Here is a 72,089-nt window from a genome sequence, read left to right as displayed (position 1 = left end):
CAAATTACTGTTTACCTGTCAAGTGGGCTCTGAACACACATAAGGTATTCTTTGAAGTTAACCTCTTGGATTTAAAAAGAATTTTAAAGAGCTGTTGAAGAACTGTTTGATCTAAAATCTGACTCTTTTGAAGTTGAGAGTTAATGGAAGATTATTTTTATTCACAGTGATCAAGCAGTTAATGAGATAAAGTGATGAGGAGACAGGCTTAATGGCATATGTGGTTGCATCGTACGTTAATCCTTACAAAACAGAAAACCCAGAGGTAGTCAAGGCCACAAGAGTCAAAAGCACAATGAGAAAAATTAACTCTTCATTGGACAAACCTCTTTTTGCCAGACCCCAAACATTTCAGCACCATTTTCCAAACTCCCTCTCTGATGCGTGGTGAACAGATGACCTTTTATTCACACAAGCACAAAGTACGGTTAATAAGAAGCTCAGCCATGCTGTTTTTGCCATTATCTCAGCAAACTCCCTGACACTTGCCTGACGCACCAAAAGCTAACATCCTCCTGGAAAGGTGAGCATGGGTACAGAAAATGAAGGCCTGGTTAAAAGGATGAGGACTCCATGCATAAAAAAGCTGGCATGCAGAGGGGGTAAATTCAAGTTGCAGGCTGCTTTTTTGGAGACAGCACAAATGGGTGTTGGGCACAGAGTCCTAAAGGTTTGTACCCCACTGACTGAGAAGCATCCAGGGATATTGTGTGGGTCAGCTAGCATATACCAGAAATGTAAGTTAGAGCTGCCTCTACATTGCTCTAAGTCATGTGGCGGACAGGACCAGACAGGCACTCATCAGACAACAGATTAAGGGAGTCACAGTTGGCACAGGGAACAATCTTTTCTATATACATAGGTACAACCAAGTGACAGAAGGATTGTCCCCATATCCAGTGACAACACAGTTAAAAATTGAAGTGAAAATGGAGTTTGTCCGTGTCTTTATAACCAGGTAAAAACCCTAGACAGCCAAAGGATATAGCTTAGATATTACTGGGTCACAGTTAGGTCCAATCTGCACAATTTTAAATCAGGCTGTAACCGTATCTTCTAGCTTGGTTATTTTTATAAGTCAGACAGCCCTGTCAGAGAGATAAAAAGCAAGGGCTACATATATAGAAAGAAGATTTTACCACAACAAAACACAAATTTGTTTGTATATTGCCAAGGAAGGATACCAATAATACCATGCATTTATGCTCTGAGATTTGCTTTCCTTCAGCTCCTTTTTTGTATTCTTTTATATAAAAAAAATTGAGAACACAAACATAGAAAGTCAAACTTTTGGCAAAGCTCCATATTTGCTTGTATCCTTCTCTTACACCTGACAGTTGTTCCCTTGAAATCAACACCTAAAAAGGATGAATCAGTCTAAACACTGCTTGAGCAAATAAAATTTTTAAATGTACAGAAATAACCCTATAAAGGAACTTGCAATCTGGCTTAATAGCTTAGTGCACTCCACTTTAGCCTCCATAAGTCACAATAAAATGGCAGAGGATTTCAGTCCTGCATCCTCTTAAGCTGCAATATATCAGTGACAGAAACGGCAAACAGAAACCCTGGCAAAATTCAGGACACTACTATTTATTTTCCTGAGCACATTTTGTTCTAGGGCAGAAATGCCAAGGACGCTTGTAATAGAATTGTTACATAAACTGAGGAAACTAAATAAAACACAAATACTCCAAAAAAAAAATCCAACATATTTGCCAAAACCTGTTATACATACTGCAGATACATCATCTGTCAAAGGTATGAATCCAAGTCTTGTAGTATTTCAATTGTTTCAAATTTGCCCACTGATTATTCTACATATACAAAATACAAGTTTAGTTATTACAAAATATCTTCTTTCCAATCAGATATTGCTTATGATTAAGGCTACAATTTAGTCACAGGTATTTTTAGGAAAAGTCATGGACAGGTCATGGGCAATAAACAAAAATTCATAGCCCATGACCTGTCCATGACTTTTACCATAAATACCCCTGACTAAATTTTGGGGCAGCTGCTGCTGAAGGGGGCTGCAGCTGGGGAGGGGCGGGGGGGTCATGCCCCAGGGCCCACAGCTGCAGGTGCCATTGCTGTGGGGGGGGCTGCCCCGGGGGGCCAGCGGCACCAGCTGCTGGGACCACTGGAGCAGCGGCTGCTCTGACCGTCCCGGAGGCTGCCGCTTGGGCAGTCTCCAGGGCTAGGCTCATCAGCCGCTGCTCGGGCGGTCCCCAGGACTGCCTGAGCAGCAGCCAGTGCAGCTAGCCCCAGGCTGCTCCAGCTGCCCTGAGCCAGCTGCTGCAGGAGTCACAGAGGTCACAGAAAGTCAAGGAATCCATGACTTCTGTGACCTCCATGACAGACATGGAGCCCTATTTATAATATAAAAGGTATCTAGATTTCTAATACTGGAAATATTTGTGTATGATGCACAATAAGTTTGATTGCACATACTATATGAGAAACATATAAACATTATAGGAATTGGCACACGAGATCACACCAGTGGTACATCTAATCCAGTATCTGATCTCTGATGGTGGCTAGTACCACACATTTCAGAGGAAGATGCACAAAAAAACCCCACAGTGGAATAGTTATAGAATAACCTGTCCATAGGCAACAATACGGTGGGTGTCCACAAATAAATGTGAAAATCATGGCTCCAATAAATGACACTATTCATCTGAGTAAAGTTGCTTATGTGTAAGTGTTTGCAGGACTGGGGCCTGTGTGCACACATATTGTTGAACATGCACGTTAGAAGGTCTGGGCAATATTCTGCTGTTTTAAATATTAGGTCCAGTGTGTGGAATGTTAAACATAGTCCCTATTTCCACAATTGGCAAATGTATGTTACTTTTTATTTCAAATCAGTGAAGGCTAGATTAGTTTTACAGGTGATCCTATAAACAGCAATTTACATGCTGAGATCATAAAGCCAAATGTAAAAGGCCTCTTTGCCAGGATTTGAAATCAGCTGATTAACTTCAACTTGACAGTGTGCCCTCAGGACAACAGAAGTTTAATTCATCTCACTCATGATACTTCTAACTAGTTTTACATAGTCACTAAATAACTAATGAAGAGAGGTTATTTTGTAGACGAAATCCCTCTAAATGAACACAAATTAAGTAAAGTGGATCAAGAGTGCCTGTTTCTGATACCAGAGAAAGTAAGCAAGTATCCTTCAGTGCTAGAGAAGTGGAATATATTCCTATTACAAGAACTTTAGACAGGGTGAGATAACAGCTGTGTTTAATACTCTGAATCATTTTCGTTCCTAGGAACAAGATTTAATAATAGAGAAGGAACTCTAGTGCACTAAAAAAATACAGAAAAGCATTATAGCTGATAACTAAATGGTGACAGCAGAACATGATAAGGTGACATCCTGATTGGGACATCTCCTGGCTCATTAATACACAGAAGGTTCAAAGTATTTAAACAAATTTTTATATAGGTTGATGTGAAGACTTTGTATTTTGTTATTTATTAGGCCTTATGCAAGACTCCTTGGAATTGATGGGAATCTTTCCACTGACTTCAAGGGGCTATGGATCTGGGGCTTAAGTCCAAACTGTAAACTCCCTTACATCCATACAATCCTACTCTGGAGATCTAAGTTTACTCAATTAACACAGAACTAAGAGAAAACCTACTAGGCTGTCCACGTCATCCAGCTGTCAGTGCAGGACTTCAATTTATGTTAATAAAAAGGTGACACTGAATAATAAGGACTGATATTTTCTTTTAATAAAAGCTCAATAAAAACTACCCCCAATATTCTAATGTATGTTTCCTCTGCATTAGAGGGTGGATGTGTTTTCTGCATGGTATATTTCCTAAAGACATTATAAGTACAGGCCTGATCCAGAATCCAGTGAAGTCTGTGGGACATTTTCCATTTACTTCAGTGGGCAGTGGATCTGGACCTATATGTGATGTGAGCCAGCACTAGACTCAGATTCTGCCTATGTGAATGTTAAATATAGACATATGGAGTTGCTCTTTTGCTCATACTACATAAGGGAACAGTGAAAGGATGTGTCTGCTTGAGTAGTATCTGCCTTCCAATAGGAAAGGTCTGTCACTCCAGCAAGAGTAGCAGCCGTTCAGAAGTGTTTTAAATTATCAATATTTACACAGTAATTGAGGGATTGATAAAACACATCTCTATTAAGCTTCAGATTGTATCACCATTATTGTTTTGAACTAACAAGGCCAGCGGCACACCAGAGAATATTTAGGGGCAGTGCTCCCATGTAACTACTTTGCCACCCCCGTCCCATGCCACTTCAGATGCTAACTCCTAGAAATGCCACTGGCACACTGCAAACATCACAGTCAATTCCACGGGTCACAACTTGAATTTTCTTTTTGGAAGAGCTGAATTACATGAGCATGAAAGCAAGTCAATTCAGCACTAACTAGATACCGGCACTGGACTGGTAGCTGCTTTAGGCCCCTTAGCTCATATTTTTGTATGGTGTGAAATTGTGATTAGAGCAGTGTACCTCACTAGTTCACTTCAAGTGAAATTCCCCACTATGCAGAGGACCAACTTGAGGCCTACACATTGCGAAGCCCCATTCAAGCCTATTCTGAGGGAGCAAGTGGGAACTAACAGTGTTGGCTTTGCACTTACAGCAGATCAGGAAAAAAATTGAATTTCAATTAAAAAAAAAGTCACAAAATAGTTGCCCTTTTTTGACTAGCTTGATTTGTGCTGGCCCTCTACACAGGGCTGAATTTCATCTGTAACAGCAGATAGGTAGATATTCTAACCCATCTTACCTGCCTCACAGAAGCTAAGTCTGAGAAATATGACTGGACCTAAGGAAATTTAAAAGTCAGTTTTGTGGCAAGGACATTTTCTGTTCCTCAGAGGAAGCAAGACTATGCTCCTTCATAAAACAATGAGTCTTATTGGAAGGTCACTATTTTATTTTATTGAAGCATCCACAAAATTCATCCCCAGTGTCCCAATGTCAGAAAAGTGTGCAGAACGCCTAGCTATTAGACCACATGAAATACCTGAGCAGCCCAGAAGGAAGCACATGCATGTGTCCTAATGTAAATTTGGCAATGGATCTTTGCGAATGTGATGACATCCAAAACCTGCTAACCTGTTACAGTTGGATGAATTCATTCAGTCCACCCTTGTTAGGAGTTCAATTTGTACATCCAAATTTCTGCAAAATTTCAACACACTTTTTGGAATACAAGAACTACTTTTTGGACGTACAAAACTCTGTGATTTTGCTTTGCCAAAATTCATGCAAACTCCCTCTCTGACTCAAGTCTATGGGAGGATTGGTGCCACCTCCTCCCACTTCCCCAAGCCTCTTGTTGATGTTTTGAGTTCAAATCAACTCCTCACAAACCCAAAGTAAAATTCTGTAAAACTTGCCAAGATTCACCTGGTTTTAAATTGCATAAGCTGTCTGACTTCAGTGCAAAACCATGGGGCTGAGATAAGTTCATACCAATAATCTGTGAACCTGTCAGTGATAGAGCTGAGAAAACTATGGCAGAAAAACTATCCATGAATATTCATTTGAATTCAAAAATGAATTTCAATTTGGCTGTGTTCAAAACCCATTTGTGTTCATTTTCTGTGGACAATCAGGTGCTGGAGTTTTTTTCATGAAAATGAATTTGAAGCTCAAATAGTTACTAAAAGGGAATTTTGAGAAGCATATTCAATTGCAGTTTGTGCCTGCCTTGGTGAGCTACATAAGTCACCTAATCAGGGAAGAAAACACAAAGAACAGTAACGTGTGTACCTCTCAATGCAGCACAATTTGTGAATATTCAGAAAGTGTTTACAAATGATCCGCAAAAGCAAGGACTTATTCATTGAAGAGTATGACCTAGTGGCTAGAGTATTGGACTGGGACTCAAGAAACCTGCGTTCTATTCCCAACTCTGTCACTGACATTCTGGGTGACCTTTGACACTTCACATAATCTTTCTAGACCTCAGTTTCCCCATCTGTAACATGGGGGAAATATTTGGTAAAATTCCTTTGCAAAGGTCTTTGCGATCTAGAGATAAAAAGTGTAAGAACTAGGTATTATTAATGAACCTTGAAATTTTACAATTGTTTGCAGACAATTCACAAGCAGCAGTAGAGGGAGGCTGTGAACAATTTACATAACCCTAGAGGCCAACCTGGTTTTAGTTTCAAGGCAAGTGTCTCATGGTTTTACATTCATTACGCACAGCTCTAGAGCACAGCACATATGGTGTTTGTTTCGGACAGTTTATCTCGTCTGTTCTTTCTATTCAATAAACCTCTTGCAAAGTGGACAAGTTTCCACAGATATACAGTACATTAGATTCAAGGAGGGCAAATAGCAACTTTGTGTAATTGGAATCCATCCAGAGCTGCATAGTGCCATCTTCTTCTTCAGATTACATGAAAACCCAAGAAATACGTTACATGAGATTTAAGTCAGAAAAAGATAGAGCCTGAACAGTGAGGCTCTCTCACATCTCGGACTTTCAAATTCTTAAATGTGCCCTTTACTTAAAAAAGTCAATGATTTCACCAAGAAAGTTTGATTAGTTTCTTTTACTTTCTGTAATGAAGTGCCATCCTTTTTACACTTGAAAGGATCTTTGTAATAATGCAACATTGATCTTTTGAATACAGATGAGCTAACCTAGATAATAGGATTTGGTACCTGAAAGATGGGACTTCTGAACATATCTAAGACTCCACTGCCATCAAGTGGATTTTAAAAACAGAGCATTGATTCACTGAGCAAATTTTAGATTTGCCAGTGTCCCATTAATGATACTTTTGTCTCTTTCATTATATTTTTAGTTGCTCTTTTCAGCCCAAGGAAAAATGCTATGACACAACTGAAAATTTAACATATGCATGCCAACATGGGGATACACAACCAATCATACATGTTATATACAGAGAGAGAAGCAGCTATCAGCAGATCCCAGTGACATGTATTTCAGAGACTTTTTTCTTTTCTATAGTTCATGCTATGCCATCATGTCTAAATTTACAATCATGTAACAATAACTTCTGAAGGCAGTTAGAAAACAGGAACAGTTTGATGAACATTTTGAATGCACCTGCTCAAATATCAATTAGAGAGGGATAGCTCAGTGGTTTGAGCATTAGCCTGCTTAAAGCCAGGATACATATCAATCCATGAGGGAGCCACTTAGGGATCTGGGGCAAAATCAGTACTTGGTCCTGCTAGTGAAGGCAGGGGGGCTGGACTCAATGACCCTTTGGGGTCCCTTCCAGTTCTAGGAGATAAATATTAATTAATGGAGATATGCCTATTTATCAAGAAAATTGATTGAATTTAAAACAATCTGTTATATTTAGAATGTGTTTTCATGAAAGCAGTGATGCCACCAACAGTGCCCCATGAAAATTGTCAGATTACATATTTGTTTGAACAAATACCCGTTAGTCCCAGTTTTCAATCAATTGCCTATGTTCAAATCCAACAAGTGAAGCGGACTGGGCACTGTACTGGGATTCAAGAGACCGAAGTTTTCTTCCCAGCTGTACCGCTGACCTGCTGTGTAACCTTGGGCTAGTCACTTCATAGATCTGTGACTATTTCCCCTCCTGCCCTTTGTCTATTTAGACTGTTCCTTACTATTTGGTTGTAGAGGGCCTAGTATGACAGGGCCCTGATCTTGGTTGAGGCATCTAGATAATAAATATGTGTCTTGGCCCTAAATGCCCATTTGGGCAACCAAATAATTATTATTTAAAACCTACGTGTCAAATTAAGCACCCAACTGCAAGATTTTGTCATCTAACAAGGACTTTTAAGTTTGAAAACTAGGCTCCATGTATCATCATTATTGAAAAAATCTCTGATTTTCAAGAGCCTGTTTCTTCTGTTTGTAAAGGGCTTTCATGTGATAGCAGTTTTTCAAGAATTTAAATAGGCTTTTTAGGATGTTCAAAAAATTAGGGGCTTCATTCACCCCTACATCAATCCAGTTTTACACCTGTGTAACTTCACTAATTTCAACAGAATTACACAAGTGTAAGTTACACTGAATTACAATGGAAGTAATGCAGGGGTGAAACAGGCCTTAGATATATAACCTAAGAACAACCCTAGAATGTGGGTTGTTGGGGCTGCAGAGTGGAGCTAGATCTAACTTAAAGGTGGAAAGAACTTTAACAATATTTTATTTTTCTATGTGAAAGCCAGTGTCTTTCTAATAGGTTATAGCTCTTTAAGTTGAATGAGAGAATTAAACAATAGATGCTATGTTTATCTGAGTTAGTATTAGTTGCTCCTTGAAGTGGCAGCCAAACACTTGCCAATGAGTTGTGTGTCTGAGGCCCAGCAGCAGTCTCAGAAAATGCACGTAACCTTGTAAAGTCTGAGAGAAGTGTCTCAGTGCTGCAGAAAATGATGCAAGAAAAGTTGTATGCATAGATAATGTGTAGTTTCAGACACAGGAGATTATTTTAAGTGTACACCATCTACTCAGGACACTCCCTACACCAACACAGGAACAAATCAACATACCCTTAGAGCCCCGACCGGGGTTATTCTATCTACTACCCAAGATCCACAAACCTGGAAATCTTGGACGCCCCATCATCTCTGGAATTGGCACTCTCACTGAAGGACTGTCCAGATATGTGGACTCTCTACTCAGACCTTACGTAACCAGCACTCCTAGCTATCTCTGTGACACCACTGATTTCCTGAGAAAACTACAATGCACTGGTGATCTTCCAGAAAACACCATCCTACCCACCATGGCTGTAGAGGCTCTCTACACAAACATCCCACACACAGATGGAATACAAGCTGTCAGGAACAGTATCCCTGATGATGCCACAGCACAACTGGTTGCTGAGCTGTGCGACTTTATCCTCACACACAATTATTTCAAATTTGATGACAATATATACCTCCAGATCAGTGGCACCACTATGGGCACCTGCATGGCCCCACAATATGCCAACATATTTATGGCTGACCTGGAACAATGCTTCCTCAGCTCTCGTCCACTCACGCCCCTTCTCTACCTACGCTACACTGATGACATCTTCATCATTTGGACCCATGGGAAGGAGACTCTGGAAGAATTCCACCACAATTTCAACAGCTTCCACCCCACCATCAACCTCAGCCTGGACCAATCTATATGGGAGGTCCACTTAATAGACACCACGGTACAAATAAGTGATGGTCACATTAACACCACCCTATACCGAAAACCCACCGACCGCTATTCCTACCTTCATGCCTCCAGCTTCCATCCCTGACACACCACATGATCCATCGTCTACAGCCAAGCGCTGAGATACAACTGCATTTGCTCCAACCCCTCAGAGAGAGACCAACACCTTCAAGATCTTCACCAAGCATCCTCAAAACTACAGAAATAAGGAAACAGATCAATAGAGCCAGACTTGTACCCAGAAGCCTCCTGCTGCGAGACAAGCCCAAAAAAGAAACCAACAGAAATCCACTGGCCATCACCTACAGTCCTCAGCTAAAACCTTTCCAACGCATCATCAGGGATCTACAACCCATCCTGGACAACGATCCCTCGCTTTCACAGACCTTGGGAGACAGGCCAGTCCTCGCCCACAGACAACCCGCCAACCTTAAGCATACTCTCACCAACAACCACACACCACACCATAGTAACTCTAACTCAGGAACCAATCCTTGCAACAGACCTTGATGCCAACTCTGCCCACATATCTACACCAGCGACACCATCACAGGTCCTAACCAGATCAGCCACAACATCACCGGTTCATTCACCTGCACGTCCACCAATGTAATATACGCCATCATGTGCCAGCAATGCCCCTCTGCTATGTACATCAGCCAAACTGGACAGTCCCTACATAAAATGATAAATGGACCCAAGTCAGATATTAGGAATGGCAATATACAAAAACCTGCAGGAGAACACTTCAATCTCCCTAGACACACAATAGCAGATTTAAAGGTAGCTATCCTGCAGCAAAAAAACTTCAGGACCAGACTTCAAAGAGAAACTGCTGAGCTTCAGTTCATTTGCAAATTTGACACCATCAGCTCAGGATTAAACAAAGACTGTGAATGGTTAGCCAACTACAAAAGCAGTTTCTCCTCCCTTGGTGTTCACACCTCAACTGCTAGAAGAGGGCCTCATCCTCCCTGATTGAACTAACCTCATTATATCTAGACTGATTCTTGCCTGCATATTTATACCTGCCTCTGGAAATTTCCACTACATGCATCTGGCAAAGTGGGTATTCACCCACGAAAGCTTATGCTCCAAAACGTCTGTTAGTCTACAAGGTGCCACAGGACTCTTTGTCATATTGCACTTAATAACTTTATTTGGGTGTTATTCTGTGTGCATAAATCAGAGTTTGTTAGCACTAGTGCACACATGCCATCATTTCAGTTTCAGCTGGTCAGGCTCTGAGATTGTTTAAACACAACAATTCTATATTCAGAACACCAAGTGCTTCTGTTAGACCAAGATAGCAGCAGGATATCTCCTGACTTTTCCTTTGCAAGGGCCTTTGGGCAACACCTATAGATCGGTAGCTTGAGAAAAAAGCCAAAGTGAGCCATGGCTTTACTTGTAAACAGGGTCTTTGAAAGAGCAAAGGTGTGAGTTTGCCTCCACTAAAGCAAACTTGCTTTGCTGTTTGCTTTAGGCATTTTTGTGATAAATCTGACGAGAAGGAATGGATTTCCTGTCGGTCCCTGCAAACTCACCTTTTACTGAACCAAGCAAAACTGCCGGGATTTGATTCCAGATGCAAGCCGATATGTCAGGGTCAAAGACACTGGGTCAAAAGAGCATTTTATAGTTAGGTGCATTTCTTCTTAACCTTCATGCAATCTGAAGTAGCAAGTTAAAATGTAACACTAACACTTTGCTAATATGTAAAAGAGACAGAATGACAGAACTCCTGGATTCTCTTCTTAGCTTGTCTATTGATTCATTTTGTGACCTGTTAAATTGCCATTTCCCAAATGAGGTAGATACTTGCATCCAATTTACAGCTGAGTAAATTGAGACAGATTAGTAATGTGTCTTTATATTTCGAATATATGATAAATCCTATCTCTGATGTAGTGCTTTCCAGCCACTGATCTCAAAGCACTTTACAAAGAAAGCTAAATATCACTCTCCCCCTTTTAATGATGGCAAAACAAAGATATGCAGTGACTTGCCCAAGGTCACACAATATGGCAGTGCCAAGAATAGAACCCACATCTCCTGACTCCCACTCCAGTGCCCAGCTACTGGGCTACACTAGCTCCCAAGACCAGAGTATAGTTTTTGTAAAAGGCATATGCTGAATAATGCATATCCAGATTCAATGCCGTAAGAACCTGAGATATGAATGACAGGACTTATTAAATGGTATCAAGCTTATATATATTATCTTGGTGACATTTCCCACTAACCACTACCTATTCCACGAGCATCGTATCAAAGGGGAGATGAACGTTCTGCTCAGATTGTTAGCAGGTGTCTATCAAGCCAGCAAATGAAGACAAATCGGCTACTCTGCCACTTCCATCAATATAAATACACAAAGAAATAATATACAATATAAATTTTTAACTATCTGTCTGGTTCTACCTGCAAACATGAAATTCCCTTGCGCTTCCATAAACAAAAAATACACTTAATGAAGTCTAACAAATGTGCCATCTGTTCTGAAGTAGCTGAGAAAACAAAACATCTTGTCACGGGGTAACACTGACCCCTGGTGGCACAAATAAAGAGTAACACCCTAGAATTGATAGGGAGCAGCAAAAGTTTGATTTTGAAAACTGAGGCATTTCCATAAATAATAATATTATTTACTTGGATGTTCATGGTGCCTATGATCCCAGTCACAGACCATGGGCCCACCATACCTGGCACTGTATAAACACAAAACAAATATTTTATTTACAATCAGAAAACTTAACTTTAAGCAAATGCCATGTGAGTTGCTGTAAAAGTGAAATTGGCAGATATAGCTTGTCCGTTTGTTCATTCATTATGCCTTCCTTCTATTTAATATAACCGACAAGGGTGGCTCGGAGCATGGCACCTGTATTGTAGTGCTTGAGCCCAGATTCATCCCAGTGCAGAGACAGAGGGAGATGGAAAGTTGACGTGTCTCCCTACTCAGAGACTGCAGGAGTCCAGTGCAGATTAGAGCAGCTCTTGAGGCTAGTCTAACTTGTGCACCTGTAACACTAGCACCTCTACAGCAAACCAGAGGGTTCAGGTTCTCCCTAGCTACACTCCCCCCTACCCACACTCCTCCAAGCTACTCCCAGCCCACTCCCGAACTCCTTTGCACCAGGGACTCCTGCAGTGCCAGCTCAGCCCCATGGAAAAGAGACTGTCCTGGTCTGAACCCTCACTTGAAACTGGGGGGTTTCAAAGTGAGGACCAGCATGTCTTCCCCCCCAAAAAATCCTCCTAGGGGTCTCCTTCGGCTGCCACACCCGGTCAATTCCGTGGGGGACACCTGTTTCTCCCCCCCCTGAACACAGATCAAACACAGGAGGAGGAACCTTCCCCTCCCCTCTTCCTCTCTCTCTCCTGCTCCGAGACATAGATGCCTGGATTCAAAAACCTCTTGAATCTCTACACACAGGAAGCAGCCTTCCCCTCCCCCCCTCCCCCCCCCCCAAAGAAGGAAAAGTCAAAGAAAAAGGAAAGAATTTATTAAGAGAAGAAAAGAAAAAACAAAAATATCAATGAATCTCTGCAACACACTCATATAAATAACTCAATCAATGGAGAGAAAATCCCCCTCCCCCCTCCCTCTTCCCCAAGCTCAGCAAGCAAACATAAAAGCAAACCAGCAAACACCAAATTTATAATAAAATAATCATATCAAATCATATCATCAAATAATAAGACTACTTAACTCTAATTTAATTAAACTACTCATAGAGAAGAACTTGGAGAGAACTGAGAATCTCAGAAGAGACTCCACAGACTCACAGAAAAGAGAGAACACAAAGCACAGAGATTAAGGCGTCTCCACAGAGTCTCTTCTTTTGGTGGTTACCAGGTGGGTACTACTGTAGGTTACTAGGTACCTACACAGGTAACACACACTATAACTTAACCTATAACTTTTACTTTATGACCACCCCCAAGCCCCCAGTGGGAACTACTGGTGGTGATTTGATAGAATCTTCAAAACAAAAAAACAAACAAAAAAACACAACACATGCACACATACACTATTACAACAACAACATATTTGACATGATTTGACACAATTTTTTGAATTTGACCTTTTATGCTGTTTGACAACCTTGCCTTGTCCCTCCCCTTGTTTTAATGTGTTTTTGATTTTTTTTACTTTTGAATGCCCACCACTTTGTTGGCCCACAGTCCCCAGGATTAAGCTTGTGTCAGTACACTAGTTGGAGTTACCAAAACTGTTGAGGATGCTGTCCCTTTGATGTCCCAGGCCAAGTCCTTGTCTTACATAAAAAGTCCTTGTTAATACAACCTGGAATTGGGGGAACCTGCTGAGAGGCGGTGGGTGTCTGTCGTAAGGCTGCGCTGTCTAAGGCAGCTTGTGCTGCTTTTGTTGCTTTGTGGCTGTCACTGCACTGTTCCTGGAGGCGTGAGACATGAGTTTGGATTTAGGTGATGAGGGTGATAGGTTGACTTCTGTGATCTGAGGTTGGTGCACAGCCTGAGCCTGGGGCTCTGGTTTGTTCTCTTGGGTAGGGGCCTGCTGCTGGCTGGCTCTGGGCCTGCTTGGCGCCCCTGTTGGCGGCGTTGGATTGTGCTGGCGGTTGGCTGGCGCTGGTTGGTCCTGCAGTTGCTGGTTCTCCATGGCCTTGGTTTGGTTGCTGCGGTGGTTGCTTGGCCTGAGTGTGGGTTGGTGTGGTTGGTCTGGGTCCTGTGTAGTTCACTGGCTGAGGCACAGGGGCCCTCTGGGTGGCTGGCTTGGGGTGGATGGGAGGGCCTGCTGGCGGCCAGCCTGGCTGCCCTCCCCCCCCCCCTCTTGGCCAGCTGGCAGTGGAAGGCCAAGTCCCCCCAGCATGGTGGGGATGGAATAATTGTAGTCAGCAGCAAAACTTTTCTCACCCTTTCTGTGTGTCTGGGTCTTCCTTGGGATGCTGTACCCATGGCAGGTCCTTCACTTTTCAGTTTTGTAAGGAAGGCAGGTCTTTGCCTGCCATGTAGGTGGGGCATTTTCTCTCGCCTTCTTGTGCCTTCTCTGGTGCTGGCCACACCCTGGCAGTCAGGGAATTGGGTTGCTTGCTTCTGTCTCCTACCCTGCCTGCTCGCGATTGAATTGAAAAAAATTTGGGAATGATTTCAAAAGGTTTTGAATTTGCTATGAAGAATTGTTAAATCTGGTTTGTAGCATCACCACATAATTCTAAATAATCATCGCTTCGAGCATCCGACTCCCCATCTCTCCCAATCATCGCGACATCTTCGTCATCGACATCTTCCGTCTCGCGCATCGCATCCGGCGGGCGCTGGCGCCCGGGAGCCTGCGCCCACCAGCCAGACCGCCGCCAAGATCTGCTGCCGCCCTGCTGCCGCCACCGTCCCCGCACCACTGCCGGGCGCGCGCGGCACTACACTAAGCCAAACACAAACACCACAAGCTCAGGAAAGTAACACGGCAATTCTTTTCAAACACAAGTACTTCTAAAAGCAAGTACAAGCCTGTAGAAAAACTTCTAACAGAAAAAAGGAAAAAAAGAAAAAGAAAAAAAAAAAAAAAAAAAACAAGAAAAAAAAAAAAAAAAAAAAAAAAAAAAGAGCTTCAAAGAAAAGAAAAAACCTTTCCCAAAAAAAAAAAAAAATCCAAAAAAAAAAAAAAAAAAAACCTGGAAAAGAGTTTCCAGCAAAAACTTTCCCAAAAAAAACCACCAGGTGAACCTGCACACTCTTATTAAACCTCACTTTCAAAATCTTTAAGTACCCTCTTCTCCCTATGGGTCTCCTATATCAAACTGCCTAAAAAAAAAAACTGCTGAAAAACTAAACTGCCTCAAACTAACTCAACTGTGAAAACTGCTTCAAAAAAACTTTCAAAGCCTCACTGCCTCTGGCTGCCTAAAAGAAGAGAGAAACCCAGAAAGAAAATCCAGCAGGCTGAAAAAGCTGAAGACTGAGAAAAACAACTCCTGGGTTTCACCACCATGACATGGTGTTCCCTCTGCATGAACTGGGCACTCAGGAGGACCCTTAACAGGGTCTAAGGTACCCAACCAGAGACACTAGGGGAATCGTGACTCTGGCCCATGGATCCCAGGAGTGGTGGCTGATCAGGTACAGAAAAGCTCATGGTGGTTTAGGCTGACTAAAAGATTCACATTCTTATCATGAGGCAGGCATTACAGGCACTTTGAAACACATAACTAGAGCATTGCAGGAATTTCGTGTATTAAACTGCTCCGCGTAGGAATGTGCTACTGGTAGCAGTTACTGATTCATAATGGATTGTAAGAAACTGCTTTGTAGTAAACTGCTACCTGATGTAGCGAATGCCTACAGGCAGCCGTTTCTTGCACTATAGTGTATGTGAAATTGCTACGTGTAGAAATGTGCTATCTATAGCAGTTATTTATACGTATAGATTGTATGAAACAGCTTTTGTAAAAAGATGCTACTTCCCTCATAGGTCATGTTTTCTAGACCTTAATTTTTTTTTCTCTTCTCTGGACTCTCTCCAATTTGTCCACATCTTTCCTGAGAGGTGGTGCCCAGAACTGGACACTCCAGTTGAGGCCTAATCAGCGCAGAGTAGAGCAGATATCCCAGAGTGATGTTTTGGTTTTTTGCATAAAGCCCTTTCCAGAGTACTCATATTCAGCTTGTGGTCCAGATCCCTTTCTGCAGTACTCCTTCCTAGACAGTCATTTCCCATTTTGTGTGTGTGCAGCTTGTTATCATTCACAAACTTTATAATTGTACTCGGTACGCTATTATCTCAATCTCTGATTAAGATTTGGAATAGAAACTTATCCAGAACTGATCCTGGAGAACCCCACTCATTATGCCCTTTCAGCCTGCGAATCACTGATAACTACTGTCGGAACTGCTTTCCAACTACTTTTGCACCCATCTTATCTTAGCTCCATCTAGGTTGCATTTCCATAGTTTGTTTATGAGAAGGTCTTGGGAGACAGTATCAAAAGCCTTTCTAAAGGCAAGATAGACCGGTCCTACAGATTGCAATTTCTTACACATGCATGTGTATGTGTGAAAATGCTATCTGTAGGGATGTGCTACCTGTAACATTGCAATCGGATGAAGCTAATTCCTACAGATAGCAGTTTCTCACACCATAGGCATGTGAGGCTGCTATCTGCTTGAATTAGCTACATCAGATGGCCTTTTTTAGCAAAGTAGGACCTGTTGCTGCTGCAGGTAGCATGGCCCTACAGATAGCAACTGCAATCTGTAGGGATGTGCTTACCATAACACTGCGATATATGTGATGAAGCGAATTCCTACAGATAGCAGTTTCACGGGGGAAACTACTATCTGTAGCAATTTGCAACCTGTAGCAGAGAGATAGTAAATTCTTACCATTAGCAGTTCCTGAGAGCTGTGAAAGGCCGTACCTGTGGATGCTCAGGTAAACAGTGTCTCGTGACCAGCTAGTGGCTTTCCCTTACAAGCCTCAACGCATAGCTTGAAAACCCCTGGCCTAGCACAATAAGCAAACCTACGCTGCTATTTTCATTAAGAGCAAAAGAAACTAATACTGAATACTGCAGTGAGGGTGACCAGATGTCCCGATTTTATAGGCACAGTCCCAATTTTGGGGTCTTTTTCTTATATAGGCTCCTATTATCCCCACCCCCAGTCCTGATTTTTCACACTTGCTGTCTGGCCACCCTAACTGCAGCTGACAAAATGTGATGTAAACAAGTATCACACACATCTCTCTCTTGCTAGAAGAGCTTTCTGCTAAACTCTGCACATGCCCAGCCCAGTCATACTCCCTACCTTCATCTGGCTTCTCTCACTCAGCACAAAACGAAATACACACAAGATGACATTTGGAAAGATGAGAGTTTCAGTTGATGAACCTGCCAGATAATAGCTGCTGCTGCTGGAAATATAGCCGGGGAATACACCAGAGAGATTACACTGATCAGGCCTTTTGAGAATTTACCAGGGAAATCCAGAAAATTTATAATTCAGGATTCTGAAGAAAAGTACAGGGAAATGAGAGCCAGGATTTCCACTGACTTGCTGTGTAACCTTTGGCAAGTTACATCACTTTGTGTGCCGCCAGTTTGTCCTCTCAACTTTTTCCTGCCCTGTTAACTCAAGAGTAAATAGGCCAGCTACAATTCTGATTTCAGCAGCAGATCTTTTCACCACTCTGGATCTATAACCAGGTGTTAGATAGAAGTTGGTGTGTCTCCCACCTCTCTTGTGTGGTGTAGTGTACAAAAGAGATAGAGAAATGATTTTTGCAAACAAACATTCCATTCCTACATGGAAACTATTGACATGCTTGATAAATGGAAGTGTGTCAACAAATTCTTTAAAAACAATGGTGTGGTAAGCAACACCATTGAGAAATCATTCTCTGTCTTCATCATCCTCCGTAACCATGTCATGAAAATCACCTGGATGACTGCTTGAAACTCTTGACACTACACACTCCTCCTTTTCCGTGTGTGTGACCTCCACTTGGCTGTTGTGAGGCTTGTTAGCTACATTGCCTCCCATTTCTCCTACCTCTGAGGTTTTCACAGAGTCATCCACAGCGCTTTCCTTTTCCATGTTTCTCTGTGATATGTTTTCCTCACCTAATTTTGGAGGCTCTTCAAATACTTTTAGTTGGGTGATACTATACAACTTTGCTAAACCTTTCCCTAACTTGTTTTCTAATTTAACTCGTTTGCCCTCTACAGCTGCAGTTTTGTATGGTCCCACGTAGGTAGGTTGTAGCTGCCCTCCCTTTCTTGTTTTCCTTCTCATATTCAGTAACATGACAGTGTCACCAACCTTGAATGTTATTTCCCCATGGTTACAAGTCTCAGTTTTGGCATACTGTATTTGTTGCTTTTCTTGTGCTTTTGAAATATTACTAATAGCCAGTTTAGTTTCAGCATCACGTCTAGCTTCAATTTTCATGATGTACTCATTAGAGTATTCTTCAAGTTCCTCAAAATCTGTTGGCTTTGGAAACAAATGGAGAATGAGTTGTTTTTGCTAAAAGAACAATCACAGAATAACATATGCACCTGAAAGCTGAAGGACACTTACCGTCTAGTTGTCGGAGACTTGGTCTGGGACTCTTGCCTCAAAGTCTTACAGTAGTCGATAGGGTGAACATTTGGTTGTCGTGTTTGGTTTTATTCTCAAAGAAAATACAATGTCACCAAGAAATTCATCCCAATTAGTCGCACTGTCATCAACCAACTTGCGCAATGCTCTGTAAAAAATGGTGATGGATTATTTGTGGGGGAAGGAGAAAGGACTGTCTTTACTGAGAGAAATTGTATGCAATCGAAAAGGCGTCAAGAGGCCATCCTTGTGCAGTGGGATAATTCCTTTTACTTGAAATAAAAGACAAGTTGAGTTTCAATGTACTAAACATTTGAAGCAATTTGTAGCTTCTGTCACAGTGCATTCTTTTTTCTATTAATACTGTAATTTTCCCTGCCCTACAATTACCTTTTGATGGATTTGTTTGTGTTTTCAGCTAGTCCATTGGTTTGTGGATGGTATGGGTTAGTGGAGCTACGTTGTATTCCCAATTTTTGGCACATCTCTAGGTTAAGCTGAAAGGAAAAAAACGTATGCCATAAACTTTCCCTTGGACAGGTTTGGTGTGTAACCCTCACCCTAAACCTCTCCCCTGATACCTTACATGGCATGATTTATATGTAAGATTACAATTATATGAAAATGAGGAATATGGGGTACAGTCCCCCAAGGTATAGAATGTTACACATTCATTTTCTGATGTAGCTGTACACTACTCTTAAAAATTTTCTAAATAAATCACTGTTTAAAAATGTATAGTGTGTATCTTCTAGAAATGAAACTTGTATCTGAGTTGTGAAGAATATGTATTAAGGCTATAACAACCAACAAGAATGCACTTTTATCTAGAAAACCATTATTACATCGAGTTTTATTGACTAATGATTTAAATTATGATTTAAATCATTAGTCAATAAAACTCGATGTAATAATGGTTTTATAATTGGAATCAATTTGATTTAAATCAAATCCACCATGGTTTAGGGCCAGTGTCACAGCCTTATGTACATGTTTATTACTCAAGAAATATTAAGTGCCACTTTCGCTGTATGACAAGATCCTTAGTCACCATCCTCAAAATACCCATTAGACAAACAGTTGATACCAAACACATTTTTGGAGAAGAGAGAACCAACCCCACGTTCCTATATTTTCAGGACTGTTTAAAAAACATTTTGCAAGTGGAATTTCATGGCTATTGCATGAAAAACCCTTAATGAAAGTCTGAACATTTAAAAAGAAATCTTTATTAGTCCCTTTCCACTGCATAGTAGGTCATACAGTCTATTAATAAAAAAAAATTGAATGCACACAAAACATTGAGAGTAGTGAAAAATATTATAAATAGTATGTGAAATACTTTTGGAAAGCAAGATCATAGGCAGAAAATCTACCACTGTGCTTTATACAGACTTCTACTTCTGTCACTGTTACACATAGATAAGAAGCAAAGAGGTATCACCACAAAAATTACACTCAGAACTGTGGTATTCACATGTCATCTCATTGCGCTCTCATTTAATTTTTGAGACATTTTCTTTAGCCTTTGTCTTCACTGTTAAAACTTAACTTGTCTTGTGTTGTTTTCATTAGTTTTATTAGTGAGAAAAAGGCCTATGTCTGCATATTGGGGACACAAGATATATTATACACACCTGAATTATTCTTCAGTGGTTGATAATGTCAGATTCGTCTCATTCTCAGTATGCTGAGCTGAGCTGAAGTGTCTGTCTTCCCATCAGCCAGATTGCTGGGACAATCACTTCTCACTGTTCAGTCTTTGTACCGCAGGTGTTTCCGGTTGTTCTTGTAGGCTGTCATTGTCCACCTTTTCTTTCTTCCCCCCAGTTTCTGGAAAGTTCTTGTGCTGTGACCTGGGTCAAACAGCACCCACTGTGTACAGGTATTTGATCTTGGTCAAGTAGTCCCCATTGTATAGCACTATCGTTCAGAGGTTCCTTTTGCACACAGTTCCTGGGATAATCTTTATGTCTTTGTGCATTCCTTCAATAAGCCACTAACATTGTCTTGCCTCATCCAACAGAGCACATTTGAAGTACAGAGACATGGACAATATTTCTAGCCTCAGATACAAAACGTTACATGAATACAGGTTGGATAAACACAGTCAATAGGTCTTAAGTTTTGAAATGAAACCCCACATCAGCCATCTTGCATAAAGTATATATTAGCTATGTCATATCCAGATCATAAGCATATTTTCATAAAGAATGTAGAGCAGGGGTCGGCAACCTTTCAGCAGTGGTGTGCCGAGTCTTCATGTATACACTCTAATTTAAGGCTTTGCGTGCCAGTAACACATTTGAACATTTTTTAGAAGGTCTCTCTATAAGTCTATAATATATAACCAAACTACTGTTATATGTAAAGTAAACAACGTTTTCAAAATGTTTCAGAAGCTTTATTTAAAATTAAATTAAAATGCAGATCTTATTAGTTTAGTGTGATCCTTGCCCTTGCTTTTCCTTGCTGAGTTTTCCAGTGTCGGGTGGCACCTATTTAGATACTTTAAGCTGCTCACAGGCTTCTGAGTTATAAGTTGATAACCAGCTGGCAGGAGGTCAGCGGCTGGAACCCCAGATCAGCAGCTGAGGTGAGTGGAGCTGGCGGCTGCTAGGGCTGAGCAGGGCCAGAAGCCTGGACCCTGTCTGGCAGGGGGCCTGCTCTGGAACTCCAACTGGAAGCAAGGTGAGTGGGGCTGAGGGGATCCCGGCTGGCAAGGGCCAGCAGCCAGAACCCCAGAGCAGCGGCGGGCTGAGCAGCTCAGCCCGCCCCACGTGCCATGAAATATCAGCTCGTGTGCCAACTTTGGCACGCATGCCGTAGGTTGCCGACCCCTGCATTACAGGATGTCATGGAAGTTACCCCAGGGCAATAGTGAGTGTATGTCTAGATTTTAAACTTTACTCCTCCAAAATCAGATGGTCATTAAATCTGGGGTGTTCCTGGAAATCAGGAATAGTCAGGGGTCAGGAAAGGATTAACAAGAGCCCTCGGGGCTTTTACTTGTAAGCAGAGGGTTTTTTAACTACACCTCTTGAACTACACCGATATAACGTGGTCCTCCGGAGCCAAAAACTCTTACCGTGCTATAGATGAGACCACGTTATATCAAACTTGCTTTGCCCCCCCCCCCCGCTCCTTGTCCCCTGACCGCCCCCTCCAGAGACCCCCCGTACCTAATCACTCCCAGGACCCCACCCCCTACCCAACCCCCCTGCTCCCTGTCCCCTGACTGCCCCGACCCCTATCCACACACCCCACCCCCTGACAGGCACTCACCGGAAGCGGTGGGAAGCAGCGCTCCGCTTCCCGCTGCCGGTGAGTGCAGGGAGGTTAGGGAAAGGATGCTCCCTGTACTCACCTGCAGTGGGAAACGGAGCACCGTGGCCCCAGCCTGCTCCACTTTCCTTGCCATGTCACTGGGGGTGGGGCGGTTTGGGGAAAGGACCCACACTCACCAGCAGCAGCAGAAGCAAAGCAGCCCGGCCTCAGCCCGCTCCACTCCGCCAGCTCGCAGCCGCGGCGCTGCGCTTCCTGCTCACTGGCGGTGAGAAGCGGAGTGCCGCAGCTGGGAGCTGATGCGCTGATCCGCCGGAGCACTGCTTTACCGCATTGTATGCGAACCTGTGTTATATCAGGTCGCGTTATATCAGGGTAGGGGTGTACCTTCTATTTCAGTGTCTGGAGCCCTCTTTCCCCATGCTAAAGCAATTTACCATGAAGGAGGAGAAGGCAGAGGGGTGGGAAAGGGGGCAGAAAACCCTGGGAAAGTTTAACCCAGGAAGGGACTGAAACTGTATGTGACCCCAGCTGCATAGAGAAGTAAAGGGGAAAAACCTGTTGCTGAGTTCCTGGTTCCTTCAGCATTGCACTCTTGCATGCACAGTGCAAAGAAATGAAAAGCCAGGTTCCTGCAGGCTTGGTTAACACTCCAGTAGCCTCCTGGGCGGAGGAGCACTGAACACCTGGCTGAACCTGCTCACTGATGCCATTTTGAAGCCTGTGACTGAGTCTGGGAGGGTGAGGAGTTCAGCTTATTTATAAATGCACACAACCCCCCCTGGTGGCAGAAGTGTTGCACTGCTATCTTCCATTAGAACGGAACAGAAGGTGCAAATCCAAGTTCTTTTTTGCTCTCTCTTTTAGGGTTGCCAACTTTCTAATCACACAAAACTGAACACCCCTGTCCCACCCCCATGTTCCACTCCTTCTCCAATGCCCTGCCCCTTCTCTGAGGCTCCACCCCTGCTTGCTCCATCCCCCCTTCCTCTGTTGCTCACTCACTTTCACCAGGCTAGGGCAGGGGGGTGCAGTGTGTGGGGGAGTGGGGACTGAGGATTCTGGCTGGGGGTGTGGGCTCTGGGGAAGGGCCAGGGATAAGGGGTTTGGGGTGCATGAGAGGGCTCCGGGCTGAGGTACAGGGGGGTTGAGGGCTCTGGCTGGGGGTGGGGCTGGGGATGAGGTCTTTGGGGTGCTTGGCCAGGGGTTTCGGGTGCAGTGGCATATGTGGGGTCCCAGCAGCTCTTACCACAGCTCCAAGGAAGCAGCCACCAGGTCTCTGCGGCCTCTACGTGCGTGGGTGGCCAGACAGCTCTGCGCAGTGCGTGCTGCCTTCATGCCCGCAGGCACCACCCCCACAGCTCCCATTGGTTGCAGTTCCCGGCCAATGGGAGCTCCAGAGCCGGTACTCGGGGTGGGGGCATCATGCAGAGCTAGTGCAGGTAGGGAGCCCGCCTTAGCCCCGGGTCCCACTGCGTCACCAACCAGACTTTTAACACCCTAATTGGCGGTGCTGACTGGAGCCCCCAGGTTTACTTTTCAACTGGGTGTTCCAGTCGAAAGCCAGACGCCTGGCAACCCTACTATCTTTAGTTTCATGCTTTGTTGTTTTGCTTTCTTTTTACTTGTGGAAGGGGCTGGTGCAGGGGCGGCTCTAGGCACCAGCGGGCCAAGCGCCCGCTTGGGGCGGCATCCTGGGGAGGGCGTCATTTGGCTCCGGTGGAGCTCCCGCCGGCATGCCTGCGGCAGGTCCACCGGAGCCGGGGCAGCGGACCTGCCGCAGTCATGCCTGCGGCGGGTCCCGTCTTCCCGGCTCGGTTGAGCTCCCGCAGGCATGACTGCGGCAGGTCCGCTCGTCCCGGGCTCCGGTGGACCTGCCGCAGGCATGCCGGCGGGAGCTCCACCGGAGCCAAATGACGCCCTCCCCAGGATGCCGGAGCCGCGGGAAGAGGGGACCCGCCGCGGGACTGGGGAAGGGCGGCGCAGCGCTCCGCGCTGCTTGGGGCAGCCTACTTTGTAGAGCCGCCCCTGGGCTGGTGCCCCCTGATGGCTAAGGGAGCATAGTGTTTATAATGGGAAATAAAAGTCATTGGTATAAAGAAAAAAACATGCTAAGGTTGCAGCATTCTGAATACCTTAACCCACTACACTTCAAGTACTATCTGCTACATTGAAATGTCACAAGAATTTAAGGGGATATTGTCTAACAGATTAGGCCACGAATGCAGGTACTAATCTATAGGGGGGAAAAAGGCAGATACATGTGGAGACAGAGCTCTAAAATCCAGTTTGAATAGAAATTTAATTTATTAAATTGAAAATACATATAAGAAAAAGCAGGTGCTGTTTGTATTATTTAAACATTCCCTTGCAATGCAGGAAGCCCAAATCAAACAGCACTGTTAGTGTGTGAGAACTAGAAAATGAGACTGTCTATATTCAGGAAGTTAATCTAACCAGTTTAATTTCCCTATCTCAGCTGGGAGATGTTCAGGTAGTAAACAAACCGTGCAGTGCAAAAGGAAATCAAGTTTGTAGAAGTATGTCAGTCTAGTGGTCCTTCTCTCCCTCCACAGTAGCTCCCACTGAAGTCAAATTAGTTTGCTTTATGATGGAGACAGCATTGCTTGTTTAGGTCAGTAAACTCTTTAAGATGGGGACCACCTTTTGTGTTCTCTGTTTGTACACTCCCTAGCACAATGGGGTTGTGGTCCATGATTGGGGTCCTACATGCTACCACGCTACCAATAAATAGAATAATAATAAAAATTAATAACAGTGATAAGTAGGGTATGACCCGGAACCACTTATGTATATGCTTAACCTTATGCATTTGTGTAGTCCAGTTACTTAAATGGGACTACTCATATGCGTGTGTGTGTCTGTGTGTGTGTGTGTGTGTCTGTGTGTGTGTGGTTTGGATAGTGACTGGAGTAATCCCAGAACAATCCTGAAGTTACTTATATCCTATGAAAAGGAGACCATGACTTCACGGTGGTGTTAGTAAGGCATATGGGACCAGATGCTCAGCTGATGTAAATCAGCATAGCTCCTTTGGAGTCTGGCCCAAAAGTGGTTTTGTTTGTTGGTGGGTTTTGTCCAGGTCCCTTTAAACATTTTCCACAATTCATATCAGGCATGTTGGTAATTCTATTGTTACATTGTGTTCTCTTGTCTCTACTTCTCTTAATCTCTTTGTAACCCATATTTATGGATTTTGAAAATTAGTCACACTTTGAGTGGCCTGGATTAAGAGATATTCCCCCCTTCCCCTGGTAATCCAGATAAATTATATCTACTCTCTCTGTCCTGTCTACTTCAAGAAACTAAGCATATTTATCTGGTCTAATCTTCCTTTTTGCACTGACTCCCCCTTAAGCAATTACATATATCTAAATGTTATGTGTGCATAATTGCTCTCCAGGTATTTTCCACAGCTGAGATCAGATTTATGAGCGTGTGGTGTTCTCAATCTTCCTTAGTCATTCTGCTATTAGATGCCCTCCAGTGCCTGGTGCTTTTCTTTGTCCCTTAGTAAATTGTCAGTAAAATAAAAAATAAATTACTAAAAACTGAAAGCAGCCAACCCCAACTACAACAGAGGGCTCAGGCAGTAAAGCCTTCCAAATTCACTGCCCCCACTGGACTCAGAGGGACCCACACAGGGCACCAGGCCTAACAGTTTCTCTCCCACTCCATATAGGGACCAGCACGGAGTGTGGACTTTGGAGCACTCTAGTCCCTCAGAGCACTTCCGCAAAGCATCCAGCAACTCAGCTATGACCCAAGGGCTAAGTCAGGGTCTTCTACCACCCCTGCAGCCCCACTGGACCTTTCACAGCTTCCTGACATCATCATTCACTCAACCCTGAAGCCTGGACTCTGGATCTTTTGTTCTCTCTGTTTGCTGTATTGCCATGTTGTGGTTCTTCCTTCATCCCACACCTTTCCAACCTTTTCTCACCACTCCTCTTCTATACCCACTGAGTATGCCTTCCCCAAACCAACACAACAAATAAAAACCCAAAATTCAGATCTCCATTTTAATAATGGATCTAAAAGAATGACGAAAAGCTGAGAGGAACGTCCTGCTGGCCTTCCCATCGGCCCAACCAGCCTTGAGGACATAATAAGGGTCCTTGCTGGGTGCAGTTGGTGACTAGCCCAGGCTACTCCTGATATGTGTCTCCATTTGAGTTGGTAGGTGTCAAGAGACTCCTGAACTTTTTGTGTGAAGACCTAGATATAGGCTCCAGGCCCTGCAAGCTCAGGTTCTCCTTTTGTATGGACTGTGTGTTTATAACAAACTCCCGTCTTGTATGGATCTTTACTATCACAGTGATCAACATCAGCCTGCTAGTGTGAGGCCTGAAGACAAGCGGAACTTGCAGATCTGTGAGCTGTGCTTGCACTTATCAGTAAAAACTCTTGGGTCCCATTGGGAAGCATCAGCTACCAAGCCAGGTTGTGGGAGCTGAGGAAATGGTATTATTTCTTCTTGCTGAAATAAGAGATATTTGTTCTCAGCAGCAGGCTGGTACCCAGTTTTTAGGAGAATGGGGCACCATGTAAAAACCCACCACTAATTGATTATCCTGTTTCTAATGAAAGGATGAAACCATTAAGAAGGGGGGAGATTTTCAAAGGTACGAAGAGCTATTAGGCTTACAGCTCCCATTGACATCTGGGTGTTGGGTGCATAACTCTCCTTTGCTCCTTTGAAAATCTCCTTTGAGATTCATGCTGGGTTACAATTAGCAGGAAGCATCACTGCCTGAAGCCACTGCTTCACCCCTGTGGCATAGGCAGCTCTGCACAATACCTGTTGACTACAATTAGCGACCTGATAGAAGCTCCAGCACTTGCTTCGACTGCGACCATTGACTGTGCACACATTGACTATTCTTTGCATGTAGCAATTGTAGGACTTTTAATTTACTATTTATATGAATTAACTTTGATCGAACGCAAGAGATCTCTTTTTGCTCTTATGTAGACAGATCCCCCACTTCTCAATCCCACATGAAATTAGAGCATGGACAAAATAAAAGACCCCTCTGTATTGGGACCCCTTTTGAATTTTTTTTTCTGTCCTTGCTCCACCAATCCTACCTCTGCCTTGCCTACCTCTGGCTTCACAGAGCATGTGCTACCCAGAACATTTCCTTCCCTATTCCCATTAGAACAGGGAAATTTGTCATTCATCTCAACTTTGTACCTTGTCAGCTTTTAATAGTTCTAATTGTCTGTCTGCCCCAGCATAATCATAAAACCTTTTAACATCTCATTCAATTTGGTTCCCAGAATTTGCCTTTCTTCAGCCTGTCTCATAAATAATGGGCCAAACATATTCATTCATTCTAGCTTTTGGCAACATCAGCATCATCCATCTTCATCTTTCCCCAATGACTTCTCTCTGGCTGTTTGCTGCTTATAGATTTAAATTACCTCTCACTTATTTCTTGATTTCCTTGGCTCTTTTCACTCTCCCCTCTCCACTGAGCACATCCATATCTCTAAGAAAGATCCCATTTTCCCCTTTCCCCATCACCATCTCAGTAGACCACCAGTGTCATGATCATTATCCGCCCAGATAAAGAGAAAGTGTTGGGGGCTTGCTGCTGAGCTGACCAATGCATGGCCAATACTATTGAGTCAACCTCCATTCCCTGGAGAGTGAGTTGCACTACTTTTGCAGCACTCATACCCCCGCAGTACTAAGTGGGTACCACTGATAACAGAACCCAACTCTCCTTTTTAGCTTCTGCTTTTCTTTGGTTTCTAATAGGCTTTTTTTCCTTTTCCGACTGAACTCCCTAATTCAGGACTTTTGAAAACTACTGGCCTGGCTTTCAGAGGTGCTGACCATTCTCAACATCCACTAAAGTCCCTGTTAGATGATGTTCAGCACCTCTGAAAATGAGGTCATATATTAGTTGGCTCCAAAAACAACAATAACAAAGTACAAAACAATCATGTGGTTGAGCCAACAGCAGAAACTGAACCTGGGACCTCCAGCTTCAAGGTACAGGTCTAATTTGTTTGGCTGAAGAAGAAATCCCCTGTACTGATAGCAGTAGTAGGAGCTTATCTTTTTACATGGATCAGCCACAAGAGGGAAAGAAAAACCTACTTAGCCAGCTTCTGGGTGTGACACTCGCAGACCAGATGCCAACTCTTACCCAGGCTGTAGGTAGCAGCTAAGAACTGACCGACTCATAGCTGGACACCAGACCAGTATGTTAGTTTTGCTCAGAATAGGTATTAGTCTTATAATGTATTTAGAGTTTAGGCTCTGTGAAACGCTTGTAAATTGCTGCATACATTAATCTCATTTGTAATGTCTGTATTCCATGCTGTAAGAAAATATGTAAATTTTTCTTTATAACTTTGGAACTATTTGGAAACATTTGTTCTGAAATTGTGAGTCCAGACATGGGAATCATCCCCCTTCACCCATCCAGAAGGACTATCAAAATCAGATGGGCCATCAAGGAACATAGCAATACAAAGGGTTGGTTAATGGCCCTATTGCACCTGGGAAATGCTATGTGCAAAGAAGCTCATCCTGTGGACTTGGAAGCTGAATGAAGGAAATCAAACAAAGTCACAGGAAAGTTTTCCATCTCTTTGCTATTTGAACTCTGACAGGGCTAGAGACACCAAACTGAAGCCAGAGATTCTCAGGGGTTATACTGAGAGACACTCTGAATTGACTCAGAAGAGACCATCAAGATCATCTATAACTACAACCCTGTCCCTCTTAGGTTTAAAGGGTAATTCCTTTGTTTGTATATGTTTACTTGTTTTAACATATAAATAATTCTCTTCTTTTTCTCAGTTAATAAACCTTTAGATAGTTTATTACAAGACTGGCTACTGGCATTGTCTTTAGTATAAAATATCTAGGGTACCAAATGATCTGAGATAAGTGCCTGGTCTCTTGGGACTGGAAGCAACCTGATTATGGTGTGATTCTTGGTGCAAGTGACCATTTGTCATGAAATCCAGTTTGTCTGGGTGGCAAGATAGATTGGAGTCTGAGGGGACTGTCTGTGACTCCATGGTAAGACTGGTATAGTGATGCAGGAGTCCATAATGTTACTGGCTTCGTAAAATCAAACTATAGAACACACCAGCAGTTTGGGGTCTCTGCCTTGTTTGGACAGTCTGCCCTAAGGTAGGCAACTAGGCACTCATAGTTGTGAATCACTCAGTGACTTGCAGTCTATATGGTTTTATAAAAATATGCTAATGAGTGAATATAATGTAACTGGAATATGCTTCATGCAAAAGGTCTCTTGTAAGGTATCATTACAAAGCTTATAATCTACTGAGTATGATCATACTATTTGTATAAATGTACCACTCTTGTATCTGAAACTAGAAATATGAACTATAACGTTGAGGTATTATTGTAATTATGCAAAGTGTGGGCCATTAATGGTGGTTTGGAATCTTGATGACTCCCATTAACCAGGACAAATGTCTGCAGATGGCTGTGTTTTACCTGTAAGTCTTCCTGTAGACGTGTGTACTGGCAAGTGGGCAATGAAGTCTTGCAGTGACATGTAATTATGTCACCTGAACTGGAATCCATCTTTAACCTGGTGTCTTTCTATTGAGAAGAAGGGGGTGGGAACCCAGAGAGGGACAAAGGATTCCCGGCTTATGCAAAAGATATATAAAGGGGTGGAAGAGAACAAAGAAGAGTGGAGCCATCATGAAGAATCCCCTAGCTACCACCTGAGCTGGAACAAGAGCTGTACCAGGGGAAAGAATTGTGCCCAGGCCTGGAAGGTGTCCAGTCTGAGGAAAAAACTTACTGAAGCATCTCTGAGGGTGAAATTATCTGTATTCAGTTTGATTAGACATAGATTTGCACATTTTAGTTTATTTTGCTTGGTGATTTACTTTGTTCTGTCTGTTACTACTTGGAATCACTTAAATCCTACTTTCTGTATTTAATAAAATCACTTTTTACTTAATTGACCCAGAGTATGTATTAATACCTGGGGGAGCAAACAGCCATGCATATCTCTCTATCAGTGTTATAGAGGGCAAACAATTTATGAGTTTACTCTGCAAAAGCCTTATACAGGGCAAAACGGATTTATTTGGGTTTAGACCCTATTGGGAGTTGGGCACCTGATTAAAGACAAGAACACCTCTGTTAGCTGCTTTCAGGTAAACCTGCAGCTTTGGGGCAAGTAATTCAGACTCTGGGTCTTTGTTGGAGCAGACGGGAGTGTTTGGCTCAGCAGTACAGGGTGCTGGGGCCCTGAGCTGGCAGGGAAACTCCTCCTCCTCTTTTATACCAATGTAAACCCTACAGAGTCCCTTGGAGCTACATTATTAAAACCCAATCTGAGGGAAGAATCAGGACCAATACTCATGGTCTTGCTCCTTCTCAAGAAACTTTCATGTTCTGATGAGAACAAAAATTATGCACATGCTTAACTGTATGCACAGTGAGTAATCTCAGTGAAGTCAAGTAAAGTTAAGCACGTGCATAATCTTTGCAGGATTGGGGCCTAACACGTTATTGAAATACAATACCTAAGTCCCGGGGCTACATGCTTTCTCTTTTCACAGTTCCCGAGTACAATTTCTGATGCTGACAAATCACCTGAAGACTTATACAGCAGTAATTATTTTGGGATGTTATTGTCATAAAACCTCCAAATACTCCTCCAGAGCCCTTTCTTGGGTTATAAAGAAGCCAGCTCAGGCAGATTTCTTTTCTCCAAGGTTTTTATTAAAAGCAAATTTAGGCAAATGTAAGTTGCAAAGTAAACACAATACTGAAAAGCCACAAGTTCCTCAGCCCAAGGCTATAACTCAGTGTCCCTCAAGAGTGTTAAACCTATCATTTGCTCCAGCTTTGAACTCCAAAATCTCATCAAAAACAGTAGACATAGTACCAGGCTGCATAGTGCCATCCTATTACGGTTGTGATCTCAACTCCTGTTACATTCAAATCCCTAGTGGTTCAAATGCATTTGTATGTTGTAGTGGTTGATTGTCAACTGAACATGTTCATACAAGACAGGGCCTAAATAAAAAAATATGCTCAGTAAAAAAAATCACAGCCTTTGCTGTGGTGCCTACAAAAACTCAAAAATTGTTAGGCAGCTGGTACGCAATGCCAGAGCTGATCATAGTGACTAATATTGTCTCATTGTTTCCTTCTACTCTTCGATATGTCTATCTGTATCCATCTACTGTCTCTTGTCTTATACTTAGATTGTAAGCTGTTTGGGCAGAGACAGCCATTTTATTCTGCTTGTACAGCACCTAATAGCAGGAGCTGGTCCATGACTTAGGGCTCCTAGGAGCTATGATAATACAAATAAATAATAATATAAACATCTGGACTTGAGATAATTATAGCAAATTGTAAAACAGAATAGTGGGTATTTTCTCCAATTGGATCTTTAGCTGACAATAGGCAAGTTAGCAAGAATCTTCTAGGCCTACTCTTCCATCAATAACTGGAGCTATTAATTTCTATAATGGCATAAATGGTGCAGGGAGCTGGATTTTAATCTGGCCCTGATTTATTTTCAGTGATTAGTAAGTAGTACTTAGATTTGGTAGGATGCTAGTTTGGAACATTCCACAGATCCATAACTCCTTAGCTGTTGAGGCCCAATAGGAGACAGACCTTTAAAACATGTACCGAGGACCTCACATTACCAGCACCTTCTGCAGCTTGCTTCTCTATCCATCCTCAGGCTATTCTCCCTTGTGTTCACCCTGACCATGGACTCTTACAAAACACCTGAGGGGAAAGGACAGCTTCATCCATGCCTTGTTGACTGAGGCATGTAAGACTCCAGCCACACTTTATCCTTCTCTGCATTTCCTGGGAGAAGGAGGGAGTTTTGCTCTCTTTGGGACAGACTATGAGAAATTACCTAAATCAGTGTAAGGGTAAAGATTTAAAAAGCATCTAAGTGACTTAGAAGCCTAAATCCCATTGACTTTCAGTAACACTTAGGCTCCTAAGTCCTTATGTCACTTTTGAAAATGGGATTTAAGCTCCTAAGAATATGTCTGCACTGGAGCTGGAGGTATAATTCCCAACTCAGGTAGACATGTCCATGCTAGAGAGCTATTAATAGACGTTCATGAGTGGGGGGAGGGGCTAGCGACCTGAGTATGTACCTAGGGTCCTAGGCTGGATCGCACTTAGGGGGACTAGCTCTTCCCTCTGCTCATGATGGCACAGCTACACTTCTACTATTAGCATATTACCTAAGTTAGAGCTAACCTGGGTACCTCTACCAGCTGGAAATTACACTTCCAGCTCTAGTGCAGAATACCCTAAATCACTTAGATGCTTTAAAAAAAAATATCCTAAGACTCCCATCCTCTTCTTAAAACAGAGGGAGAACTATAGTAAATCAAGAAACAATCAATAGGATGTATTTAGATGAAACTTCTCCTACAATAAAAGCAACAAAGAGTCCTGTGGCACCTTATAGGCTAACAGATGTATTGGAGCATAAGCTTTCGTGGGTGAATACCCACTTCATCAGATGCGTCTGACGAAGTGGATATTCACCCACGAAAGTTTATGCTCCAATACATCTGTTAGTCTATAAGGTGCCACAGGACTCTTTGTTGCTTTTTACAGATCCAGACTAACCCAGCTACCCCTCTGATACTCCTACAATAGAGTAGATAAGGAACTCTGTTACTGAATATTGGAAGGAAAATACATCACATTGCTAAAAAGCATCATCCACTTCGACCCTCTTGCTAAAACAGCATGAAGACACCATTTTCTTTCTGTGTCTCTGTGCCTAGCCCTGTTTATCAAGACCCTGTTCAGTGATTCTGTTTATCTCAAAAGGTTTTATGTCAGGCTGAGGTTGCATAAGCATTTCCTCAAAGTACTGATCAGGCACATTCTCCACAGGAAATGAAATAGTCTCTGGTTCCTGATTCCAAATCCAGCATTTCCAAAGTCACTTTGTTTTCTAAAAGTCAAAGTGATTGAATTCTCATTTGCATGTCCATTGTCTTTTGCTATGGATGCTATCGCATGATTTCACTCTGAGGTGCTGATACACAAAATGGTTCTAAGGCCTTGTCCACACACACAAGTTATACTGTTTTTCCTATACTGGTACCACACTACATTATATTAAAAACACTAGTATAGTTAGAGCAGAACAACTCCCCTCCCCACCAGTCTGCAGATGTATTGGTATAAAAGTGCGTATTCTGGTATTGCTTTTCTTGCACAGCTATACTGGCACTCTTGTACTGATATAACCACATTCACAGTCAGGTTTGCCCTGGTATAACTTTCAGTTAAAAAGAAATCATATACGATAAGCAAAATAGTTATACTAGATACAAAACCTGTGTGTTCACCAGACCAAAGAGGTAGAAGGTATTTTCTCATTAAAAATCCTTTACCTTTTTTTTTTTTTTGCTATTAAATATAGACAGATACCAAACTCTCTGTCATACTCCAAATAATCAAAATATTAGAAACATAGAAGGAAGAGTGAAATAATGCTGGATTAGTTTCCTTCCCACATATAATGTTTTTCACAATCTCAGATGCAAGAATTTTGATCATTTATAACAGAGAGTTAATGTAAGCCACCCTTATGTAAATCTAGGTCAGAGCTTAAAACTAAGTACACCTGACAGGCAGGCACAGACCTGCCACAGTATACTTATCTGATGTGTGTTCTGTTTTCACTCAGTAAGTACAATAGATTTAAATGCCTGTTCTTGGACCTACCCAGTAAAACACAAAAAGGCAGTGAATGATTGCGGTGATCATAGCACAGCTGAGAGATGTTATGCACAGCTGGCTGAGTGATTTCAGCCCTCTGTGAAGTGTAATGATGCCTTTGGAATGTATGGCCAGGAACGTCTCATCATTAATACAAAGTATTTTTAATGACATTTTCTATGAATTTATGTAAAAAAAAAATACTCTGCAAAGAGCATGCATGACTAGGGTTGACAGGTGTCTGTTTTTTGACTGGAATGTCTGGTCAAAAAGAGACCCTTTTATGCATAGCTGACTGGGCCGCTAAAAGTCCAGTTGGCCACAGTGGCCGGCTCTATGCAACTCCCGAAAGCGGGGCTTGGCTACACTTACAAATTTGCAGCGCTGCAGCAGGGTGTGAAAACACACCCTCTGCAGCGCTGCAAATTGCGGCGCTACAAAGCGCCAGTGTAGTCAAAGCCCCAGCACTGGGAGCCGCGCTCCCAGCGCTGTCCGTTATTCCCCACAGGGAGGTGGAGTACGGACAGCGCTGGGAGAGTTTTCTCCCAGCGCTGGCGCTTTGACTACACTTAGCGCTTCAAAGCGCTGCCGCAGCGCTTTGAAATGCAAGTGTAGCCACAGCCTCTGGCTCCTAGGCACAGGGGTGGCCAAAGGGGCTCTGTGTGTTGCCCCCGCCCTGAGCGCTGGCTATGCAGCTCTCATTGGCCAGGAACCATGGCCAATGGGAGCTGTGGGGCAGCGTCTGTGGGCACAGGTAGCATGCTGAGCCCCTGGCCACCCCTGCACCTAGGAGCAGAAGGGACAATCAGCGAGTTATCTTAAGTGCCTATACACAAATGCAAGAAGCCTGGGGAACAAGCAGGGAGAACTAGAAGTCCTGGCACAGTCAGTGAATTATGATGTAATTGGAATAACAGAGACTTGGTGGGATAACTCACATGATTGGAGTACTGTCATGTGGATATAAACTGTTCAGGAAGGACAGGCAAGACAGAAAAGGTGGGGGAGTTGCGTTGTATGTAAGTGAGCAGTATGACTGCTCAGAGCTCCAGTATGAAACTGCAGAAAAACCTGAGTGTCTCTGGATTAAATTTAGAAGTATGAACAACAAGGGTAATGTCGTGGTGGGAGTCTGCTACAGACCACCAGACCAGGGGGATGAGGTGGACGAGGCTTTCTTCCAGCAACTAACAGAAGTTGCTAGATCACAGGCCCTGGTTCTCATGGGTGACTTTAATCACCCCGATATCTGCTGGGAGAGCAATACAGCAGTGCACAGACAATCCAGGAAGTTTCTGGATAGTGTAGGGGGCAATTTCCTGGTGCAAGTGCTGGAGGAACCAACTAGGGGAAAAGATCTTCTTGACCTGCTGCTCACAAACAGGGAAGAAATAGTAGAGGAAGCAATAGTGGATGGGAACCTGGGAGGCAGTGACCATGAGATGGTCGAGTTCAGGATCCTGACACAAGGAAAAAAGTAAAGCAGTAGAACAGAGACCCTGGATTTCAGAAAAACAGACTTCGACTCCCTCAGGGAACTGATGGGCAAGGTCCCCTGGGAGAATAACGTGACGGGGAAAGGAGTCGAGGAAAGCTGGCTGTCTTTTAAAGAAACCTTATTGAGGTTGCAGGAACAAACCATCCCGATGTGTAGGAAGAAAAGTAAATATGGCAGGCGACCAGCTTAGCTTAACAGTGAAATCCTTGCTCGTCTTAAACACAAAAAAACAGCTTACAAGAAGTGGAAGATTGGACAAATAACCAGGGAGGAGTATAAAAGTATTGCTCAGGCATGCAGGTGTGAAATTAGGAAGGCCAAATCACACTTGGAGTTGCAGCTAGCCGGAGATGTTAGGAGTAACAAGAAGGGTTTCTTTAGGTATGTTAGCAACAGGAAGAAAGTCAAGGAAAGTGTGGGCCCCTTGCTGAATGAGGGAGGGAACCTAGTGACAGAGGATGTGGAGAAAGCTAGTGTACTCAATGCTTTTTTTGCCTCTGTCTTCACAGACAAGGTCAGCTCCCAGACAGCTGCACTCTGCAGCATGGTATGGGGAGGAGGTGACCAGCTCTCTGTGGAGAAAGAAGTAGTTCGGGGCTATTTAGGAAAGCTGGACGAGCACAAGTCCATGGGGCCGGATGCGCTGCATCCGAGGGTGCTAAAGGAGTTGGCCGATGAGATTGCAGAGCCATTGGCCATTATCTTTGAAAAATCATGGCGATTGGGGGAGGTCCCGGATGACTGGAAAAAGGCTAATGTAGTGCCCATCTTTAAAAAAGGGAAGAAGGAAGATCCAGGGAACTACAGGCCAGTCAGTCTCACCTCAGTCCCTGGAAAAATCATGGAACAGGTCCTCAAGGAATCAATCCTGAACCACTTAAAGGAGGGGAAAGTGATCAGGAACAGTCAGCATCGATTCACCAAGGGCAAGTCATGCCTGACTAACCTAATTGCCTTCTATGATGAGATAACCGGCTCTGCGGATGAGGGGAAAGCAGTGGATGTGCTATTTCAGGACTTTAGCAAAGCTTTTGATACAGTCTCCCACAGTATTCTTGCCAGCAAGTTAAAGAAGTATGGACTGGATGAATGGACGGTAAGGTGGATAGAAAACTGGCTAGATGGTCGGGCTCAACGGGTAGTGATCAATGGTTCCATGTCTAGTTGGCAGCCGGTATCAAGTGGAGTGCCCCAAGGGTCGGTGCTGGGGCCAGTTTTATTCAATATCTTCATTAACGATCTGGAGGATGGTGTGGACTGCACCCTTAGCAAGTTTGCAGATGACACTAAACTGGGAGGAGTGGTTGATACGCTGGAGGGTAGGGATAGGATACAGAGGGACCTAGACAAATTAGAGGATTGGGCCAAAAGAAATATGATGAGGTTCAACAAGGACAAGTGCAGAGTCCTGCACTTAGGACGGAAGAATCCCATGCACTGCTACAGACTAGGGACCGAATGGCTGGGCAGCAGTTCTGCAGAAAAGGACCTAGGGGTTACGGTGGACGAAAAGCTGAATATGAGTCAACAGTGTGCCCTTGTTGCCAAGAAGGCTAATGGCATTTTGGGTTGTATAAGTAGGGGCATTTCCAGCAGATCGAGGATGTGATCATTCCCCTCTACTCAGCACTGGTGAGGCCTCATTTGGAGTACTGTGTCCAGTTTTGGGCCCCACACTACAAGAAGGATGTGGACAAATTGGAGAGAGTCCAGCGGAGGGCAACAAAAATGATTAGGGGGCTGGAGCACATGACTTATGAGGAGAGGCTGAGGGAACTGGGATTGTTTAGTCTGCAGAAGAGAAGAATGAGGGGGGATTTGATAGCTGCTTTCAACTACCTGAAAGGGGGTTCTAAAGAGGATGGATCTAGACTGTTCTCAGTGGTAGAAGATGACAGAACAAGGAGTAATGGTCTCAAGTTGCAGAGGGGGAGGTTTAGGTTGGACATTAGGAAAAACTTTTTCACTAGTAGGGTGGTGAAGAACTGGAATGGGTTACCTAGGGAGGTAGTGGAATCTCCTTCCTTAGAGGTTTTTAAGGTCAGGCTTGACAAAGCCCTGGCTGGGATGATTTAGTTGGGTTTGGTCCTGCTTTGAGCAGGGGGTTGGACTAGATGACCTCCTGAGGTCCCTTCCAACCCTGAGATTCTATGATTCTATGACATGCCAGCCACTTCCAGGAGCCACCTGAGATCAGCACCATCTGGATACCACACCCTCAACTGCCCCAACCCACTGCCCCAGCCCGGAACCCCCTCCCACACCCTGAACTCATTGGTGCTCAGCCCCACCTCAGAGCCCTCAGCCCCTCCCACACCCCAACCCCCTGCCTCAGCCCGGTGAAAATGACTGAGTGAGCTCCGTCCCAGGCCAATGGGGGCGGCGGGAAGCGCCGCAGGCTGAGGGATGTGCTAGCCGTGGCTTCCCGCCTCCCGCATTGGCCTGAGATGGCAAACTGCGGCCAGTGGGAGCCAAACCTGCCGACGCGGCAGGTAAACAAACTGGCCCGGCCTGCCAGATCCCTGATCTAGGGAGCTCTCTGAGGCTTTGTCTATGTAAACATACACACAGATATATTCATTCACTAAATTGTTCAAGTTACAGATGTAGATATTTGTCTAAAAGTAGAGCTTTGCGGCATTTTCTAAAAGCAGTCTGATGTTTCAGTCTAATCTTCTCTGCAAGTTTATTACATAGTTAACCCCATCAGCTAAGAATGCTTTAGCGGTAGCTCTCATATTTCATCCTGGGCTTTGTTATAGCCGCATTTTCTCAGAAGAACACAGCTGCCGTGGTGGTCATGGATGGAGTTGTCCCTGTCACAGCTGTAGCCTAACCCATTCATAACTGAAAATCAGGACGAAAGCTTTGAATGGGCCACAGAGCAGATCAGGAGCCAGTGGCGGAATCTACACCTGGGAATGGTGTACTGTGTCCCCACCTGTTCAGGAGGGGGGCTGCTGCATTGTGCACAAACTGGTAGCCCACGTGTCCTCACATACAGTCAACTTCACCAATCCATCTAGAGGTGATGAATACATGGATCATTGTTCTCAGATCCTTTTCCAAGAGGACTGAACAATTGAAAGTGAAAGAGGGCATATCTGCCAGTCTGCCATTTCAGACTTATACTCTCTTTAATGTGAAGCTAAGTGTCATCATCAACTTTTGAGAATCCCATTTTGTTTAGAAATCTCCCCCATAACACATGAGACTCAAGATAAACCAAGAGCTGTCTTTGATCTGTAGATGTATGGTGTCTAGCAACTTTCAAATATGTTTTTGGAAGGTGATTCTTAATCAAGCACTGAAATGAATTTTGTACCTGGGGCCAGATTTTCCTGTTTCATTTCCCACCCCATCTTCCCATAAACCATGAATCCCATTGTTCTACTGTGGAATAGAGAGATTAGAGCCATGAAATCAATTTAATTTCACTTTCAACATCCTGTTGTGAAAGTAGAATGAATTATATTGTAAAAATAAGAATGGATTAAAGAAATGTTGTATGTACCTTTAAGCAGAAATAAGAAATGTTGAAATACAGGTGCCAGGAAAAGAAACATTAGGCATAAACAATGGTGCTAATGGCGAAACATTAACAGAAGATGGGTAATAGTTAGTAAGGAAATAAGATATGCATGCCTAGCCCAGGTAAACTTATCTGATTCTGCTTCCTTTGTTACCTTGTTAAGTTCTCACCCTTTTATCTGTATAAATAAGATAGTTTGTGTCTTGCATGGTGCTCACATTATCTGGGTGTTATTAGCAGAGCGCTGTGCTAATAAAACAGAGTGGTCTGACAAACTGTGAGTCCTGAGTCTAACTTTGACACTGTGGAGTATTTATTAAATTGGAACACAGAACTGCATCCAATTAATTTTTATTTTTGGAGTTTGTCAACAAAACTCTCACTAGATATGGAAGTTGGGGGTTGACACTGCTGGGAGTCTTCTTCAAACTTTAAGTTTCAGTTTTAGAAAACTAGCAACATTCCCCCTCTCTCAGAAATCTGTTGGCCATGAAGTTCAGCACTGCACAAAGGCCCATAGAGATTACATCGCTGGCAGTGAAATGCTACAGAACTTCTATTGGAAAGCAAAATGCTTTTAATGCTTCAGTGCTTTCCAAAATGGCCAAGAAATTTCCCCAAATGACTCACATCTGAAAAATGTCATATTTTTATTGAACTCACAGGTGCCCAACTTTCTGGGAAATTGGTAGTAGATATTGCTTCACAGTTTGGAGTCTGCTAGTCCAATAAGGAGCTTGTACCTTTGCTTGATGGTCTTAGAGTTTATCAGCTGCAGGCAGTGAACTGTGTCATTATTGGAACTGATTCATATTTCTTAAGTTATTTATGGCAAACTTTAATTGCAAAATGGACTCAAGTGAGGAGGTAACAACTTTGTGGAAGTTTACATTGACCAGCAATGAACCACAAAGGACATTTTGCAGGGTTTGGAGAGACAAATCAAAGCCTTGTTATGCTCTCAGTATCACACCTTGACCCTCTTTGCTAGAAAAAGTAATGCATTAAGGTAACGGTCTTGAAGCCCAGGAGCTGAAGGTACTTCTGAAAGTTATAAGAAGGATTCAGCAGCAGATCAAAAAACTGCCTTTTTCATGAAAATTCTGGAGTGCCTGCTTGGCAAGGGGTAGAATTCTGTGAGTAGCTGAATATGCATGTGTTGTGCAGATGGGTTGTATACAACAGTAAGTTAGATTCCACCTCCTTACCAGAATACATGGGCGGAGTTAAGAACTTGCATTTTAAAAGAAATTATTTGAAAATCAGATCTTTCCTGCTGACAGCAAAATATCTATGAGCTTAAACCTACCCTCCTATGGAAAGGGTACAGGGGAGCCAAGAAACTGTGAGAAGGTACTCTCCTATTCCTGCATATCTTCACGGTGGGTTTAGAGGCCACAGAGGAGGTAAGTGGTAAGGCCCCTTTGCAATGTGCTTCCTGGGAATCTGCAGCCTGAAAAATAGTTTTGACCTCTGCTTTTTTCACCCTAGCTAACTGGATGCAAAAATGTCTGTCACCGAAAGGATGGTGCAGGCATGGAGTGCAAGTTAATGCTGCTTCAAGCGATGCAGATATTCACTTATCCATAGCCTCAGAAGGGGAAGAATGCTATAGAGAATGGCTCCTCTCCAAAACCTTGGGGAGAACAAGCCCAGAGATGAGCTTTTACAGGGTCCCCAAAGAGTGGGGTAGAAAATGCTGCAGAGACAGAAGCTCCTCTCTGACATGATTTGCTTCAGCAACATTTCCTCCATTTACAGAAGTGAAGAGGACAACCCATTTTCCCACATTCTTTGCACTATTTCAGCTGTTTTTCTCCTCTGCTTGTTGATACCAGATTCCTGAACTCGACCTACACTTGGCATAGAAAGAAAAGAGGAACTAGTGTTCCTATATATTGTTTAAATATGTAAAGAATGTTACTGATTTATTTAGTGTAGAAAAACAGACAGAAGTTATAGATTTCCCCTTTAAAGCATTAAGCAGCTGCCAGTTCAAGGCCCCAGTCTTGATTGCAGTCTCATGCTCTATTGTAATGCAAATTTAAATAGTAACTCTGGCATAAGCACTCCCCATCTAACTTGTTTTCAGTCATTTCTCATTGTCTCATTTTCTTTTTAGGCTGCAATTTTCAATGCTTAGGCCTTGCCTGAATTGCAATTATTTTGTTAAATGGTTGAGCAAAGCCTGTTCTATCTTTAATAGTTTGGGGTTTTTTTCAAACTCATTTTTCCAGTTATAAAAAAAAATTAAAAAAAATATGATCCTGCTAGAGTTTTTCAGTACCCAAAAGCCTAGATTTAAAGCTCAAGTTCACCTGGGCAAGTAGCCCTTTTGAAGAATACCTTTGAATGTTCCTGAGAAAGTTGTTTTATGAACCTTTGAAAGAAGTTCTACTGAAAATGGGCGATGATTTGGGGAATCTGTCTCTGAACAGTTTATGAATTCTGTTTGATATTGGGGGCCTTTTACGTGCATCTGTGTCAGACAGCTGATTACATTTTAAATGTGGGGATTATTTGTCCTCAGGTGTCTCTCCGTGTTGGACTGGAAGTCCAAGAGGTAGTGCCACAGGACTAATAATAGAGTTTTTAAACATTGATAGTCCTCAGCCTAGACAAAAGGCTAGTTCCGACCCATGAGAACTGATTTATTAGGGGAAAGGTGGTCTCGGAACAAAGTCACCTGATAGGGTCTGAGCTCACCTGTTGAGGCTACTCAGGTCACAAGATAGGAGACTGGAAGGTTATAAAAGGGCAGGAGCTGCTCTAGTAAGGTCTTCAGCCATTTCCACTAGCTCAAGCTGAAGAAAGCTACTGACAGAGCCTGATGTGGCAGTGCCCAGCAGGTAGAACTCAATCAGATCTGTGACAGAACAGTTGATTTTGTCAGAGATTTTCCACTAGGCTTCTAGCACATGGAGCTAAGGGAGGCTGTCACCCTGTTATAGCTCTTGTCACTTTACACTTTCACCCTAGCACTCTTTGCCTTGTTGGTGCCCCATCTCCTGCTCTGGGTCTTCAGGCCATTTTCATGATGCTCCCAACATCTAAAGGTGCAGGTATCAAACTTTTTCTCAAAGGGATTTAAAAAATAGACTAGTTGCTTTGATGTGAAAGAAGGAAAGTTTAGGCCAGCATACATGTTTCATATTTGTAAGCAACTTTACTGTGGGCATAAGTGGTTTTATCCTACATGCTACAAAATATTGACTGGAGCCTTAGTAAGGATAGCAGTCCTGTTTATGATAAAGGCTAGGAAGATCCTCAAGGTCTGTACCTGGAAGATGGTGAAATCTAGAGACTCCAAAGTACCTTAAAAAAATGGGTAAATGTTCCAATATAGAGGAAGAAACTAAGGCACAGAAGGTAAGTGACTTGCTGAAGGTTTCACAGTAAACCAACAACAAAGCCAGGAATAGAAACTAGACTATGTGGCTTTCTAAAAATAGATTTTCCTGTATACGTGTATGGAAATGAAAAATCCATATGTAGATGATCTGAGGTTACGTTATCAAACAAGAACTGACCTTCCACCCTAATGCTGAGATAATGTACAGGCTTGAAATGTAACCCTATGGCTTATCCAGTGTTTCCGAACCTTTTCAGGGGGGTGAGTTCTTATTCAAATTTTCCATCTTCTTGCATGTACTGTTAAAGCCTAAGTAAAAATGTTTCAAGAGGCTGTGTGATGGGGTGGGACTCAACACTGCAGCACCTTCTACTGGCTATTTTGGGAATTAGCTCTGCACCTTCTTCTGGTGGTGGTCTCGCACGCCAGCACCTCTGCTCCTGGATCCAAGTCATCCCAAGGACTGCAGCATCCTCTCCAGGACACAGAGACACTTGGTTCTCCCCATTTCCGGGGGAACTACAGTCCACTGTCCAGCCACTTCCCCAGTTGTCTAACTACTTCCTCAGTGGGGGCCGGCCCACTAATCCGGGTCCCAATCCAGGGATCCTGTAGATGGCAACCATGTGCTGTGTTCCCTCCAACCGCTCCATATTTTTCCCTAGGCCACTTCCTGTGGGCCCCAGCACCTCTTCATCCTTACCTCAAGACTTCAGCCAGCAGCTCTATCTAGCTCCCCTGATCCTTGCTGGCAGCACTGGCACACCTTCTTTCTGCTAGGAGCCTGGTCTTTTCCCCTCAACCTCCAGTCAGTTACTGAACTCTGCTCTGCCCTGCAGCCCTTCTTGTATTAGGCTGCCAGGCCATGATTGGCTATTCCTCTCAGCCCCTTTCAAATTGGTTGCTTCCAGCACGGCCTCCCTAAGGCTGCTTTTAACCTTTTCTGCCAGTGAGGAGCAGCCGCCCCATCACAGACTGACAGAATGCTTGACTGAAGGGTAAGAATATACAGGGAGTGACAGTCTTTGCACTGGATTGTAGTAAAAATTTCAAAGCTTCATAAGCCTCTGGTTGCGTTTCAGAATCCTTTAACGAACATTGCAACATCCTGCAATACCCTTGAAAAACCTTACTGAATTTAAGTTTAGTAGCAGTGGAGTCCATTCTATTAACAACGCACAGTTTATGTATTATTGTGGAGGTGGATGTAATTTCTCTAAAAGGGAGATATGACCAAGGTAAACCCCTGGAAGTGTTCTGAGCTTCAAAGAACTATTTAAATAATATCTCAGACATGAAAAACTTTTGGACACAAAATTAAGTGGGTTTTCAAGGAAGTCTCTAGATAAATGCAATGTGCCAAAAAACAGCCTTTTAAAATTACACCCTAAAAAGAGAACCAATGGCTGCTGATCACCTGTTGCAGGAGGACAAGCTCAGAGGCCCAAGCAATAGAGGGAAACAGGCAGATCTGCGCAGGATGGGTGCTTGTTCTGAGCTAACAGCTGTTATGAACTCATAACCACAGAAAAATGCCTCTGTCAGTTTGAAGGACTCATCACCTCCCAGAACCCTTGCTGGAGGTGTGATCTCTGTAGGTTCTTTTATTGTTTTAATATTTTCTATTTAAGGCTTTCACCTTAATAGTGGTAACTTATAACTGTGGGCAATTATGCTGTTTATAGCCTCGAAAGAGAAAGCAAAGTATAGATGCAGATATGGATCTCAGCCCAAGAGAGGTGATGACTGAGGAGCTGGTACATAAAGTGGGTGCTCTTGCTGGACCATGAGGGTGAAGGGGGTGAGGGCTCCGGCTGGGGGTGGGCTCTAGGGTGGGGCTGAGGATGAGAGGTTGGGGTGCAGGAGGGTGCTCCGGGGCTACAGTGGGAAGAGAGGACTCCCCCCAGCTCTCTCCTCCCACAGCAGCACCTGGGCTGATGGAGAGAGGTACTTCTCCCCACCACAGAGTTGCGGGGGGATGGGGCTGCAGAACAGGCACCCCTCTCCTGGCCGGGCCGGTTGGGGCCAGGCCGGCTGGGTCTGGCCCAAGGGAGGGGCACCACCCCAGCAGCTTGGGGCCAAGCTAGGTTGGGGCCGGGGGGAGGGTGGTTCCCGGGTGGGTCCCTGAGCTGAACTAGAAAGGCTGTTACGCAGCTGCCCAACTTGCAGAAACTTAGCACTCCACCCCTCCCTTAGGGGCTGTGGCCCATCAGTTGAGAAACATTTCTCTAGCCCATGACTGGGGAGTTAAATTTACTTGCTTTTACCATTATTTCCTCCAGGGCATATGAACATTGTGAAGCGGGTTGTAACTAATTAAGATTTAGAAAAAATTCTTGAGTCAACCACTGACACTGATGCCAGCAACATATATTTATTGTCATTTTCAAGATATAACTTACTGTGTGCATATCAAGACTGCAGACTAAAACAAACAAGTTTATGATAAACTTGTAACTCATATGTCAGAGAAGGAATTAGAGGGACTGATTTTAAAGTTGGCATGTAATAGATTTTTAAAACTGGTGATCTTCAGCTTTTTTGATCCATAAAGGCCTGAAGGGTTTCCAGGTTTTTTCTATTTATTTTTGCCTCAAATCTAGAATATTAAATCCAGTTTTCTGTGGTCTCCCTGGAAGATGTCAGAACAGGAATATTGTAAGCATCAAGATCTTACTGGAAGTTTGAATCTTTAAACAAGGACATTAGCATACATCAATTCTCAGAAATGTTAATTGGGCACTGAATTCAAACAGGTGTTAAGAACAAAGTTTTGAATAGTCCAAGACTTGTTTGCGTTAAGGAGCTTACACTGTTGTAGTTACTGAGCAAACCCTTAATGTAGGCATTACACCAGTAAGACACTTTCCGCATCAGTGTATGTGCCTATCTCAGGAGTTTTCACAGGGGAAACTACATTGTTGTAGTCAAGTTCTTGACTTTCTTCCCCTCAATTGTGCAGCTTTCACTTTTACTCTTTTTGATGCCCTTGTTTTACTACTTCTCCTACCACACAGTGTTCCAGCCTATATAGGATCTGAGTTTCTAGTATAACAAACAGGAAAACGAATATACACTTCAAGCCTTTACACAAAGCAAAGGAGGGCCCAAGCCCATTTCCCTCTCTTCTTCCCCTCCCTACACTTGGCAGGTCACCTTTAAAAAGAGACAAATGCATACAATGAACAAATATATGAAGCTGCAGGAGTTCCAAGATATATAACATTGTGAAAATATATCTCAAGCATAAAAACTACACTCAGTAATTGCAAAAATAAAGTTTCACATTCTTTTAAACATTTTGATCCAAGCTCAAAGCAAATGAACATTAAACCTCAATGATTCTCGCTTTAACCCACATTAGTACAATAACTTTAAAATTTAAAAAAAAAAAAAAGTGGAATCTTTTTTAGTGATAAAGAAACTGGCCAGGTCCTTCAAAGGATATACTGTACATATAGCAAAGACCCTAAGCATCAACAGTATATTCCAGCCAACAGGAAGTCTCCAGCTGGTCTGTTTCATACTTAGCATCAAATGTTACTGAAGACTAAGAACCATAATTCACTATGATCAGACATTCGGTTAGACCAGTACAAATAGAAGGAAAAACAAAACACTTTAAACAAGGTTCATTTTTTGCCATTGAGCTTTTTAGGCTAACAATTTCACTAGTGCAAGACCATATTTTTACCTGATTCGATGAAAGCTCATAAGTGTCACAATTTTTAAGAACACTCATACAAAACTATTTTTTTCCTTTTTTAAAAAAGTGCCACATACCATACTTTCATTAAAAAGTTTACAAATTAATGGAAGACAGTCTGTCTCCATCTCTTGTCAACAAGGAAAGGCCAAAGTGATTCTCTGATCCCAACTTGAAACGGCGTTCGTTGTCCTATTCCCAGCATCTCTAGCTTGGAGCAGTCGAGCTGAGCATTCCTCGGACGAAGAGCACCCACTACTGGGCTATCAGTAATCTTTAAAAAATAAAAATAAAAGAAACACTATATACAGTTAAAAATGGAGGCTTCTAAATAAGAATGAGTGTACACTATCATTTGTTGCTTTCAATACGTTTGTTCCCTTCAGGAGAGAGCCTACATAAGGAGTTCCTGCCACCTGAAATGCCCTTCCTTTCTCTCCATCTCAGACCTTATCTCAAATTAAAGTTAAATTGAAATCCATTTTCTCACTTACCTAAAATTTTTGAACAATAAAAGGCCAGGGAGACAATTTTTCATTTTGTAGAGCATTTAAGGATGGTGTGTATTAACCACCCTACAGAAAATCCCATTTTACTTGTACTCCTTGTGTGAATCTTCTTTATGACAAGTGGAAGAGTTCCCCTTCAGTTAGACAGCTACAAAATGCACCAGACCTGTCTGAACTGGTAAAGAGTGAGCCATTTAATGTTTTTTCACATCATTGTCTCCTCTCTTCCATATCTTATCCCCACTCCCCTGACAACGGCCAGGAAATGAGCAGATATGGATAACGGATGAGAAGTGCATGTTCGTGGGATGAAAAATGCTTTAGAGACCTGCTTCTGCCACCAACAGTAAAGGTTGTTAAATATATGATCTCAGACCAACCTCGTTTTTTGAGTGTAAGGTGTCTTTCTTCCATGTCACATTTTAGTACTAACTTTAGTAATTAAGAATCCCTGAACTTGTGAGCTAGTAAGTCTCACTTTACCTTTAAATATAAACCCTAGAAGTTAACAGCATCTCACTACTAACACATGTAGTAGATTTTTTTTAAGCAAGTCTGATCCTGAGGTGCTAAGCATTTTCAACTTGCCCTTTTCCTCAAATTTCCTCCTGTCTAGTTTAGATTTACATAAACTCTAAGGTTATATGTTTTTAAATCCACCATTCTAAATATCCATGGATATTTCTCAACAATGAAGACCTATTCAGAGAATGGAATTTGAAAAGAAATAATAGTAACTTAAACGTTACAACAATACAAAGGAGATTACAAAATTTACTGTATCTTAATTTGAAGATGATTTTTTTCATTAAAGGAAGACTAAGAGGCAAAAATTAGTTACAACTTTATTGATTACTAAGAGAAATCGCTCAGTTTACAAAAAGTAGTCTGCAAAACTAAGGTATGCTAAATTAAATCTATGACTGCTAATTAAGTAGTTGGCTATTATTCATTTTAAAAATATCAAAAGATTCTGCTTTAGCCAGCTGTATCCTAGAAATACTTTACACACTAGACTTTTACATTTCTATAAGAATATACTGTACTTATGGGTAGGTTGATTTCTGACTGAAACAATACATGTGTTATAGGAAATCAGAATCCAGTTAACCTAGCAGCTGTCATTTCCTTGCAGGAGAAGATATCTGACAAAGTTGTTGGCAATACATCATACTATACTGAGGATTTTTGGGACCCTTCTTATTGCAATACTAAGATGTAACTGTTCATGCTATCAGGAGAAGTGGCTCACTTGTATTTTCAGTACAAGAAAGTGGCTCAAATGAAAGCATTCAGAAATTTCTATACTTTTGTATAGCCTCAACATTACTTACTGGTCTCAAGTGGCTGCTGGGAAGGTTGAAAGCATCTGCTATAGCACAGGCCATTTCATACTTGGTCATCTGTTCATTACCAGACCAGTGGAATGTTCCTTTTATTGATGGATCCTAGAAAGAAACAAGCACAGATGAAGGGTCAGGCTGGCTCTTTTACAGAAATAGATTATACAGGCTGACATTCAAACAAGACATGCCATCCTGAAAAACAAGTTAACAATTAATTTAAATACTTCTGGAAAGAATATATATTTCCAGAGTAGAGATTGAGCAGATGCTTGGGATGTGAAAAATGTAGCCCTTATAAAGCTATCAGAGACGCTGAATACGCTTGACTCAACTGTGCATGAATTGAATGCACTCTTAAAGATGACACGACAGAAAAGGTTAAATGTATAGAAAAATCCATTCTAAGCCAATCATTTATCAAAATTCAAATAATGCAAGCGTGACAGACACCATAAACCCTCTTCTCCCTCACATCAAATGAGGCGATGTAGAAGTACTCAGATTGAACAAAGGCATAACTTTTTATATATATAGGTGTTGACAAGTCCAATCCTGTCCACATAATATGGCTGGCTGTGCAGTATACCACACTATGAGTCAATTTACTTGTCACCTCTCACACAGCGATTTTTGGATAGTGACTGCCAAAGCTAATATTGCAAGACAATTTCAGTGTAGTGTTTCCACATGTTTGCAGCTTGCTGAAAAGTTACAATTTTGCACTTCAACATGAATTTTTCCATGCATAGTTCCTATCAATAGTTTTTTGGGGGAAATTATACCTGACAGTTTTGAGTTAAATTGGAAAAATACACTTACCATTTAAAAAAATTCTAACTGCAGTTTTTAGAAGAGTGATGGGACTGGGATAGTTGGAAACAGCTAAAGGTTGAAAGATGGCTCTTGGACATGTAAGTAGCTCTTTGGAGAGCTGTACACTTCTGCCAGGTTTTGGGGGGGCAGGGGGGGGAAAACAACTTATTTTGGTTTTGCAGAACTATGAGAGTTTGAAAACTGTCCATTGAATATGTACAGTATAGAAGTGCACACAATGAACAGATTAACTGAACGTGCCTGCACAACTCTGAAGTGTACACTCTGCATAAAGATTCTGGGCTGCTCCCTCTTAAACTGGGAGCTACTGCCTGCTGGCTAGCCTTCTAAGCCATTATTTCCCCAGAACTGTGTTTGTTTGAAATTGGGATCATTAGAGAAAATTCAGTTAATGGCTTCCAGGGGCCAACATGTTTGAAACTTGTTACATGGGAGTGCTTCCCCAGGCTTCTCTTTGGCCTTCTCAGTTGGAGTCTATCTACAGCAGCTAAATGTTATTACCAGGGTTATCTGCATATATGAATACCTCTTCCATGGTCCTACTCTGACAGCTCAGCTGAAAGAGCTCTGTAGTGGCGGCTTAATGAGGATTGTATAAGAAGGTACAAGATGGTAGAGAGCTCATGTTCCATTTCAGAAAAATTGGAGCATTTACAGTTTCTCTGAAACCCCGAACTCTCTATCAATATCCACCCCATTCTGTCTCTCTGCAGCTCCATCAAATATTTTTTATGCCACACTCAGCACCACTGCATGAGCATCTTAAAGAACTGTGTCCACCATGAAGTCTAATCAATGTTGATCTTAAATTTTCTACCCTTTTGGGTTTTTTGTACAATTTATTGTAGAAATACTACGGTGATGAACTGATTACTTGCATTTTTAGTCCTAGAGACAGCAAAATTCATGGTCATTATAATTTCTTGTACGCAAACAGCTAAGAAAGCTCTGGGTCCTGCTCTCCCACTCTCATCCTTGCAACTTACAATTCCATCATTTCCCAAGTAGCACAATACTCGGGAAGGTTCATGGATAGAGTTATTGAAGTAGCAGAGGCTCAGCCCAATGCGCTGAAAATTAGAACCAGAACCTTGGATTTGATTTGGTACTCAACTGTACCACAGCTGGGAGAGAAAAATTAAAAAACAAAAATTCTCACCAACATTCTCTTCTCTGATAGCTGCCGGCAAACACTGGCTACATCATTGATGTTGGTGGGAAATCGCTGTTGCCAATGGTCCATATTGGCTGATTTGTTACTGAACTGCACTTTATCAAACATAACAGTCACAGCACTCTCTTCCAGATTTTCTACTTCCCCATACAAGATAGGAATTCTGAGCACTGCAGCACCTAAGAGGTAAAATATTCTTTTAAAAGCATTAAAAGGAAATTATGAATAGCTATGACCTAATGAAACCTTGAGAATAACCCTAAGAGAATTTCAGAATGTGAATAAAAATTGTTTTAGACATTTGGTAAACATTACATATATTCACACTCCTAAAAGAAAACCAGTATTAACTGGGATTGTGTACGGTCTGCTTTCATCTCATTTTTAGTCAATATGAAGTTTTCAAATTTCATATAGAACTGAGAACATTTATATATAGTAAATTAGAGTTGCTAAAATTACACCGAAAGACATCTATTCCTCTTTGTATAAAGCAGACATTTATATAGCTAATACTTCTATTCAAAGTGTTTATAATGCCAATGATCTGTACTGTCAATGGACAGGGAGAGGCACTTAAAGGTGAATACCCAAGACTTGCAGAGAAAAGATAAGAACAATATAAAACGAATGAGAGAAAAAAAAAGGCATCTCACAAGGGAACCATGGTGGGGGGGGAGCGGAGGGGAACAATATTACAGAGAAAGTGAGAAATTAGTAAACAGAGGGAATTAAATTAACTCAAGTGGCTACTTTAAAAAAAATCATCATCAAAGAAAATATGTAAATTTAGGCAATTAGGAAGTGAAGAACAACATATAAGTTGCTGAGACTGTACAAGAGATTTTTTCATAAATGAACACTTGCAAAAAGTGTGACTATATACAAGATTGCTGTCTGGATGATATATTCCCTAAGGTAGCAAGGGAATTATCATTTGCTTTGACACTAACAGTTTTGAAAGGTTATCAAAACTGAGACAGGGAAGAAAGAACAGAGAACCATTTTGGGTTGTTGGGTTTTGTTTTTTTAAAGGAAGCCAAGTGATCTCTCGTTGCTTCAAACAAAAATAAAAAATATATATATCATAAGAAAAACCACTAAAAACCTAATTGTAAATAGAAGTATTCACAATACAAATATATAAAGATCTTGCAACACAAACTTGATTGGTTTCTTTTATTCTAGAATCACAAACTTAATAGTTGAAAGAGTGATCCATGTACTATTTGGATTTTAGTAAAACGATTCAGTATATTATGATATCTTACCCAAAATCAACTTAAATCTGCTTACATAGGAATACAGCCATAGACTGATTACTGAATGAAAGACCATAACCAAAGGGTTATGAAACACAGCAAAGTACTGAGTTGGGGGAAGGTGTCTAGTGTTGGGCCCAGTGTTACCTTCATTACCAATCCAGAAGAGGGGGCAAACAGCATCTTAATAAAATTCAGAGATGATACTAAATTGTGAGGTTTTGCAAACACTATTAGGATAGAAATAATACAAAGGCAGCTACTGAGTTCAGGAACATCAGCAAAGAAAATTAGATTCCACTGGTAGGAAAGAGGAAACAATCCCACAGGGACAGGAAGTTAGATTAGATGTTCTAGCAGGTCTTTTTCAAATCTAGACTCTATGATTTTATTAATTTAATATGACCTATTAGCTCATCTGTAACAAAGTGAGAAGGAAAAAAAAACTTCAATTGTATTTAAATTGTATTCTTACCTTCATTATTTTCAAGGACTGCCTTTTCTCCTTCTAATTTAGTTTTACCATAAAGATTTAGGGGATTTGGTGCATCACTCTCTTTATAAGGAGGATTTGTTCCATCAAACACATAGTCTGTACTAATGTAGATCAGAAATGCTCCAACTCCAGCTAAGATAAAAGATGTGTGTGTGGGGGGGGAAATAAAGAAAAAAAAAACAACTTACTATGAGAGATAAAGGGGGAAATTGCTATTCATTGCACCTAAAGACATTAGTACTCTGTTTAATTCAAATTCACCATAATTCATACTTTCAGTACGAAACTAGTCATGGATGGGAAAAAAAATGCATGGTCTAGATTTAATACTATCCCCCTTGCCTTCTCACCCCTTCATTCCCTCACTTTGACACCTTGCTAATCCTCCACACATACACGTGTTGTCTTCACCTAAATAAGCTAGATAGAAAGCTTGTTGAGGCAATGATGGATCTTGGCTGTTTAAGTGTGGAGTGTTATGCATACTTATACCACTGTATAAATTAATGCAGTATCCTGGCAAAAAAAATAAAAATGAATCCATCTCATTGTCTCTTTACCTGCTTCTTTTGCTAAGTTCCCTGAAGCAGTCACATTGAGCTGAGAAACAGCATCTGCTTGACTTTCTACAACATCTGGTCTTCTCTCAGCAGCACAATGCACTATCACATGAGGCTGAAAATTAAAGACTCAATTTTAATGAGGAATAAAATAAAAAAAAATAGCAATTGTGCCCTCAACATAGAAACCAGGCCTGTCATCTACAGAGAAACTAAATAGTATTATAATTTAATTGTGGCACTGTTCCACAACAATCATCATTTATTGTGAAATCTCAAAGAGCTTTCTTTCCTTTGGAAATGCAATAGAATAAAGCTGCCTTAAGATTTTACAATAAATATCTAAGGATCTCATTCAGTAATTTTGCAGTCATGACCCTCAATAATATCTATCTTACAGCAAGGAGTTTTGTTCTCATCTGAGTGTTAAAGATGATATGGGTTAGACTCAATACCCAATCATCCAGAATGGTAATTAAACAATGCTAACCAAATTAGATTTAAATGGTATTAATGCAGAGTTCATAAATGATTTGCTTGGCAGGTGTTGACCAGGCACAAGAGCTTTATAACTCTTTTCTAGACTAGGTCCCTATTTATTCTAGAATAAATGTTTAAAAAGCTTATTCCCTGGTAGCTGTGAAACAGCTTGGAAGTTTGCGAAACACAGCATTGACTGTTACAAGCAGATTTCTGCCATGAGAGAAACAAGGTATACAGAATAATTATTTGTATCTTTAGTGCGATGAAACCTTATTGTAACACTGCAGTGTCTTCATACAAATCATTACAGAACTGTAACGGCTTTTTATTTAACTACCAAATGTGTGTGTTTACACTGACTTGCTGTTGATTTTTGTATCTAGGGATATTACGCAAACACAGAGTAGTCACTGTACAAATTAGTGAAACAACAAAACTGCCATCTTCTTCCAAACTACTACCTCATAGGATTTTGGAGTGCAACTGGGATCATATGAGCTAACTGGTGTAAGGCATCTTAAACTTATTTGTTTAATGAAGGATACACATAGTCTCCAGTGCAATATGACAAGTTGTCTGCTTCTTCTTGCCTTCCAGTAATCTTACCTGAAAATCCTGGATAATGTCATGAACCTCAACAGAATTCAGAAGATTAACTCGTTCAAATTTGGGTCGAGCTCTTCTGTATCCACAGCCAACTGCATGCCAATTGTTTTCATTAAATTCTTTGTACACGGCTCTGCCAAGAAGCCCAGTAGCTCCTGTAATCAGAACACGTCTATTGGGAATATCAACATCTTCCTAGGGGGGAAAAAAAAAGAACACCATTTGTATTTATTTCCATTATACTTAATGTCTCAGTTAATGTTTTATTATTTGGATGCAACCATAATCAGCGCGAATGAGTGTGATCATATTATTCCTGAAAAACATTCAGGTTTGCTTTCTTTACTGTTTTCAAAAACGTAATGATTAAGTGATACATGGAGCCCTATAAAGCTTTGTAAAATGTAAATACTTGAAAGCATAGGATAATGTTACAGCAGCGAATATAGATACACGTGTGTGTTAGTTCAGAGATCTGAACTGCAGAGCTTCATTCAGAAACTTATTTATGTCAGTAGAGGTGAATGAAAGAATGAAAAAATATCAAAAACAAAGGGTCAGATATTTAAGGGAGCTCATAATTCAGTAGCTCCACTGCACAACAGGAACTGCTGGGTGGTGCGTGCTTCTGAAGATCTGGCTCTGAATGTCTTGTTGAAAAAGTTGTGAACTAATCCTGCAATGAGCTCCTTCTGGGCAGCTTCTGTACCCAGGAAGGGTCCCGCTCACTACAAAAGGATTCTGCAGAGGTATTCTCATGAGGCGCTCACTGCAGAATTGAGATGTAAATTGAATATTTCAGGCAAATAATAAATAAAATACTCACACAATTCATGTTTAGTTGAACAAGATGAATCAGAAAAATGCTTTGATTATTCAACCTGCTCCAAATGTCCATGTGGTATCATAGAATCATAGAATTCAAGATCAGAAGGGACCATTATGACCATCTAGTCTGACCTCCTGCAAGATGCAGGCCACATAAGTCGATCCACCCACTCCTGAACTAATTCTCTCCCTTGACTCTGCTGTTGAATGCTCCAAATCATGATTTAAAGACTTCAAGTAGCAGATAATCCACCAGCAAGCGACCCCTGCCCCATGCTTCGGAGGAAGGCGAAAAACCTCCAGGGCCACTGCCAATCTACCCTGGAGGAAAATTCCTTCCCGACCCCAAATATGGCGATCAGCTGAACCCCGAGCATGTGGGCAAGACTCTCCAGCCAGACCCTCTGGAAAAGGCTAACAATATCCCAACATTGACCCTTTGTACTAATTACCAGTGTGGCACGTTATTGACCTATTGACTAAACCCGTTATCCTATCATACCATCCCCTCCATAAACTTATCCAGCTTAATCTTAAAGTCGTGGAGGTCCTTCGCCCCCACTGTTTCCCTCGGTAGGCTGTTCCAGAATTGCACTCCTCTGATGGTTAGAAACCTTCGTCTAATTTCAAGCCTAAATTTCCTGACTGACAATTTATATCCATTTGTCCTCCTGTTCACATTAGCACTGAGCTGAAATAATTCCTCTCCTTCCCTGGTATTTATCCCTCTGATATATTTAAACAGTGCAATCATATCTCCTAAAGCATACTTCAGTGCTTAAACAAGATTACCTACAGATAAACTTATATAAATTACATACAAAATGGAGAGTGCAAGAATCTTTAATAATGAAAAGTGACTAGTAACCTCAATATAGGGGTTGTGAGCTGCTTCTCCTATAATTATAAGCAAAAATATGGTATACTTAAATTTAGTCAGATGACTGAAGGATGTTTTAGAGAATCACTCTGAATTTACAAGACAAATATTGGATGCTCATTTAAATTTGCACTAGAAACGGAGAACACCTCAGATGAAATCTAAGCAAAGTGATACGCTTTAACAGTTTAAGTAGATGCAATTTGTATTCGGTTACTCTACCTTGCACAGACAGCACAAATGAGTAAGCAAGTTTACAACCAGGAAACCATTTCAAACAGACTTGGATAAACAATCATGGGTCTTTTCAGTTTGCCAGCAGATAGCAGACATCTGCCATAGTTTCAGAACAAATTTATTTTAAGTATGAAAAAGATCAGATTTCCCAACTTCTATACATAACCCACCCACAATAAGCATTACATTGATTCTTTACTGAATGCCTCCCTGAAGCAATGTTTGCTCTGCAAGCAGATCCAGTGGCTGTCTCTGCTGGTGTTCATGGTTTTGTGTGTCAGCAGCAGCACTGACAGGGTGAACAGAACCAATGGAAGTAACAAGTCTTGTCAATTTTAAGGTTCCTTGGGAAATCAGCTACAGAGGTACTGGAGCAGTCTTTCTCCAGACTCAGAATGACAACACCCTATGTGAACACATTCAGAAAATTTTCCTTTAAAATCAGAAGATATGGAAGCTTAAATCCTAACTCCTGGTTTTGCTCCATATTCCACTTTCTGCAAGAAAAGATTCCTGTTTGCTTCTGCATTTCTCTAGCTAAAGGGGCAGGGGTGAATATTATATATTCAAGTTATGTCTGGCAACTGCTGTGCCTAGGTAACTCAAGTTGCACAGGTCTGCTAGCTCTTTTTTGAGCTTGTTAAAATTACCAATCCCATTTTATATCAAATTACAAGAGGGTAGATACTTTTACTTTAATATTAAAACTGTGACATGACTGCTGAATGTCAGCCTGAGTTTTACTGTAGTCCTGCCTGATTAGAGGATACATCCAAAAAGCTAGTTATGGCTATGAAGGTTTCCGATAAGATTTCTCTCTATATTTTTAACTTAAATTGTATAAAGCAACATAAAGAGTAGTCTGTAATGTTTTGAGTGTCATTCCGTAGCACACAAGTTTTATCAAATTGACAGATTCAAGATACTGTTCAAGGAAGCCTCACTGTTGCCAGGATTTCCAGGCATTCTATAATTGAGAAGCAGTCACTTGCATTCGAACACTTCCAACTATGAATATAAAAGTTCCATTACCAGCTAATTTGTAACTGTACCCACTATTTGAGTGGTAGAATAAAGCACTGTACAGATACATCTCACGCTTCAAGAAGTTCAGTGTTCATTGAGGATAAAGGCAAAGGAAGTTTTGAAGTACGAACTAGGATGTTAACCTGAGTTATGTAACAGTAAAGTCTGAAATACGATCAAAAGAACTTTAATCAGAGATCTCTCTTTCAGATAAAAAGAAAAGAATGAATATGCAATGACACCAAAAGCTGAGAAACAGAAAATTTTAAAAGACAACATTCCTCTGTAGACATTACTTGAATGTAATTTAAGAGTATGAGTTTTCAAACGAGGTGGAAAGTTTCAAGCTTTCACCTTGAAACTTGTTATAAAAATATTTTAGATGAAATCTAGACTACATAAGGAGATATGAGCTTGACAGCATGACACAACAATGATGCAGTCCAACTGTTAAAATCCTTTAAATTTCAATGCTAATACAATTTAGTGACGACAACACACAGTAATTGGCTATGAATTGGCAACCAATGCAGTTTTGGGCTGTACCATGCACATTGTCATAAACAGATAGTTAAGGGTTAATGCCTCTTTTACCTGCAAAGGGTTAAGAAGTTCACCTAGCCTAGCTGACACCTGACCAGAGGAACCAATGGAGGAACAAGATGTTTCAAAAGGAAGGAGGGAAGTTTCCTTTGTTTAGAGTCAGTTTCAGTTTCAGCAGGAGTGAAAAAGATCAGGGAACCAGCCTCTTATCAGAGTAGTAAGTTTTAGAAAGAAATAAATAGGTTTATGTTTATTTTCTTTTGTAACTTGTCTTTGTGCAATTAGAGGAGTAATCAAATTTGGGTATTCTTGTGTGCACTAAGGTTTTTTGCCCAAGGGAACATCCTGTGTTTTAAATCTGTTGTCTGTGAGATCAGCTTGTATGCTGTCTCCCAGAGGTTTTTTTCTTTTCTGCCACTTCCATCTATTTGGCTTCAATCTCCCCCGCCTCGGTTACAGTTTTGGGCTTCCCATCTAGGATGTACCTTTCTATTTCCTCAGGAACACCCTCTAAGAACTGCTCCATTTGCATTAGGAAGGACAGATCTTCCAGAGATTTAACACTTGCTCCTGATATCCAGGCATCCCAATTCTTTCCAATGTGGTAGGCATGTCGTGTAAATGACACATCTGGTTTTCACCTTAGGGCTCTGAACCGCCGATGGGCATGCTCCCCCATTCTGATTCTGGCCTTGTTTTTAAAAGGTTCATAAATTGTACATAGGCATTTCAGCCGCCACCTCTGCTAAGGGTCCTCCATCTCCTCAGCCTGGAGTTGGAGGTTTGAGGCCACCCGCTTGAGGAGCTCTTCATGCACCTTAAAGTCCTCCTGTAGAATGGGCGGAGGGGCTGCTATGGTCTCCTCCGGCACCAGCGAGGGGGCCAGTCCAGCTCCCAGGGCGTCGGGAGTTGCCGGAGGTTTGATCCCCGAGACCGAATCCGGGCCCGGTATCACCTGCTTGGTACCCGACGACTTTTGACTCTGTCATTGGGGGGGGGGGGGGAATGGAGAAGGGGGGAGGACACTGAATGGGTATGGGACACTCCTGCTACCGAGCGGGGTCTCACCTGGGTGGGCAACTGCAGCCACCGTGCCCCTTGCCACTGACTGGCTTGGGTACCAGGCGGTGCAAATTGCTCGAGGAGTGGTACGGCTCGGGGACGGGCGGCTGGGTGCCGAAGCCGAGGTCACCATTGACCATACGGTGTCGTAAGAGCGGCGGGAGCGTCTATGGTCGTGTCAGTGCAGACCTCGAGAAGTGGACCTCAATGACGAGGAGCGGTACTCGTCGGAGGTGCTGCTCTCGTAGTCATCCCAGCGGTCGTAGCTATAACGCCTAGGTGCCTGTTGAGGGGAGCTCCAGGCGTGGTCTGGTGGAGCCGGTACTCAAACCTGAGTGTCTGTAATGACGGTGTCGGGATCTGCTCCTGTAGCCACAATTCGAGGAGTGTCGACGCCGCCTGTCTTACTGCCTGTCCCCTCCAGTGGGGTGTAGAGGCCCCTTGAGACTCCCGCGCAGGCGAGTCAGCCAATCTGAGCAGAATAGAGGGCTGATGCGAGCTAAGTGAAGACCTTGTTGAACAGGGCGGCGCACGGTCTCAGAGTGGGGACTGTGTCTTGCCAGGGAGGGCTGGTGTGCTCCCAACGGCGGCTTCCCTCAGGACCAGATGCCCGTCTCAAGCGGCGGACCCGGCACCAGAAGGGAGAGGATGTCACGTGCAGCCTCCAGTGTCGACGGCATTCTCACCGCAGGAGAGGCACACGCAGACGGGACCGGGCTACTCCGCTCAGCACGAGTCGGAGGTCTGGGTCCCGAGGGGGATCGTGGGCTGCCCAACTCAGGGCCGGCCTCACCCCTGTCCTTTTGTCGGTGCCGCTGATTCTTTCCCTGCTTCTTAGCAGGTGAGCGGTGCCGGCTGGTGGAGAGAGCCAACGCAGATTCCATTAGCAAGGCCCGGAGCCGGATATCCCTCTCTCGTTTACTTCGGGGCTTGAACAAACTGAGATTTTACAGCGGTCTGTAATGTGGGTCTCGCCCAAGCAGCGGAGACACTGAGTGTGTGGGTCACTTCTTGGCACAGAAGTGCAACAGGAGTTGCACGACTTAAAGCCTGGGGTATGGGGCATGCCCTGCACCAGGCAGCTAACTAAAAAAGTTATCCAACTACTGGAGACGAGTACTACTAAGGCTAATAGGAGAGCTACAGCAAAGCTGGAGCACGAAGTTCTGACTACCTTCACTGGCAGCAAGAAAGAACTAAGGGGGGGGGGGGGGAGTGCGCAGTTCCCCTTATAGCGCGATACAGAGACGCCACATCAGGGGTCACAGCGGTGTCCCCCCCCGCCCATGGGTACTGCTAAGGGAAAAACTTCCGGCATTGGTGCACGTGGGAGCACACACACCTACTGTGGAATACACATGAGCAATCGCTCGAAGGAGGAGGATGTAGTCTTAGACCATCACAAAAAGAGTGCTATTGTCCCCCCTGGAGGTAAACATCTGGATGAGGCACAAGCCTGATTTATTAAAATCAAATTAAAGAGCACATACAACAGAAGTGGTAATAATGGATCCCACTAAACGTAACATTATCTTCAAGTAAATGGAATACATACTTTTAGATAATGCAGACAGAGATTACTCCCCCAGGAACAGGAAGCTGAAGGAACCTTTTCATCAGTTAATCTGATAACAGTTTCATAAATAACTACCTCTTACCGCCCAGAAATCTAATTAGATTTGTTTTCCTTCCTTAGGTCCAGTGATGTTTATAATGCAGTACTGATGAGCGTTGCTTTCTGGCTATGTTTGGTGTAGGGCTACATCAGACATGGCAGGAGCACCTATTTCAAAACTAGGGGATTCATTGTGCAGTGGGCTGCTTGTTTGGGGCGCTAGGTGACCCTGGCTAGCCTGGAGAGCTGAGGTGGGCAGGCCCTCTGATGAGCAGGCTACTTGGGAGCCGGGTCTCCACTCAGAGTCATGCTACAGGAGGGGAGTTGTCCCGCTCCCCAAGCTCCGCTGCTAGGGGTGAGAGCAGACGGCGCCACCGGACCCAGCCCGCAGAGCCGCCCAGACGGGGTGGCAAGTGGGGAAATTTGCCCCAGGCCCTGCAGAGGTCGCCCCGCAAGATATAATATTCTATAGTGTTGCAAATTGTATGGACGGGGCCCCCGACATTGCTTTCCCCCAGGCCCCCTGAATCGTCCGGGCGGCCCTGCCAGCCGGGAGCTTGCCCGACGCGGTGCCGACGCTCGGCGATGGCTCTACGGGGTGCAGGCCTACGGGGGGGCGGGGCAGCCAGAAACAGGCCGCAGGTGCTGCCCGCGGGGAGGGGTCTGGCGAGTCGGTCCCGGTGGCTAGAGGCCCCGCCAGCGGCTGTTACGGGTCAGGCCGCTCCTCCCCCGTCACTGCCCCCGGGCGGCGCGGGGAGTCGGCCTGAGCCCCCCCAGCCGCTCTCCGCGCCCCGCTCACCTCCACCAGCTCGCACTGCCCCGGCACGAAGCGGATCTTGAGCTCCTTCTCCCGGCCAACCATCCCCGCCGGCCTCGGCCTCGGCCTCCCGCTGCGCCACTGACCCCCTGGCTCCGGGAGCGGCCGACAACCGCTTCCGAGCTCACTGCGCAGCTCGGCAGCTGATTGGTTCCTCCGCCGGGAGCGATGGGGGTGTACGTGAGGCGCGCCAGGCTCCATCCCGCCAGCTCATTGGCCCCGCTCTCAGCCGGCGCACGCGCGGGGCTTAGTCATGAGCCCATTGGCCGGAGGGGGCCTCACGGGCACACAACGCTTCTTAAAGGGGCAGCAGCCCCGTCACGCTTTGTTTTGACAGGTAGGGGAACCGGCCCAGCCCCGCTGCTCCCCAGTGTGGTGCAGTGACAGCGCGGGGCTCGGCTGCGGCTGGTGCCGCCTCGGCCACACTTCGCTCAGCTACGCCCAGGCCCCGCGGCAGGGAGGTGCTGGTGGGGCCCGGGTCAAGCCCTCCATCTGCCGGGCTGCGGGCCTCGGGGCCAACAGGGCTGGTTCCTGGACCTGGGCAGGCCCCAGCACCGGGCCGGAGCTCAGCCCCCTCCGATAACTGAGGCAGCCCCAACCTCACTCGTTTTCAGTGGGCTGGGGCAGGGGTGCGGGAGGGCCTGAGTGCTTCATCTGTGGGGGTGGCGCTGGGGTGGGGATGAGGGGTTTGGGGTGCAGGAGGGTGCACCGGGCTGGGACTGAGGGGTTTGGAGGGCATGAGGGAGATCAGGGTTCGGGCAGGTGGTTGGGGCATGGGCGGGGAGGAGTGACAGCGCCGGCTGGGGGTGTGGGCTGGGGCTGGGGCTGAGGGGTTTGGAGCGCAGGAGAGGGGTCTGGCAGAAGGGTTAAGGGTGTGTGAGGGGCTCTGGGCTGGGGGAGGGGGTTGGTGTGAATGGGGGGAGGGCTCCATCTGGGGTTGAGGTATTTGGGGTGCGGGAGGGGGCACCAGGCTGAGGCTAGGGTGACTAGAGAACAATTGTGAAAAATCAGGAGGGAGGTAGAGGGTAATAGGAGCCTATATAAGAAAAAGACCCCAAAATTGGGACTGTCCCTATAAAATCGGAACAGCTGGTCAACCTAGGTGAGGCAGAGAGGTTCAGGATGTGGGAGGGAGGTCTGGGCTGGGGCAGGTGGTTAGGGCGCAAGGGGGTGTGGGTTCTGTGTGGGGGTGCAGCTCTGGGCTGGGGCTGAGGGATTTGGGGTGCAGGAGGGGGCTTCAGATGGGGGTGGGATAGAGAGGTTTGGGATGTGGGAGGGGGCTGGGGTGCAGAGGGAGGGCTTCATCTGGGGGTACAGACTCTGAGGTGCAGGGGGAGGGATGAGGAGTTTGGGGGCAGGAGGGGACTCTGGGTTTGGGGAGGGGGCACAGGGTTACCTTCAGCAACTCCCAGTCAGCGGGGTGGCTAAGGCAGGCTTTGTGCCTGTCCTGACTCCATGCTGCGCCCCGGAAGCAGGCAGCAGCAGTTAGGCTCCTAAGCGGAGGTACAGCAAGAGGTTCTGCATACTGCTCTTGACTGCAGGCACCGCCCCCGCAGCTCCCATTGGTCGTGGTTTCCAGTCAGTGGGAGTTCAGAGCCAGTGCTCGGGGTAGGGGCAGCACATGGAGCCCCGTGATGTCTGTCCTCCTCCCCCACCTAGGAGACTGCTGTGCTGGCCGCTTCCCGGGCACAGTGCAGAGCCAGGACCAGTAGGGATTAGCCTGCCTTAGCTCCCCAGCAGCACTGATCGGACTTTTAATAGCCTGGTTGGCGGTACTGACCGAAGCTGCCAGGGTCCCTTTTCGATCAGATGTTCCAGTCAAAAAACAGATACCTGGTCACCTTATCCCCCTGTCTAGCCCTGGATGGAGGGAATGGAGCCAGTTTGAGTATGCAGCAGCAGAGACCACCTGTCTCCTCGCAGCCACAGGGGATTGTTTGGATGCTGCAGCTCCATTAACCCTCTACAGCAGGGGTTTTCAAACTGTGTCAGGACCCCAAAATAGGTCACCACCCCCTTTCAATGGGGTCATCAGAACTGGCATTAGACTTGCTGGGGCATGGGGCCAACGCCTGAGCCTCACCACTCAGGGCCGAAGCCCAAGCCGCACTGCCCGGGGCCTAAAGGCTTCAGCCCTGGCTGTCGGGGCTCAGATTACTGGTGCTCCCCCGCCCGGGGCTGAAGTCCTTCAGCTTTGGCTCCCTGACCAAGGCAGTGGAGTTCAGGCTTTGACACCCCAATACAGGGTGGTGGGGCTCGGACAGGCTAGTGCTTCAGTCCCCGTTCCTGGGGTCATGTAGTAATTTTTGTTGTCAGAAAGGAGTCATGATGCAATGAAGTTTGAGAACTGCTGCTCTACAGTACTTCAAGTGTCTTGGGGGTTTCTGACACCCCAGTTCATCACAGCTTGTGTTGTGATAGTACATCTGCCACTTTGCACGTGGAGCTGTTATCCTAATGCTTCTTTCTCAAATCACTCTTAAGCTGCATACAGATTGGCGGTGCCACTCCTGATACATTTAATCCCAGGAACAAAATTCTCCTGTCAAAATAGTGGCTGAACAATTAGAGTCTTTGGCACTGGTTTTCTAAAATCATAGTGCCCAATTTTGAGGATTTCAGCAATCACCAATGTAGCTGGGTGTCCTTCAATTATAACTTTACCCGTGCTTCAATGAAGAAGACTCTCTGAACATAGCTAGAATCACTTAACTCACTTATGCACAGAACTTGGCCTTTTATATGAAATTCAATTAAAATATTAAATATTTCAAAATACTAAGTATGTTAAGATTGGAAAGTGAAGCTATAAGGAGTTAGGAAGTGTCAAAATTAAGGTTGCCTGTGTAACCTTCACTCTTCCTCCTGTGAATAAATGTGTGACTTAAGTGATGTAATTGTTCCCCACAAGACCTTGAATCCGTGTAAGGAAAGGTTATTTAGTGCTAAGGTGCCTCTTTTTCTGTTTCTAGACTGGAAAAGTTACCCGTTCTTGACAGTAAAAAGATACTGAATCAGTGTGGAACCTGGTTGTTCCCTGTCTACATTTTAGCTGAACTATGTGATGTTCACCTGCACCCTTGCTGATATTCATCGGGAATGGACTGGGGGTCTTTTAATGAAGACAGGGCCAAAACAGAAAAAAAGTAACAATTTTTCTTTACAAAAAAAGATAGTGATGACTCTCCAGCTTATCACTATTGTTGCAGCTATGGTAGACCGGGTTAAATGTTAATAGCAGTATTGCCAACTTCAAACATTCAAAAATTAAGGGCCTCCAACAGTCATAAAACTGGCTTAAAAAATCATGAGGGGTTTTTTTTTCTCTTCCCCCCCATTATACCATTTGTGTACTTTTTATTTGCTTTCTGGTTTTGAGCATTTAGTCCAGGGTGGATTTGATTTAAATCATGATTTAAATCACTAGTCAGGAAGACTCGATTTAATCATGGATTTCTACATAAAAGTGCATTCTTGTTGTTATAACCTTAATACATATTCTTCACTGCTCAGAGATACATTTTTAAAGTGCTTTATCTATTTTGAAAACTTTTCAGATGAGTTTTACAGCTAAATCAGAAAATGAATGATTGATTGTTTACTTCATTTACCAGAGGTAATTGAGGCAGATAGTTCACCTCTCAGTGACTTCACAACTATCTCCAGTTCAACAGGTTGATCATTAATATTTGGAGGATTTTCTTGCCATGCTGTATTAGGAGGAGAACATCACCAGACAGACATTTAAATTGTTTTATTTAACTAAAACAACAACATTATATATTCTGGATTTTTTTCCTTCAACAGCAAACACAATATTTTAACAAAACAAGCATGTTTGAATTTAGTTAAACATTCAAATTTTTTAAAATCAAGTTCGTTTTTGTTTGTTAAAATTGTTTAATGAAAATAGTTAAATGAAGTATTTAAAAAACAAAAATTAAGTCGACTGTCAGCCAGGTCAACGTGAGAAACTTAAAATATTGGCTTCTGCAGCAAACTCAGTCATCTTCACCTTCATTTTCCTGTTTGTTCATAATCTGGAAAAGAAAAGAAAAACCTGCTTTTTCAGGTCCCAAATGGTTTCTCAATTTGGAATGAATTAGTCCAAAGGAAGAAAATATTTTTTCTACACTGGCAGAAAAGCTACTGCTGTTAAAAGTGAGATTATCGCTTCAACAGTTTCTGAATCCAAGTGCTTAAGTGACTTCCACCAGTTCACTGGTGTGACTTTCTTTAAAACATCATCAGCAAACATATTTCTTGAATGGTTCATGAAACACTATCATTGGCAGATAACTCTGAAACTATAGAAAATGATGGTGATCTTGAAGGTGGATAGTCTTCAGAATCCTGTATGTTGAGGATGTATTCTCCTAAACAAAATAAGTCAGTGCAGTTATTTAATTATTATTACCTTACTGCTCATTTAGTATTACTCATTGCATTCACTGACACTCAGTACTACATTAAAAGGTGAAATTGTAAAAGGAAGATCTGCCTATTTCAGGTATTTATTTTTTATCACAATGGCATCTAAAATGATAGTACCATTGAGCAAAAAATATAGTTGTTTTAACATGAGAATTCAAGGATAGTCCAGAAGGAAGACAGGCAGTCCTTAAAAAGAAGTATGAAATAAAAAGGTTTACCAACCTGAAGATCCTGCATGTTCAGTTATGTTCCTTTCATCATCTTCAACACAGCTTCCTCCTGAGAAGGAGCACTTCTCATGATGTTGTTTCTTTCGGGCAACCAGGCCTTGCATTTCTTTGTTGCACTGTTTACATTTTGCACACATGCCTGTCTTACCCACAGGTAGAGGAACTTCATTAAAATATTCCAAACTGGGTCTCTTTTACAGCCTGTTGCCATTGTAGGTTTTCCCTTCTAGTGAGAGAACGGTATGGTAGATCTCAAATCAATGAAGGCTACACTCAGAAAGACCTCAAGACTTCTGGAATACGCTGCTCCAAGTTTCACTTTTGTTTCTACTGCCTGTCCCTCCCTTCTCACATTTATCTCCAGACTTCTTCTCCTTGTCCAGATCTTTTCTGCCCCCAACTATCTTCTATTCATTGAACTTTTAGAAACTTTGCACTTTTAGAGAGAGGTAAGGGATTGACTCTGTGTACACAAATTTTCAGAGAGACAATAGGGTTGTCTGTTTTTTCTCACCTCTATATATTATTTATTTATAAACATTTTTGTTGTTAACAAGCATGTTATCTCTGGAAACACAAGTCCACAGTTTGAGAACTGCAAAACTAAGCATCTCTGATGGTATATTCTAGACTGAGCACTGAATCCCATTGGGTAGATAAAAAGATTAACCTAAATAATTTATACAGAAGCCCCTGGAACCCCATAAAATTGGGTCCCTGATCCATGAACTATTGGAACTCATTTACAAAACTTTTCTTAAACATTACATGACTATATTGTCTCATACTATAGAATTAGAATTTATAATCCCTATTCCACGATGAGGTATCTTTTAGATATAATGTTTCTTAATTAAAACCATCTTTAGATAGGGTTTTTCCTCAAAAAGCATTTTTTTATTTAGATTTAAATTAAAAAAAAATTTTTTTTAAAATCACTGATTTTTATCCACCCCTGATTTAGTCACATTTTAAAGCTTTCATCAGCAACCAGAACGTCTAGAAATTAACTTTAAAAAATGTAAAAGATTCACAGAAAAACAACTCCAGGAGTAGTGTTTTAAGAAAAACACAAAATATAATGAGACTAATATTAAAATTAAGAGATTTGGCACCATTTTAGAGACCCCATCTCTGTTGACTTTACAAGCAATAAATGTGACATTCCTAGTGACTGAGACTGAAGAAAATATCAGTTGAGGTTTAGCCACTCTGCTTTAGATGGCAGTTCTGAAGCCTGACTCCAAAGGAATAGATGGGACGTGCAATGTTTGGAATGTGTTATTCTTGGATTACACTAAATAATCTTTCACTGCAAACTAGACTCTAGCAAAGACAGGGCTTGAGTCTCTCCCAGGACAATGAATTTCAGTTAATTTTAAATGTGTGTTCCTGTTTGTCTTCCCAAACGTACCTGTTTATGACTTTCTACTGCTGGAAAGTCAGAATTCTGTAGTCAGAATTCTTTCTAGAATTCACTGGAAGTAGTATTGTTGCCTTCACTTCACTTCTAGTTTATATCAGAAGCTGTTTGTATCCACAGTGGCTCCAACTGAAGAAATTAGCTTTCCACAAGAAACAGCTGGCCATTCTCCTCTTAGTACAAATAGGGGAGGGCCAATGGTGCCACTCTATTCAGATAATACAAAATTAATCAGCCTCCAGACTCCAAACTAGATAAGGAACAGATTAGTTCTTTCCTGCTCATAAACAAAAGTAGATTTAATTGTAAAACAGCATGATCACTCTTCTAAAGCAAATACAGCCTCATCAAACAAGGCTCCTGGTCTCTACTGAAACCTAAGGACTAGGAGTAGAAAGTCAGATTCTACAGGTGCTGAGCTCCTTCAATTCTCAGGGTTTCCAGTGGGAGTTGAGGGCATCTGGAGCCAACACCTTGAAGATGGGCTCAACATACAATGTTTCACAAATCCAGTTAAATAAATGTGATCTGTGCACATATGCTACCATTCTGAAAATCAGCATCAGGATTAGTGTAACATTCCTACCAAACACGGGGAGGAGGAGAATTACCCTTTGCAGGGCCGGCTCCAAACCCCAGCGCGCCAAGCGTGCGCTTGGGGCGGCATGCCGCGGGGGGCGCTCTGCCTGTCGCCAGGAGGGCGGCAGGCGGCTCCGGTGGACCTGCCGCAGGCGTGCCTGCAGAGGGTCCGGAGGTCACGCGGCTCCAGTGGACCTGCCGCAGGCGTGCCTGCGGATGCTCCACTGGAGCCACGGGACCAGCGGACCCTCCACAGGCACGTCTGCAGGAGGTCCACTGGAGCCGCGGGACCAGCGACCGCCAGAGCGCCCCCCGCGGCATGCCGCCGTGCTTGGGGCAGCGAAATTACTAGAACTGCCCCTGCCCTTTTGGATTTATTTTACAAAAAACAAACAAACAAACACACACACAAAATTAGGTTCCTTTACTATTCACTAGAGCTAGATAGGAAACTGTTTTCCCATCCCATGATAAATTTAAAGATTGAAATTTTACCCAATCCAAATTAGGATGAAAAATTTGCAATTTCAAGGATATTCACAAACCAATAAGCAAAAAAGCATTAGGTCAACAGACATTTTGTTTGGATTATTTTGAAAAGTTTCATTTTGATTTTAACCTTTAAAAATTAAATCTTTTTAGCGTAAAACATTTTAAAACAAAAGTCATTTTGAACCAGAAAATTAAACTTTTTATTTTGAAAATGTCAAAATGGAATGTTTTTGCAATTTCTAAATTTTTTCCCAAATAGTTTTTCTACTTGGGGGGTTAATTGAAGCAGATACTTTCCCATAAACAATTTCAGTTTTGATAAAGTGACATTTCCTGACAAAAAATGCTTTGTTAGAAATTTCTTGACCAATTTTACTATTTACAGGCATGTATTCAGTTTTATGAATTTCTAGGTTTGGTTGTATCATTTGCTTTTGCATAGTTAAGCAAAAACAAACTGATATTCACAGGGCCTTAGTATTTCTGAAAGTAAGGATTCAGTTGTATTGCCTCAACATTAACCAGGAAATACCAGGAATAATTGTGAATTATAACAAACGGACAGTAAAAATGCTTTTTTGGCATAGGGAAGTTTAAAACTTTATAGAATGGATGAAGGTCAGTTGCTCTCTACCCCAAAATTTACAACCAAGAAAAACTCTTTTAATGAATTCCGTGATAAATAGTAAATAATGTTTACAGAAGTTGTGAAACTTGGATACTGGTAATTTGGAAAAAAAATCTATTGGTTATTTTTAATAACATTTTTCTCATGTTATAATTTATGTTACTGAGTAACTTTGATAAGAATGTTTAACCCAGTTTAAATCATAATTACCATATAGACTTGTTCATTAGCCCGTTCGTTTATAAGCTGACCCCCCAAGATGGTTAGGTAAAAATAGCAAAAATGGTATGACCCTTTCATAAGCTGACCCTATATTTCAGGGGTTGGCAAACTTTGGCTCCCAGTCCATCAGGGTAAGCCGCAGGCGGGCTGGGACATTTTGTTTACTTGGAGCATCTGCAGGCACGGAGCCCGTCAGCTCCCAGTGTCTGTGGTTTGCCATTCCGAGCCAATGGGAGCTGTGGGAAGTGGCCTGTTAACTGGGATGATGTTTTGTTGCGGATCAATTAGAGAACATGCTCGTTTAAAGTTGTGCAAAGCTCCCTTATAATATTGTTTGACAGCTGCCTGCTTTGTCCACTGTTTGCAGAAAGAGCAGCCTTTGGAGCTAGCTGGTGGGGGCTTGGGACCAGGGTGGACTGGCCCCCCCCCCCCCCCCCCCCCCCCGCATCCCCATCAGCTCCCTTAAGTTCTCTGTGTGGCAGCTGCCCAGCATGCTATCCATTGCCAGCAGTTCAGCTGTCCCTCTCTGCACAGCTGTGTGCTGCTCCTGCCCTCTACCTTGGAGCTGCTCCCGGGAGCCTCCTGCTTGCAGTGCAATGGGGGAGAGAAACAGGGGGGTGCTAATGTCCATCCTCCCCCCTGCTCCTTTACCTCATCTCCACAGAGCAGGGGAGGACATGACAGGGCTCAGGCCAGAGGGAGCTTGCTGGCAGTTGGTGCCTCAACTTGCTGATCTACTTAAAAAGGCAGTGTACTTAGAGTGGGGTCAGCATACTTAAAGGGGCAATGTGCATCCTCTCACAAACACTGTATGTCTTTCTCTCTCCCCCCACCACACACATGGGTGTGTGTGTGTCTCTCTCTCTCTCTCTGCCATATTGTCTCCTCTCCCTCCATATGTGATGCCTTGTAGAGTGTGAGGTTACCTTAAACAACAATGTATTAACCCTTGAGGCTCAGCTAAGTGCTAGTTCATCATTTAACAGTAAAGTATTCCCTGGGAAATATTCCACCCTCTGACTCCACTACCTCAACCAAGCTTCAATCATTGCTGTGTACAGTATTAAATTGTTCAAAACTTATACTTCTTATAGATATAGAATGTCTCTTGCCTGTCCAAAAAAAAAAGTTTCCCTGGAACCTAATCCCTGTATTTACATTAGTTCTTATGGGGAAATTGGATTTGCTTAATGTAGCATTTTTCAAGAACATAACTACAACATTAAGCAAGGAATTACTGTATTGGAACACATTTACCAGGCCTTGAAGTAACTGAGAAGATACAGGTACTGTACTTGTGTTTCTCCAGCCATGAGGTTACTGTTTTATTAAAAAAAGAGTCAGCACAAGACAAGCTGTATTTTCCATCTTTGCTGTTCTTTTGCTCCTGTTAGTGTGACTACACACACACACACACACACACACTTCTTCTCAGAAAGTACAGTTAATGTCAAATAGCTCTCCTTCTAGAAACAAGAACTTCTAGTTACAGGGAATAAGGAATACTATTAAAATCAAAGAGTTTATTTCTGTCAAGGTTCCCTCCCCCACTCTGAACTTTAGAGTACAGATGTGGTGACCTGCATGGACACTTCTAAGCTTACTTACAAGCTTAGATCCGGTAACACTGCCACCAACCAGAATTCCAGTGTCTGGCACACTCCCTGTCCCCCCAAAAACTTTCCCCTCCCTGGGCTGCCTTGAGGCTTTTGCACCAAGTCCCTGGTGATACTGATCCAACCCCTTGGATCTTAACACAAGGAGAAATTAACCATTCCCCCCTCCTTTCCCCCACCAACTCCTGGTGAGTCTAGACCCAATTCTCTGGGATCTTAAAACAAGAAAAAAAATCAGTTTCTTAAAAAGAAAGCTTTTAATTAAAGAAAGAATTTTTACCTTTTCTTTCTGTAAAATCAGGATGAAAAATACTTTACAGGGTAATCAGATTCAGATAGCCCAGAGGTACCCCTTCTAGCCTTAGGTTCAAAGTTACAGCAAACAGAGGTAAAATCCTCTTAGCAAAAAAGAACATTTACAGGTTGAGAAAACATAAGACTAACACGCCTTGCCTGTGCTACTTACAAGATTGAAACATGAGAGACTGATTCAGAAAGATTGAGAGCCTGGATTGATGTCTGGTCCCTCTCAGTCGCGAGAATGAACAACCCCAAAAACAAAGACTTCCCTCCACCAAGATGTGAAAGTATCTTGTCTCCTTATTGGTCCTACTTGGAGCTTTTGGGTTCCAAGATGGGGACCTGCATGAGCTCCTCTAAACTAATCCTAGTCTAGATCTGGTCCTGCTGCCACCAGTTACGTTTAAAGTGGATAACGCACTGCCTTGTAGGTGGGAAATATCTTGGGATGGGGGACAGTGCCTGGAGAAGGGTTGTCAAAGTCCAGGGCCCTTAACACAGGGTCAGACATGAGCATCGCCTTAAGCTGTGTAAAGGCTTTCTGACACTCATCAGTCCACTTAACTGCATTTGGCTGTGTTTTTCTGGTTAGATCAGTTAATGGGGCAGCAATTTGGCTGTAGTGTGGTACAAATCACCTGTAATATCCGGCCAAACCTAAGAAGGATTGGACCTGTTTCTTTGACTTTGGGACAGGCCACTTTTGGATAGCCTCCACCTTCTATGGGCCATCTTAAATTATCACTTCAAAACGTTTTTTTTCCCTCCTGCTGATGATAGCTCATCTCAATTGATTAGACTTTTCCTGTTATGCATACTTCCACCTTTTCATGTTCTCTGTATGTATAAATATCTCCTGTCTATGTATTCCATTCTATGCATCCGAAGAAGTGAGCTGTAGCTCACGAAAGCTCATGCTAAAATAAATTTGTTAGTCTTTAAGGTGCCACAAGTACTCCTGTTCTTTTTGCGGATACAGACTAACACGGCTGCTACTCTGAAACCAGCCAGGTTTACTGAGCTTCTTAACCCTTTACAGGTAAAAGAGACATTAACGCTTAACTATCTGTTTATGACAATTTCAAAATGGTTTAACTATATGATTTAAATGGTGATTGTTACAATGGGAGTTGCCAACCATAACTCAACACGGAACTCCAGCCACACTGAACTGCTTGTTACAATTAAAAAGGGTTTATTAATTTCTTTTCCACTGTGGGTCTCAGAACATCTGAGCTGTGAGAGGAGATAACACCCCCCACTCAGGTCTTAGATCTCTACAATCACCTCTCTCAGAGCAGGAGCTTGCCTCCTCTCCCTTCACACCAAGCATTTAGGGTGCAATTCCCCCTCCCCAAGTGTGATCACTTTAGGAAGTCTGATGGTACTGACACATGGTCCTGTTATTGCCCAAGGGCTAATAGGGTTTACCAATAACCAGCCAGACTTCAAACTGAAATACACTTATTTAAGACAAATGCATTACAAAGAATGAAAACTGTCTGCACACACAGCTTATCAGATGTCACATCTTCTACATGAAGACCCTAGTAGGGCTGTCCAAAGTTTGTCAGTTCTTTGTTCTGAAAGAGCTTAAGCTCTGAATCTGTATTAGTCAGTCTTCCTTCCTCAGGCCTCCCAAAAGTAGTAAACAAATCAGTGCCCCTTTTGGGGGCTGGAGGTGGGGGGGGGGCGGGGAAGGATAGCTACAAAGCTTCAAGGGGCTGGGTATCTACTTACAGCAAGACAGGAACACAAAAGATGTATACATTATCTCTTATTAATTCAATTCAAGGGTCTATGAATATTCCCACATATGCACAATATGACATGCTTCAAAGATCTCACCTCTGTCACAAGCCATCCTTTTCAACATACCTTCAATGTGATTGCTATTCCTACCCCTTCATCTACCACTAAGCTCAGAGTCTACATAAATGAGTATACTAAAAAACAAATCCTTAGTTGCATTCATCTGCACAGTAGTTATTTGAAATCCTATCTGCTGTTATAACTGACAGGTTCTGTCTCAGGGTACTTAAGAGACAAGTTTCAGTTTTACTTTCTCAATTGGGACAGCAAGTAGTATGTGTCTTTAACGATGCTATTTGCCCAGATAGCACTGTAGACAGAATGAATCTTACACAAGCCCGATAAAGGTAGGATGTTTCAGACTTTGCCCTTGCCCCTCAATCATGTACATGACTAGCCATAAACTTTGTAATAACCTCAAGGACAGTGTACATAGAAGATAACATATTATGTGTTCTACATGTATCACAGCACATGAGTGGCTTTGTAATTTGCCTCCTGAAAACTAGGATACCCTAGCCCAGTGGTCCCCAACCTTTTTGTGGCTATTAGCACATTCATGTTTTCAGAAGAGTGTGATGGGCGCCAACAATTTTTCAAGGCTTATTTTGTATTTGTACATTAAATATGAAAATCATAATATATGAATCCATAAG

The 72,089-nt window shown here is 43.0% G+C and overlaps 1 protein-coding gene across 1 annotated transcript; it reads right to left on the bottom strand.

Moving 5' to 3' along the window:
* Positions 1 to 44,046: 44,046 nt before the first annotated feature.
* On the bottom strand, positions 44,047 to 59,949 carry MAT2B (methionine adenosyltransferase 2B). Its single transcript, XM_039486136.1, has 7 exons — positions 59,680 to 59,949; positions 52,690 to 52,884; positions 51,601 to 51,715; positions 51,020 to 51,172; positions 49,268 to 49,461; positions 47,263 to 47,376; positions 44,047 to 45,693 (listed from the first exon to the last, which is right to left on the bottom strand). The coding sequence occupies exons 1-7, from the start codon at positions 59,896 to 59,898 to the stop codon at positions 45,523 to 45,525; spliced, it is 1,161 nt and encodes a 386-aa protein (XP_039342070.1). The 5' UTR covers positions 59,899 to 59,949; the 3' UTR covers positions 44,047 to 45,522.
* Positions 59,950 to 72,089: the final 12,140 nt, after the last annotated feature.

The sequence above is a fragment of the Mauremys reevesii genome, linkage group 8 (genome assembly GCF_016161935.1).
Source record: "Mauremys reevesii isolate NIE-2019 linkage group 8, ASM1616193v1, whole genome shotgun sequence".
In the NCBI taxonomy this organism is placed as follows: domain Eukaryota; kingdom Metazoa; phylum Chordata; order Testudines; family Geoemydidae; genus Mauremys; species Mauremys reevesii.
Note: the sequence above shows the minus strand (reverse complement) of the source record. Positions and strands in the feature narration are given on the sequence as shown.

Bases quoted from the DNA above. Each gene is read 5' to 3' on its own strand.
- MAT2B (XM_039486136.1), bottom strand. From the start codon at position 59,898: ATGGAGCCTGGCGCGCCTCACGTACACCCCCATCGCTCCCGGCGGAGG. The intron at 51,173-51,600 runs GTAAAGAGACAA...CTTTTATCTTAG, and splicing joins GAACTTAGCAAAAGAAGCAG to CTGGAGTTGGAGCATTTCTG. The intron at 49,462-51,019 runs GTAAGAATACAA...TTTACCTCTTAG, and splicing joins AGTCCTTGAAAATAATGAAG to GTGCTGCAGTGCTCAGAATT.